We start from the raw sequence: 62,467 nt of genomic DNA, 5'->3' as shown, positions 1-62,467 counted from the left end.
TTCACCACTAGTTCGTGTTATACTAATAAGCAATAAAACAGAATTAACTTATCTCTTGATGCGTGAACCAAACTGACAATAGCCGCGTCGTGGAGAACCACTGACCTAAAAGACGATTCCGCGCTACCTCCCGGTGCAGTAGACAACTGCGGTCGCCTTCCAGGATAAGCACGGCGCCGGAGTTTATGTGCACTCACAAACCCGACTGGAACTCAGAATACTTGCCCAGAAAACAGAACGTAAAGAACATGTGTTTAGATAATTTTAGAGAAGAGAGATGACTGATTGTGTTATGTATTTAGGCTGAGAAAACCACCGAATATATATAGGGTGAAGAGGAAAAACGGGAAGCATGAAAGGTGGGAAGAATCTGGCCACTATTCTGTTTAACAAAGAAAAAGGGAAATAAAATTTCTCCAAAAAAGATAACAAGGACCCACGCCCGCGCATCGCATTCCCCAAGACCCAAGACCCAAGTCCCGAGGCCCGACCCGACCCGACCCGGCTCGGCTCGGCGCGCGCGCGCGCGTGTGTGTGTGGAGTAACACACACCTCCAACTCACTCAACTAAGTAGTGCTAAAGCACTACATTATAAAAACAAGGAAAAACCTTCCTCCCCAATCAATGTGGGACTTTTCCCCTTTCATTTGTTTTTCTCTCTCTCTCTTATTTTTCCCAACACTCTTGTTTTATATCAAGAACTTCCAACAATCCCCCACAGGTTCGAAGATATGAAAAAGAAAGAAAGGAAAAATGAATTCTGGGCAAAACAAAACAATTGCATAAGTGTCAATGTCTCGCGACTTGAATTAACACATAGTGGACATCAAGCTATGATCCCTCACCTACCAAGTGACCTTCGTCTTGAACTCAATAGGGAGTTAGGGACCCGTCACTTTGAGCCACACAATTGAACATGTATAATATTCTGAAATTCCGCGAAAAAAGATGACGCATTATACTGGCCATACGTCCAGCCTGGATGCTCATAGGTGCTCTAGAGTATAAGCCCACGAAATACTCATAGGAAGCAGCCACACTTCCACACCTAAGTAGGTGAACTCCATCAAGTGTGAGCTACAACACACCTCCAAAAATATGGATGTGGGTTCATTAAGAGCCGTATGCTCAACCTCCTTCTCATATGTAGCTAAGCACAAAACAAACATCTAGAGATGGACAAATAAAATAAAAATGTGCTTCCGAATTATTACATAATGTTCCCCTTTGAACTCATAGTGAGTAGGAGTTCATTATTTCACAATTCATACAACGGGCTTTAGCCCCATCTCTTCCGATGTTTCCAAAACTAGTTTTTTACATAGGCCTTTAGTTAACGGATCCGCAATGTTCTTTTCGGACTTAACATAGTCCAGTGATATCACCCCTTCAGACAACAAATTTATGACGGCTTTATGCCTCAGACGGATGTGTCTCTTCTTCCCATTATAGGCATGGTTGTGTGCAACAGCAATAGCAGCTTGCGAATCACAATGAAGTGCAACTGAAGGAGCTGGCTTCCCCCACAGTGGAATATCTGCAAGCATGTTCCTCAACCATTCTGCCTCATGACTTGCCAATTCAAGAGCAATAAACTCAGATCCATAGTAGACATAGCAGTACAAGATTGCTTACAAGATTTCCAGGATACGGCTCCACCCCCAAGGGTGAAGACATAGCCACTAGTGGAGTTAACTTCATCATTATCGGATACCCAGTTGGCATCACAAAAACCCTCCAAAACTCCAGGAAATTTGGAGTAGTGCAAACCCCAATCCATAGTACCCTTAAGGTACCTAAGCAACCTCCTTAGAGCAATCCAATGATCACTTCTTGGATTATGAGTGTACCTGCTCAACCTACTAACAGAATAAGAAATGTCAGGTCTAGTGTAGTTCATAAGAAACATAACACTACCAATAATTCTAGCATATTCAGACTGATTAACTGGATTACCATTATTTTTCTTTAAGTGGAAACTTGGGTCATAGGGAGTCTTAACTGGATCGACATTAAATGAGTCAAACTTTTTAAGAAGTTTTTCAACATAGTGTGACTGATTAAGACAGATGCCATTTGGAGTCCTCTTGATTTTTACTCCCAAAATCACATCTGCCTCACCCATGTCTTTCATTTCAAAATTCGAACTCAAAAACTGTTTTGTCTCATTTACACGATCCAAGTCAGTCCCAAAAATCAACATATCATCCACATAAAGACAAATAATTACACATCCATGACTATCATGCTTAAAATAAACACAAGAGTCACCTTCATTAACATGAAAACCATTACCAGTTATAGTCTTATCGAATTTGTCATGCCATTGCTTTGGAGCTTGTTTAAGCCCATATAATGACTTGACTAACTTACAAACCTTCTCCTCTTGTCCTGGAACAACGAACCCTTCAGGTTGGACCATGTAAATCTCCTCAACCAAGTCACCATTCAAAAATGCAGTTTTGACATCCATTTGATGAACAACAAGACCAAAAATGCAAGCAAGAGCAATTAAAGTCCTAATGGTTGCAATTTTAGTAACAGGGGAGTAAGTATCAAAATAATCAATGCCAAACTTTTGAGTAAAACCCCTTACCACTATCCTTGCCTTATACTTGTCTATGGATCCATCGGCCTTTAATTTTTCCCGAAAGATCCATTTACAAGTAATGGGCGTACAACCTCTAGGAAGTTCAACCAATTCCCAAGTGTTATTATTGAGAATTGATTGTAATTCACTATCAATTGCTTCTTTCCAAAAAACAGCATCAACTGACCTCATTGCCTCATCATAGGTTCTTGGATCATCTTCCAAAACAAAAATATGCACAAAATCATCATCAATTAAGGAAGATTCAGATAAATAAGAAGTAATAAAATCAGGACCAAAACTATTTTCCTTTCTTGCCCTTTTGCTTCTCCTTGGCTCCAAAACAGAATCATCTTTAGTAATAGGAGCATTAGCAATAGGTAAACTAACAGAACTACTAGCATGCAATTCACTATCATTAGAAGGAGACATTTTCAAAGGAAAAATGTTCTCAAAGAACTCAGCATCTCTTGCTTCAATGATATGACCACCTGCATAAGAATTGTTAGCACCTTTAACAAAGAAACGATAAGCTGCACTTTGATAAGCATAGCTAATAAAAATAGCATCAACAGTTTTGGGACCAATCTTATCCCTCTTGAAGCTAGATATGCCTACTTTTGCTAGGCACCCCCACACTTTCAAGTATTTCAGGTTTGGCGCTCGACCTTTCCATATTTCGTATGGAGTCTTGTCAAGCTTCTTGTGAGGAACCCTGTTCAAAACATGACAAGCAGAAAGAATAGCCTCCCCCACATGTTATTAGGAAGCCTAGAACTAATAAGCATAGAATTCATCATATTCTTTAAAGTTCTATTTTTCCTTTCAGCTATACCGTTTTGTTCGGGTGAATAGGGAGCCGTTGTCTCATGAACAATGCCAAGTCGCTCACAAAATGCCTTAAGAGTGTCAGGGCTGTACTCACCACCCCTGTCACTCCTAACCCTCTTGATCTTTTTGTCCAACTGGTTTTCTACCTCAGCTTTATATTTGAGGAACATTTCCTCAGCTTCGTCCTTAGACCTAAGAAGATAAACCATGCAAAAACGTGAACAATCATCAACAAAAGTAATATAATACTTTTTACCCCCTCTACTTTCGTGATTGTTAAAGTCACCTAAGTCACTATGAACAAGTTCTAGTACTTCAGTCTGTCTATCTACTGATTTAAATGGCTTCTTAGTAAATTTGGCCTCAACACAAACTTGACATTTCGAAAAATCAGTTTTAGAAAAACTTGGAATCAAATTAAGTGTTTAAGCCTTTTAACAGAATCAAAATTAACGTGACCTAATCTAGCATGCCATAAATCAATAGACTCAGCAATATAAGCAGAAGAAGTACTAGCATTCTTATTCATAGTGTCAATTTTAACATCAAGAGTAAAAAGCCCCCCATTACAAAAGCCCTTCCCCACAAATTCTCCATTGCGAGTAAGAACTAATCTATCAGAATCAAAGGAGAGCTTCAGTCCAGCTTTCATGAGCAAACTGCCAGAAATTAAATTCCTGCGCATTTCTAGAACATGCAAAACATTAGTGAGAGTAAGCAATTTTCCAGAAGTGAGAGTGAGAACGATCTTCCCTTTGCCTTGGATAGAAGCAGAAGCTGAGTTGCCCATGAAGACATTTTCACCTTCAACCTTGTCATAGGTAGTGAACATGTCTTTGTTGGCGCAGATGTGCCTGGTAGCTCCAGTGTCAACAATCCACTCAGCAGCATTACCTGTAAAGTTAGCTTCTAAAACAACAGCAACAATAACGTCAGAATCCTCAATAAGATTTGCTTGACTTTGCCCATTCTTCTTCTTGACCCTGCAATCTCTAGCCCTGTGACCAGTCAAACCACACTCATAACAGATCCCCTTAAACTTGTACTTCTGAATTTTCCCATTAGGCTTAAGGTTACTGTTTTTGGCTTTGGACTGGTTGTTTGATTTGGGTTCAACAAGGTTGGCTTTGGCAGAAGAAGAGGAAGGAAAAACAGAAGGGGTTTTGTCTTTGATATGGTTTTCCTCCTCAATTTTGAGGTGGGCAGCAAGTTCCTCATAGGTTAGGTCTTTCTTTTTGTGCATGAGTTGGTTACGAAAATCCTTCCAAGAGGGAGGGAGTTTCTCAATCAGAACAATAGCAAGGGTAGTATCACAAATAGACAGACCTTCAGCAGCCATATTAATACAAATACTCTCATAAGCATGAATCTGATCAATAATAGGCTTATCATCAACAACTTGAAAACTTAACCACTTACTAACACAATAACGTTTAGTACCAGCATCATCAGTTCCATATTTTTTCTCTAAAGCATCCCAAATATCCTTAGCATGATAAAAACCCATATAAATATCCAACAGACTATTCGACATATAATGCAACAACATGCCCTTACAAGTTCTATCATCCTTAGAAAACTTAATCTCAGATTCAGACAAATCATCTTTATCAACAGGTTCAACAATATCATCAAGAACATATGCAACATCAATCTGCTCCAAATAAAAATGCATCCTAACAGCCCAACGTTTATAATTCTTTCCATCAAGAGGTTCTAGTTTAGACATATCAGGAACAAGGGATTTGGAAGCCATAATCGTCTTTTAGATTGTTATACTAATAAGCAATAAAACAGAATTAACTTATCTCTTGATGCGTGAACCAAACTGACAATAGCCGCGTCGTGGAGAACCACTGACCTAAAAGACGATTCCGCGCTACCTCCCGGTGCAGTAGACAACTGCGGTCGCCTTCCAGGATAAGCACGGCGCCGGAGTTTATGTGCACTCACAAACCCGACTGGAACTCAGAATACTTGCCCAGAAAACAGAACGTAAAGAACATGTGTTTAGATAATTTTAGAGAAGAGAGATGACTGATTGTGTTATGTATTTAGGCTGAGAAAACCACCGAATATATATAGGGTGAAGAGGAAAAACGGGAAGCATGAAAGGTGGGAAGAATCTGGCCAAGAAAATGACCAGATTAATTTGGTCAGTCAACAACCGAGGCAAGAAACAAGGAATTAATTAGTCAGCTACAATCAAGGAATTAATGGCTGATTAATTCTCACAACAGTCAGAAAAGAATAATCCCAACAGACAAAAAGGAATATTCTGTTTAACAAAGAAAAAGGGAAATAAAATTTCTCCAAAAAAGATAACAAGGACCCACGCCCGCACATCGCATTCCCCAAGACCCAAGTCCCGAGGCCCGAGCCCGACCCGACCCGGCTCGGCTCGGCGCGCGCGCGCGCGTGTGTGTGTGGAGTAACACACACCTCCAACTCACTCAACTAAGTAGTGCTAAAGCACTACATTATAAAAACAAGGAAAAACCTTCCTCCCCAATCAATGTGGGACTTTTCCCTTTTCATTTGTTTTTCTCTCTCTCTCTTATTTTTCCCAACACTCTTGTTTTATATCAAGAACTTCCAACAGTTCGTACTCCACTCGAACCACCACCCCCACCAGGCCACCACCAGCACCACAACCAGAAACCCCACCACCACCATCACCTAAAACCCACCACCAGCGAAATCCCAAAATCCCAAAACCCCACCACCAGTGAAATACCGAAATCCCACCCTACAATCACCCTCCTCGCAGCAAATCGAAAGCCACCCCACGGTAGGAATTCAACCCACCTCACTCACCCTCCCCGCAGACCGCAGCAAATCGAAATCCACCACAAAAATACCAACCCATTTCCGTTGATTTCAATTTTCGACGAAATCTTAGAAAAACGCAGCAAATCGATCAGAAATGGCTTTAAATCTGATCGATTTCAGTAGTTTTTCTAAGATCGTACACCCATTTTTCTCTCTTTCGTGTCGATCTGAGATCCTTAATTGAGACAAAGAGGAATGAGGGTGGTGGTGGTGGCGGCAGCGGTAAAGAAGATGAAGAAGATTGGTGGTTGTAATGGTCCGATGTCGAAGGTGTTTATGGTGGCCTTGGTGTCGGTGGTCTAGTGTCGAAGATGTTCATGGTGTTGGTGGTCTGGTGCGGGTGGTTCTTATGGTGGTCGGTGATGATGGTGGTGGTCAATGATGACGGTGGTATGATGATGGTGGTAGACCTGGTGGTAGCAGTTGTAGGAGGAGAGAGAAAGTTTTTTTTTTAATTAGTACTCCCTCCGTTTTATAATGTTAGTCCCATATGGAATCAATCATATAAAATAAGAAAAGAAATATATTTGGAATCTAACATTAAATTACAACATAATTCATAATTAGTTTAACTTATTTAACTTTTTTGATTTTTTATTAGGAAAGCACAAGTCATAATTGCATAATTTAAGGTAAAGATTTCCTTAGTTAGAGTCATGTCATCAATCCACAACCAATTAATTCCAAAAAAATCAAGTTATAAATGAAATATATTCAATATGGGTAGATCTTTTTGAAACGCTCAAAATAGTATATGGGACTAATATTATGAAACGGAGGGAGTGATGTTAACTAATCTATTTAGTTTAAATTAGTAACTAAAATAATGCTACAAGTTTTTAATTAGGAGGTATTATAGTAATTTCATTTAAAAAATTTACCAAAAAAGAAAAGAAAAAATTTGTTACACATAATGTGTAATTTCTCTTTTTAGAAATGTTGTACATAATGCGTAATCTAGGAAGTATAAGCTAAAATTAGTGAAAAATTAAAAGGAACTTATAGAGCGAGACAGAAAAAGTGAAAAATTACGGAATATAATCATAACAAAATAATCGTCTTCCCAAAATTCAATCCATAAGAAAGATAAAGACTCCATTCAACTTGATTGCAGACTTTATTGACTGCATCTGAACTCTTCATCCGCCGAACAATCTCGTTCAAGGATCCTACTGTTATTGTGCATCTGATATACTCCGTTCTAATATATAATTAATATTAGATCCGTTGACTCTGTTATATCTCAATTATTTGCTTGGTTGATTTGATTACGTTATTATATTATTATAATAATCTCACTGATATGTTCATCCTTTTTTTTTTTCAAAATAAGGGTTAAAATTTAAATCAATTAATACTTAGAATAAATTATTATGTGCAACTTTTAAGTATTATTCCTTTCGTTTTTTTTATTTGCATTACTTTTTTTTATGAGTGTATTTTTAAATGCATCACTTTTATTTTTGGTAATTTTATTTTATTATTTCTCTCTCTTACTTTAAACCCCACCCAAATTATTTTATCAATTCTCTCTCTTCTATGATCTCCACTTAAATAATAAAAATATCAATTTTCTTTCACCTGTTTTCTCTTTCATTGTCCCCATTTTACTTTGCAATAATTTATTTACCCATTCACAGTACTATATTACTCTCCTAAAACTCTGTACAATACGAAGTGATGCAAATAAAAAAAACGGAGAGAGTACTTTATAATATATAAAAAATTTAAAGGTTGTACATAATAATTAATGAAAGGTAGTATAAAAATATTATAATAAAAAAATTAATGGAGATAGTATAAAAATATAAACGGAACTTTGTTGCAATTGTATCAATGCATGTATTCAACTAAATTTTAATTTTTTAATCATTAAGAAATGAAAGATTTTATTTTACTAGTTTAAACGTATCATGTAGATTATACAGTCAAATATTGTAATCAAGTTGTAAAGAAGAAAGTGCTTCAAAATAATTAAATAATAAATGATGTGACCGAATTCTGTCTGAATTATCTTGCATTTAAACTAGCCAATTTGGGCGGATGGAAGTTATGGGTTGCATATGTGAATGCGTCACGCACTCGTGCTGTACTACACTACTATAAAAGTCGACCATTTTCAACGTAACATACCATATCTCAACCTCTAAATTTAAGTCTTAACTCTTAATATTACAAGTTAATCACATCAAAATAATAAAAAAAAAATAATTATGGGTTCATTATCAGAAATTAAGATGCAAAAACCACATGCTGTGTGTATCCCTTACCCTGCACAAGGTCACATAAATCCCATGTTACAGCTAGCCAAACTCCTTCATTCTAAAGGCTTTCATATTACCTTTGTAAACACTGAGTACAATCATAGCCGGTTAATTCGCACCCGTGGTCCATCAGCCGTTGCTGATCGCCCGTCTTTCCGGTTCGAAACAATACCCGATGGGCTGCCCCCGAGTGATGATGTTGACTCCACTCAGGATGTCCCAGCACTTTGTGTTTCTGTTGAGACTAATTGTCTCGTTCCGTTTAAGAGTGTACTCGCCCGTCTCAATGAGACGGACGACGTGCCTCCTGTAAGCTGTGTAGTGTCTGATGGTGCTATGTTTTTTACGATTGATGCGGCTCAAGAGTTGGGCGTACCAGTTGTGTTGCTTTGGACTGCTAGTGTTTGTGGGTTCTTGGGTTATGCTCAGTATGAAAAGCTTGTGGAATTGGGACAAATTCCCTTTAAAGGTAATTTTTATAATTATACTCCATAGATTTTTTATTTTTTTTTCTTTCTCTTTTATGACAAAGAGAACATTATACTCCGTAGTTGTTTAGTTATTATCTTGCAGTTATTTAGTAGTCCTCCTAATAACAATCAATAACATAATACTTCCCTCCAAAATATTTTTTCTTTTTATTTTTTAATTTTTTGTCAAATATTCTTAAACAATCTTTTACTATACCAAGAAAGATATTTTTTCAATATTTAGTTAACATATATATATATATATATATATATATATATATATATATATATATATATATATATATATATATATATATTCCATATTATTAATTTCATATCTTTTATACTTTGAGTATAAGGTAAAAGGTACTTAATTATTATTGCCCAAATTATGTGTCGATCAAAGTTTGTCAACTAATTAAATTGGGGGGGGGGGGGGGGGGGAGAGTGTTGTATCAGTAACCTAGATGTCTTTGTTCTAAGGTATAACTTTGGTAAAAAAAAATCATGTTATTTTACGCGTATTATAAATGTTATGATTCTCTCTAATTTATTTATTTTTTGTAAATTATATTAGCTAACTAAAAGCTGTAATTAAGAGAGTATTGCATGGTACCAAGACTAGTGTCTTTCTTAAATTAAGAACCGGTATAAAACTAAGTAATTTTGTTTATATTGAAAGAAACTATAACTCTCTGTTTTGTGTAAATTATTTTATAACTTTTGAACTTTTCAAAGATTGTAAAATTCTTAGTAAAATTTTGTTAAATCCGTGCATTACACGGGATCTAATCTAGTTGTGTATAATATTATAAGTTCATAACAAATGTCTAAATGGAATATTTTTTGAGAGTTTGGTGACATAATACTTGGATACAATAACTTCAAAAAACAAGCCATGGATCGCAATATTAAGTATATTTGTTAAAATAATACGAATTACAGTATATTTTGTTAAAAAACTAGAAAGTTATGATAGAATGAACTTGTGATTTCTAATTTTCTATAAGTAGTCCATGTTAAAAAATACTTTTTTAAAATTTCACAATATTTTTAGCACTAATGGTTAAAAGTTGATACAATGTAGAGATATAATAGTGGTATTTTATACGTAATAAATACTACTACCTTATTTTGTTTGCTGCAACGCCTATCAGTAATACACCTAGTTAATATGTGGGACTACATACAAAAGAGAAAATGCTAAATCTATTTGTACTTTACAATACACAAGTTATAGACATTATTTAGGTAATGGGCCAGGAATTTGTGGAAATAATTAATTTATTTTTACTTTACAATATAACAAATACTCGTAACAAGTTACTGACATTACTAGCTAGCTTATGTTATACACAATTACACATGACGTGTTCCACGTGATCCAGGGTATTTCATATACATAGCTATATAATCTTATACTTTTTAAAATTAAAAGTAATGGGAATTTGTAGTTATAACATAATTAGTATAAGACCCTATTCTCTTTAATTTTTTTTTTTTAAAAATAACATATTATATTTTTATATTTAATATTTTACTAACCTCGAGCTACAATGGCAAGTGATGAGAATCGATCTCAAGATTATCTGGAAGTAGGAAAAAAGGTTTAACCAATTGAATTATCCCTCATTCTCAATAAATTTTCAATAGAATTATTATGTCTTTATTTGATTGAGGGTTATATTTAATAAATTAAAAAAAAGTAATTCCTAAATTATTGGCAAAATTTTCAAACTAATCAACAAGATTATCTATTTTTTTTTTTTGGTGCACACGAGGGGCAAGGCCCCGAACAAGATTATCTATTTGACTATTTGTTAAAAGGCTTGTTTTGTAGCACGAAAAAAAATGAATTTTTTTCTAAAACTGCGCAAATTTATCACTGTTATTATGTTGACTTGTGCTTAATTAGTTGCATAAAGTTTTATCTAAAGTACCTCTCACTTTCAACAATTTGGACGTGTGAAGGTTCTTTCGAAATTGAAATCGACGTTAATCATATGATTGTGATACATTAATTATGCAGATGCAAACTTTTCCACAAATGGTGACCTTGAAGCAGTCTTAGATTGGGTACCCGGAATGAAGGACATTCGACTACGTGACATGCCAAGTTTTATTAGGACCACGGACCCTAACGAACTTATGCTCAATTATGTACAACGATTAGTCCAAAACTCGAAAAGAGCTACCGCGATCCTCTATAATTCCTTTGACGCATTGGAGCACGAAGCTCTCCAATCGTTCTCTTCCGATTTCCCTCCATTTTACGCGTTAGGACCCTTCCAGCTCTTACTCGATTCTCTAGAGGCCGCCAAAAACGAAGAAATTGAATCAATTAGTACAAGTCTATGGAAAGAAGATCCACATTGCCTAGAATGGCTTGATTTTTATGAGCCTAACTCTGTTGTTTACGTTAATTTTGGGAGTATTACTGTTATGACTAATGATCAGTTGATAGAATTTGCTTGGGGACTTGCTAATAGTAACCAACCCTTTCTTTGGATTACTCGGCCTGATTTAGTCACTGGGGATTCGGCTGTTCTCCCACCGGAGTTTTTGGAAGAGACGAAAGGCAGGGGACTTATAACTAGTTGGTGTAATCAAGAGAAAGTTTTAGCACACCCTGCTATAGGAGGGTTTTTGACACATTGTGGTTGGAACTCGACAATAGAGAGTTTAATTAACGGGGTTCCAATCATATGTTGGCCTTTCTTCGCCGAGCAACAGACTAATTGTTGGTATTCTTGCACTAAGTGGGGGGTTGGAATGGAGATCGATACGAATGTGAAGAGGAGTGAAGTTGAGAGGCAAGTGAGAGAGTTAATGGCAGGGGAAAAAGGGAAGGACATGAAGAGAAATGCTATTGAATGGAAAAGATTGGCTAATGAGGCTATTGCTACTCCAAATGGAACGTCTTACAACAATTTGGACAAGGTCATAAAAGTGCTAGGGTCCCTTAAATAAAAGTTTGATCAAGTTTTGAATTATAGTTTAACATCTAGTAGGATGTGATTTGTGCGATTCATATATTTCTAAATTTCTCCCCACAAATTTGTGTCTTTTTTCTTTAAATGTTTGATACAAAATATAATGTAAGAATCTTGGGTTGTTTTGTTTAATTGATTAATATTGTAACATGTTATATTTATATCCGCTCCATGATTAATAGTCATATTCATGATTGCAAATTTTTTTTCAAGATTGCTTTGCTATCATGGTTATGTGAGTGCCTCCTATCTTACCTACATTCGGCTAACATATATAGGCCGAGCAATAGAAAGTAGTTTAGCATGAAATAACAGTGGTTATGCTTTTCCCACGCATATCAGGAAGATTTAATGCCCTACTAATAAGATCAACTCTGCTGCAAGGCTTTCAATTGTAGGACCGGCGAGAGCTGCCTGCTCGATACTAGTTCCTCCGTCACTTTTTAATCTTTACATTTGAAATCTTTTGTGAGAAATAAATAATCAAATCGTAAAGACGATTAAAAAGTTGCGGAGGGAATAGCTCGTTTTCATTACTCAAACTTACAACACAAACTAACCATTTAACATGTATTCCTCATGTTTTTGTTTAGTTTGTACCAATTTACTTTATGTACATTTTCATTGGACATATTTGAGACCAAAAATATAAAATGCGTGCTGAAAAATAAATTTATATTATAAGTCAAGACGATGCTAACAAGATCTTACATGATATATATATATATATATTTTAACTTTTAACATAAAATGGTGAATGATCACAAATAAAAATTTCTCTCTTCAAATAAATTTTTTATACTAGTACATTTTTTTTTTTTGAACGGATATACTAGTACATTGGACAAACAAAAGAAACTAGACTACGGGAGAAAATGTTACGGAGTATATTACATCATGGACTGGGCCAAGCCCAGGTAAGAGACTTTCACTGAGCTTAAGTTGGGCTGCAAGGCTGCCTCTTTTAATTGGGGTACATCAAGCTTTTGACTTGTGTTTGGATTTCTCTAACTTCTTATTCATATCGGGTCAGCCGGTCAGAATTGTCAGGTTTACTGCATATTGTGTTTGGTTTGTTCATGAAAAATAGGATTGTTTGTTACTACGTATAACACCTACTCCGTATATGAATGAAAATCAAAATGAACAATCTCATTGAACATAAGTTCATTACGAAACATGACAGTAAAAATAAAAGTTGGCCTAGGCACGTAAATATGTCACGTCTTGACTCGAAGCTTAATATGTGCTTAGAAACCTCTTAAAAAACAGTTGTGAGTTTCATAGAAGATTGTCAAATGGTACTTACAAGCAAAACCTAGGAAATCTAAAATTCCAACAAACTTACAAATCACCTTCGGATTAGTTACATCCCAGATTCGATCAACGATCGCCTTAATAAAAAAAACTTCATTCGACACAATACAATTTGTGAGTTAGCACTAATTCAGCTTGAGATTATAAAACCCTAAATCTTCAATATTCGGTAGATGACCAAAAAAAAAAAAAAAAAAGCCTAATACAATAAAAGATACTCGTTTCTACATATTCTATCATCTTAATTTGTGAGTTAGCACTAATACAATAAAAACTTTATTCGACACAATACAATTTGTGAGTTAGCACTAATTCAGCTTGAGATTATAAAACCCTAAATCTTCAATATTCGGTAGATGACCAAAAAAAAAAAAAAAAGCCTAATACAATAAAAGATACTCGTTTCTACATATTCTATCATCTTAATTGTGAATAATATGTGTACGTTATATTGTTGTAATTATTCTAAAATGGGTAAGTTCCAAAAATTCAATGATATTGTAAATCTTATGGTAGCTAAATAACATGAAACGTTACCATCTTAAAAAAAAACAAAAAAGGGTACTGTCTTTTAAAAAGAAAAAAAAAAACGAAACGCAACTCCAAGATTAGAGATTTGACCTCTAGTTCCTCACGATGTTGCGAACAATCTCTAGAAACCGTGTATTCAATTTGCTATACACAGCCACAACTCACAAGCTTCGTACTTCGTATATGTTTAGAGGTGGACCACAATTAATCACAGAAAAATTTGTATTGGTAATATAATTAGTAAGAATAAACAAATTTGTTCACTTCCTACACTCACTACTTGCAACACACAATAATTTGAATGATACACATGTCAGTATATAAATTTTATAATTAAGGAAGTCTTGTGTATGATTAGCCACATAGTGTGACCATGTTTGTATATAAAATAACCCTTATTCGTTATTCCTAATAACCTTATTTAGTCAATAACTGTAACCCCAATTTATTACATGACTAACATAAGTTAGTGTTAAAAAATAAAAAAAATAAAAAAAATAAAAAAAACTCATTTGTTAATTTAAGTAACCATTTTTCTACTATTAGAAGAAAGTTTTCACTTATTTATAAGCGTAACCTCAATTTTATGCAGTACCCCCTCACCGGTCAAATGTAACCCTTTTTAATTGATTATTGTTGTAATTTCATCACTTTTTTTTTCGTTTTGAAAGCACAAGGGCAGGTGATGAGAATCAATCCTAGAATCACCTAGAACCGGGAGGGGAGCTCTAACCACTTGAGCTACTCCTCACTCTCAATTTCATTACTTGTTAAGCTCTAATATTGTATTTAGTCTTTGGGCCAATGTTTAAGGCATAATATATTTTAAGGTTGTATATATATAACCTTGTCATGCAGAAATACAACTAAGGAAAATCAATTCCTCACATGATATCAATAGTTTAAATTTAAGTTTTTAGGTTTTAGAGTTTTAGAGCATAGAGGCTAGCTTTGATACTTTATATGTCGGGATTTGATTTTTCTTAATTGTATATCTGTATGACAAGGTTTATATACAACCTAAAAAATATATTAGGCCTTAAACATTGGCCAACTACATCTTGAATATGCATATTTTTTACAACTAAGTATACAATTTTTTTGTGTAACTCAAATGAGATGTGCATATTTTTTAAGCATAATATGCATAATTTATATACTAAATGGAACAAACATCATATGGGCCTCAATGCCTCATATGAGTTTATATTATTATTAAATGAAAAAAACCTCGTATTGAAGAATGAATGGAGTAATAATAATTGATCACTGTACAATTGACATGAATAGACTCAAACTTATATGCTAGAGCATATAAACCAATTATGGGCTTCAACCAACTAAATTTTTTGGTTGAGTTGGACCTCTAACATGATATTGCCAATGTGAAAATTCACCATCCACTTTGAAGTGGAATATGTGCCGTTGGATATGAGGGCCGGAAGTCCATGCTGGAAGGGGCCTTATAGATCGACTGCATAAATTAATCATTAGATTCAACCATCAGCTTACTTTTTACGTTGAGTTTATCCTCTAACATCATATTAATTATCCAAATCAGTCACATAAACTTTATTATGAACAAGATACACACTTTATTTAACATGAAGACGATACACACCACTCACTTGCCATCTTGTGCATTGATAATTGATTGGATCCTTAGCTTATTTTTGTGGCCAATAAAATAATTAATCACGTGCTCATTGCATGATGACCCCTTCAAATCCTATAAAAGGCAAGGACTTAACATTTGATATCTCCAACCACACTTAAGCTGAGACCTAAGGAAAAAAACACATAAAAATGGGTTCAATATCAGCAGCTAAAGGGCAAAAACCACATGCTGTATGCATCCCTTTCCCATTGCAAGGCCACATAAACCCCATGCTACAACTAGCCAAAATCTTCCACTCTAAAGGCTTCCACATCACCTTCGTAAACACCGAGTATAATCACAAACGTCTACTACGAGCCCAAGGGCCGGATGCTGTGGTTGACAGCCCATCCTTCCGGTTTAAAACCATACCGGATGGGCTGCCACCTACCGACTCCAACTCCTCACAGGATTTGGATTCGCTTTGTGAATCCACTGAGAATAAATGCCTCGAACCCTTTAAGGAGCTCATCGCCTGCCTTAATGAGGCAGATGATGTGCCTCCTGTAAGTTGTGTGGTTTCTGATGCTATAATGTTTTTTACTATTGATGCAGCTAAGGAGTTTGGTGTTCCTGTGGTTTTATTTTGGACTGCTAGTGCTTGTGGTCTTTTGGGTTATGCTCAGTACCGCAAGCTTGTTGAGTTGGGAATCGTTCCTTTCAAAGGTAATACAAACGTGCCTTTATTTTTTGGCTTCAAATCAATTCATAATTTTGACCATGATTTTATCCCAATTAAATACTTCTACTTGTAACATAAATCATAACTACGCATTTTGTGTGTGGCTGATCACACTATGTAGCTGCACGCTAATAAAAGGACTAACTCCTATATCACTGACCGAGTAAGTCCTGCTACACTTACCAAATAATCCGTATAACATTAACGAAATAATTCCCATAATGCCTGGCCACACACATATAAGAATTTGTAAAATTCTAATTATTCATATCCAAATATTAAATTATAAAAACAAAAGTATTTACTATAAGAAAAATGAAATGTAACTTATAATTATATAGGGTGCTTATAATGATTAAGTGGTAAGATTTAGGACTTTTTTTTCTTCTTTCAGAATATACCTAATGAAACCCAAATTTTGTGAGAAACTATCTATTAAAAAAATATTGTAAGAAACTACCTAATAAAAGGTAAAACTTTGTAAGAAACTACCCATTTAAAGGTAAAATGTTGTAAATAACTACCTTTATCGGATTTGCACCGTTGACCCACCTCAAAATACCCCCGAAACTATCACTACTTTCATCTCCAAAATCATCACAACTTGCTTGAAATTACCTCCACCATGCCGAAACCACCACCTCTAACCCCAAAAACCAACATCCCGAATTACGAAACTACCTTCACCAACTCGGAATATCGTTCAATCATCCCAAAAATAACCTTACCACCTTGAAAATCAACCCCCGTGGTGGTTTCGAGTGTGTTTTGAGGTGGGTCAACGCCATAAAATTAGGTCAACGGTAGAAATTTAGCCAAAGGTAATATCTTACAACATTTTACCTTTTATGAAGTAGTTTCTTACAACATTTTTTTATCAGGTAGTTTATCATAAATTTTGTTTTTATTAGGTAGTTTCTGATAACAAAGAAACCCTAACTTTATTCCTGCATGTTTTATTATGAATGTTAAAAAAAATATATATAAAAATAAAAATAAAAATACACCTCTATGATTTTTTTTTTTTTTTTTTTTTTTTTTTTTTTTTTAAAAAAAAAAAAAAAAAAAAACCTGGTCACATAACGTTAACCTTTGACATTAACCTCTAAGAATTTACTCCATAAAATTTTATTTGATGACAAAATAACATATCTAAATTTAATTTGTTTTTTTAATCATTAAAATGACTTTTTTATATGTCATTTAAACCCATTTTTTAGGCTGTTTTCACAAAATATGATTTGTTAGACAATTTACGATGTAACTCATGGTCTAAGACTCTAAGTAAGTGTATGTACATGTAAAATGCAATTTAAGGTTAATTAAGTCTAATTGTTTTCATAGAAAAAATGTTTAATAAGATCTAATAAGTTAAGTTCGGATAATATTATCCCTATTATTATTTTTATTTTTTTTTTGAAACAAATCAATTCATTAATAAAAAGCCATTCGGCATATATAAATGAAATCTAAATTAAAAATACATAAAATTGAATCAAATTAGGATTTCCTTCATCAAAGCTACTATCGTTGAAAAGATCTTGCAATGTGGTATATTTCTCGCACACATCGTTGGAATATACAGCCTTTTCGGAGAGACGGTCTAACAATTTGTTGTAGCCGTAAGGATGATTTTCATCTGATTCACTTGAACGCATTTGAAAACTTGACAACTGTTCCGATCCCGAAAAAATCTTTACCAAAGAACTGACAATAGGACAAAAGATGATTACCTGTTTTATAAACCCTAACACACAAACAAACCCTAAACATAAACGAACAACTAAACTAACTAAAACTAACGACTCCACCGTAGGGAGACGGAAGAATATCTACACTATTTGTGTAGATTTATTAAAACCTAAACGGCCAAGATTTTGGAAAAATCCTATTATTAGTTACTCCATCTGTGTGTTTGTTTGTTTTTTAAAAAAATGAAATATAAAAAACGCTACACTTGAGTTTGCACATTTATTGAGATACAAAGTTTGACCATCAATATTTTCATTTACTTATTAGTAAAAATTATATAAAAAAAAATAACTAATTTATTTATAGATACTCGAGCAAAGAACAAATTTGTGATAGGATGAGATGATAAGTATCTTGCTGTTAAAGTGAAACTAGTATTTATTTTGTTTTTGGAGTGTTGCCAAAAATGTGTTACGACAAATAGAGTATTGTCTACTATACTCTGAATGGCCTTTCTCGACGGTTTTATCTTTAACTTCCGTGGACCAAATTGTATCTGGTCCAGGCTGATCTTTGTTTTGGTAAAGTATGTTCCACAAAATCATTGTTTCATTAAATAGTTTTATTTATTTATTATTAGTAATAGAGATAGGCTTTATTTGCTATCCCTATCAAGACTCGATTGCACGTCCTCATTAGAGTTCAAATCTAAGTGGGTCACTTACGTTATTTGCCTAAGCATAAAAACTTGTACACCATATATTCTTAAATATTTATCCTACATATTTGGTCAATTTCTAAGGACATGAGCAATAGAACAAACCTCTAATAGGTTTGTTCACTTGTCACATCATCATCATACAAACCCCCCATTTAACAAATCTTTCATCAATAATAGATAAACCTATTCAAAAATTTATGTATGGGACCCATTGTCAATACAACTCATCAAAACAAAAACAAAGAAAATAAATGTTTAAAGCAAAAAAAAAAAAAAAAAAAAAAAAAAAAAAAAACTCAAAATGGGCCATGAAAACCTCTTTAAATCGGTTCATATAAACAAACCTGTTGAAAACAAACCTCTTTCCACAATAAGAGGTTTGTGGACAAACCTCTAATTTATTCCCACAAACCTCTTATTGTGGGCCTAAATATTTGTCTCAACTCATCATTTGATTCATGTGAAATCCAGCCAATAATTATATATTTTACTCTCACTCTCTCTCACACTCACTTTCTTCTAATATAATGTGGGGTCCTCTATTAAACCATGCCTTGACTTTAGCAAAATAATCTAGGTATACTATAAATATTGTATACGGCTTGTAATTTACTCTAAATGCTATCCTTATGAAACTTACGGTAAAATAAGTAAAGTTATCTATTTTTTTATTGATAAAATTACTCACTTTAAAAGAGCAAGAATCAAATTCCATTGTATAAAGGTAATTAAATTACTTCATACATGTTTTTTAAATCCTATCATGTGTGGTGGAACAAACAATTTTAATGTGCAATTGTGCATAGACCATAGACTAGTGTATATATTGAGCAAATCTAACAAGTTCGTTCATTCAAAACTAATAAGCTGGCTGTTAATTTTCCTAAAAGTACATAAGTATGATTGTATGAACTCAAATATCAATCAGTTCGATTCTTAGAATCTCACCATCTCTACGCACATATATATATGTACTCGAATGGTATAAATTCTAAGTGGATTCTTACAATAGCTTAAATTTTTCGTCCAGGTAGTTTTGAACATATATTGTAAGCAATGTCAAGATCTCAACATGGTCTTATGAATAACCAGACTTATGATGATATTATTAGGCAGATTCTGTTAATATTATGTATTATATATGTCTATGACTAGTCACAAGTTTTACTTATAATTTTCTCATAAAACTTTCTAAATTGCTGATATTACTGTGTATAAATATATATGCAGATGCAAATTTCACTACAAATGGTGACCTTAACACGGTCGTAGATTGGGTCCCTGCAATGAAGGGCAGTTGCCAATTAAAGGACATCCCAACTTTCATAAGAACCACTAATCCTGATGAATTTCTGCTCAATTATGTCCAACGAATGGTACTCAAGTCGAAACAAGGCTCGGCGATCCTTTTCAACTCTTTCGATGCCTTAGGGCACGATGTCCTTGATGCTCTATCCCCTAATTTCCCACCCCTCTACAATCTCGGCCCGTTGCAGCTCCTACATGATTCAATTAAAGGTGGAAACGACGAGGAAGTTAAAACGATTAGCACGAGTTTATGGAAAGAAGACACACGTTGCCTCGAATGGCTTGATTTGTATGAGCCTAACTCTGTTGTGTATGTTAACTTTGGAAGCATTGCTGTAATTACTAATGATCAATTGATAGAATTTGCATGGGGACTTGCTAATAGTAACCGACCCTTTCTTTGGATTGCGCGACCTGACTTAGTCACTGGTGATTCGGTTAGTCTCCCACCGGAGTTTCTAGAGGAGACGAAAGGAAGAGGAGTTATTGCTAGTTGGTGTAACTAAAAGCAAGTGTTGGCTCATCCCGCGGTTGGAGGGTTTTTGACTCATTGTGGTTGGAACTCGACAATTGAGACTTTGATTAGTGGGGTGCCTATTATTTGTTGGCCTTTCTTCGCGGAGCAACAAACTAATTGTTGGTTTTCTTGCCACAAGTGGGGGATTGGGATGGAGATCGATACGAATGTGAAGAGGAGTGAAGTTGAGAGGAAAGTGAGAGAGTTATTGGCAGGGGAGAAAGGGAAGGACATGAAGAGGAATGCTATTGAATGGAAAAGGTTGGCTAATGAGGCTGTTGCTACTCCAAATGGGTCTTCTTACAACAATTTGGACAAGGTTATCAAAGTGCTAGGGTCCCTTAAATGAATATTTGATCTAAGATCTAGTTAAGTGGCTTGTTGGAAGTGATTTGTGTGATTCAATTAGCTACACCAAAAGTATGGTTTTTTTTTTTCTTTTTTTTTTCCTGCACCAATTTGAGACTTTTATTATAGTAAAGTATTGTTATTTTTGTTAAGAAATTTTCTTGTCCCTAATAAGAAATTTTGCCAATACTTCATCTTACTGTATTATATTTGCACCACTTTATGTCATCCTTGAATATAATTCCACAATTTATTTTACACAGACTTCATTTCTTAATTCTTCTGAACAGCATACAAACCACTCGTTCGGCATCTTGTGCATAAGCAAGTGCACCTTTTACATTATCATTGTGGCCAATTGCTCGAATTGATTTCTCATGTGTTCATTGCAAGACCACCTCAAGTTCTATAAGGGCAAGGTTCCAATTTAAGATTAAACCTAAGGAAAACGCATAAAAATGGGTTCAATTTCAGTAGCTAAAGGGCATAAACCCCATGCTATATGCATCCCATATAGAGCTAGCAATCCTGGCCCAAGCCGAATTGAATGACCTGACCCGTGATCCAAAAACGTAAACCCGAAATTGACCTGAACACAAAATTGACCCAACCCGACCCATACCCGACCCGAAGTGGAGTTGACCTTACCCGAATTAACACGACTCGAAATTGACCCAATACCCGAAGTGACCCAATTCGATTTTGACCTGAATTGATTGACCCGAAACTCGAAGCGACCCGAACTATACCAGAAATGACTCGACCCAAAATTAACAAATACTCAAAATGACCTAATTGATTTAGGGCTTAATTACTTTACCCGAATAAACACTTATCGAAAATAACCTAAATTAAACCGTAAACAATTGTGTGTATAATACTGTTGAAATGTGTATAGCTGGGCATGGGCCATGCTGGCCCGCGGGTGGCACGGCACAACATGGTGACCGAGGAGTGGGCCATGCCATAAACACGATTTTGAAAATCCACTACGAGCACGACACAAACCCGCGGGCGACACGGTTGTTTGGTCCGCCAGCACGGCACGCCAGGCACGACCATAAAAATAACATAAATAATAAAAAAAAGAACTATAATAATAATAAGAATAATAAAAAGAACAATAATAATATAATAATAAAAAAAACATAAACATAAATTAATAAAATTTATTTAAATAGTATATCCATTTTAAAAGTTGTTCAAAAAAATATGTATTAATTTTTTTAAAAAATTTATTTAGAATATTATGGGCGGCCCAGTGTCCGGCACATCATGACACGCTAGGCATGTGGGCCGTGCCGTGCTATGGGCTAGGGTGTGCCAAATGGTGGCCCGGCCAGGCACGGCACGGAACGAGCCACCACCGAGCACGGCTCGTGGCGGCCCAATACGGCACGTTGCCCACCTCTAGAAATGTGCGTGTAACTTATTACTCATAATTCATAAGAAGTTCCATTTGATTAGGAACACTAGTTTTGGTTATTTTTACGTTATTATTACTATTACTCTTAGCTTCTTCTTTTAAGTGTTATATTGAATTTTTTTTCCACTATTCACTTTATTTGATTTGAATTTTTGACCAATTAAACAATGATAATGATCATACATATGAAAAAATTGAGTGATTTGTGTGATTCAAATAGCTCACAATATTGTATGAGTGATTTTTTCTTGCACAAATTCAGTGGTCAAGCTCATGCTTTAATTGGGGTGTATGAAAAATATGCACTTAAAGTTATTCATAACTTTCTTATTTTTTAATTAAAATGTGCGTATTTGTTTTTCTAGGGTGATGAGTTCCTTTTGACTGTTGGAAAAATGTTAAATGTACACATTAAGTTCAAAATATATGCAAATCATAATTGAGAAGGAAAAAAATTGCACCTATAATTAAGTACAAAATCTTAGACATTCAGCTCAAAAGCCATTTCGCTATTTAAAGGTGAGGAGGGAAAAAATTGAAAATGGCACATATTATTAGTTGATACAGTGTTTGTTGGTTGAATACTTGAATGTATAATGATTAAATCACTTGACAGTTGAGGATTAGTAAGTGTGTGTAGGGACAATGCGAATCGGAGTGCTTTTAAGGTGAAGGTCATGTTTGGTAAATGGCTTTTTGACGGCTTTTTGGTTAGCTTTTGGTTTTTTTATGTGGTCAAACAGCCAAAAAATGTGTTTGGTAATTGGCTTTTTAGTCAGTGAAAAAGCTAGCTTTTAAGCTAAAATGAAAAAGCTGCTTTGAGTAGCTTTTTTTGCTGGCTTTTGGCTTGTTAGCCCACAAATTATCTAATAAACAGCCAACAACCAACAATTAATTTACCAAACACTTGTATAAACAGCCAGCTTAAACAGCCAATTTTAAAAGCCATTATAAACAACCAAACATTCCACCTGGTCAAACAAGCCAAGTGAACCAGCCAACGGCCAACCTCCAATAGCCATTTGCCAAACAAGGCCGAAATCTTGTTGAGTTGCATGTGATCAATCTTTCCCCCAGGACCCCTGCCATGGATTTGGTACATGGCCCAATAAAATCGTATCACTCCAATAATTAATCAATCTATCTATATACTATACTAAAAGACAAACGCCTCAATGTGAGACTGACAAATGTCACTCCCTCATTTGCTTGTCTTATTTATATAAATATTTCTAATAATTATTATTTACATATCAAAACGTTTTGTGTGAGACTGGACTCACGTGAGACCGGCCATGCTCACAATAAAAAAGGAGTGGGCCTAATAAACCCGACCAAAGCCCGCGAACCATTTTATAAAATGCCTGAATTTTTTCATTTTCATCATTTTCCTCAAATTTCGAGCGTCGTCATTTCCTCAAATTTTGAACGCCTTCATTTCCTCAAATTTCGAACGCTTTCATTTCCTCAACTATCACAGCATTTTCAAATCTTCAAATTTCACAGCATTCAAATCATAAAAATGGAGAAATCAAACAACACAATGTTAATTGAAGGAGAATCTGATTCACCTATAGAATCAATTTCGAGTTCAATTAGTGCTAAAAAGGTATAATTTGTTTAATAATTTTATATCGTATTTAATTTTAGATCATATTTAATTACAGATCGTATTGAATTTGTACAATCAATTTTGAGTTTATAAGTTTTCGCAAAATCATAAATTCAATTTCGTATGCGACTTAAATTTGCATGCAATCAATTTCTTTTTAATTTTGACTTAAAATTTGAATGGAAGGCTAATTTAATTTCAGATCGTATTTAATTTCGAGTTAATTTTGACTTATAATTTGCATGCAAAGGTATTTTAATTTCAGATTGTATATATAAGGTGTTGTAGTAAATTAATTTAAATTTGATTCCAATTTATTGTGTATTGATAATTTTAATCTGTGAAATTCAAATATACTAATATTAATGATGAATGCAGCAGATAATGTAACTATTGAAGAGAACACCAATCAAGATAGAGACGAAGAAGAAAGAGATGAAGATGCTGCAAATATAATAGGTATGTTTGTCTGAAAATTATAGTAATTAGAAGTATAATACACTAATAAATAAATGCTCTGTAATTATAATGATGTAATTGCTGACAATTAATTTAATATAGTTTAATTTCTGACAAAATTAATTTAATTCCTGACTAAATTAACCTAATAATTGAGAAAAATAATGCAATACCTGACTAAAATAATCTAATTCGTGACTAAAACATACCAATTCCTGACTAATCTTATCTTAAACCTCACTAAAAACTATTAAATTCCTGACTAACATATTGTAATGGCTGGCAAAAAAAGAACAATACGTGACATAAATTATTAAATTCTTGACTAAAATATTGTTATTCTTGACAAAAATTGAATTATACTTGAGAAAAAGTATATAATTCCTGAGTAATACATGTTAATTGCTGATAAAATTAAAAATTAAATTTCTGACTGTTTTAATCTAATTCCTAACCAGCTAAAATAATCTAATTCATGTATGTTATAATCTATTGAAAAAAGGAACTTGGATTTTAAAACATAGCAATTCCTGACTTATATTATCTTAAACCTGTTTAAAAAAGTATTAAATTCCTGACTGAATATTGTAATGTCTGATAAAAATAATTCAATACCTGACATAAATTATCTAATTCCTGATTAAAACATGTTAATTCCTGAGACCTATAAATTTCAAAAGAAGTTTAATTACTGACTAAAATATTGTAATTCCTGACAAAAATAGACCTAAACTTGACATAAATTATCAAATTTCTGACTGTATTTATCTAATTCCTGACAACCTAAAATAATCTAATTCCTATTTAAATAATCTAATTTCTGAATGTATTTATCTAATTCCTCACAGGCTAAAATAATCTAATTCCTGATTTAAATAATCTAATTTCTGACTGTATTTCTCTAATTCCTGACAAGCTAAAATAATCTAATTCCTGTGTGAATTAAGTGAAAGTGCAATCATCATAAGATAAGAACCTTACACCATTTACATAATTTTTAAAAGGATCACAATAGTGAAGATTTATCACATTAGAATATCCTAATGAGTTGATTAATGACTTAAGAAATGTACCATCAAAATCATCTCCCAAATCATCACTAGTAGAAAAAACTAAATGGGAAGCCTCAAATGGCAAGCGGTTTTTAAAATCCGCTTCGAAAAACCCACCCAAAAAAAAAGACCTCAGATATGTAATGGCAAGCGGTTTTGGGTTGAACCGCTTGCCATTCTTTATAATGGCAAGCGGTTTTGGGTTGAACCGCTTGCCATTATGTATAATGGCAAGCGGTTCAAGCCAAAACCGCTTGCCATTCCAAAAAAAACCCTAAAACTAAATACGGGCCTCATTCCTCCTCTCCTTCATTCTTTCACGCCTCCTCTCTCATCCTCATATTCTCTTTTCTCTTTTCTCTCTCCTCTCATCCCCTCCCTCCTTCACGATTCTCCATTCTCATCTCCTCTTTCTCACTCTCCTCTATCTCTTTCTCATTCTCTTCATTTCTCTATTAGTTTCTCACTTTTTTTTTTTGCGATCTCTTTCTCACTCTCAGTCTCCCTCCTCTCCTCTCTCGGATCTCAAGTAAAATCGAGTAAAATCAAGTAAAATTTCGAGCAAATTCAAACCAAAAACCCCAATTCTAGGAGGCGATGGTTCAAGCGTGTGGTTTTCAAGTTTTTTGGGTCAAATTCGACTATGAAAACTCTAGATCTAGAGTTTTCATGGTCGAATTTGACCTTTAAAACCATAGTTTCAAGCGAAAATCGACGTTTTCATGGCCCCAGGTCTGATTTGGGTAGAGGTCGTGGTAGGTTAGTTGTTGTTGTTTTTTTTTTTTTTTTTTTTTAAGGTCGTGGTGGGTTATATGGTGCTTGGTGGTGGTGGTGATACGGGATAAAGGCGGTTGTGGCGGGTGGGTTGTGGGTTTTGTTTGGGGTGTGTTTAGCCGTTTAGGTGATAGATCTGGGTTAGGGTGGGTGGGTTAGGGAGGCTGGAGGTGTGGGGTGGTGGGTGGGTTCGGGTTAGGTGGGTAGGTGTTCTGGTGGCTGGGTACGCGTATGTTGGTGGGTGGGTTAGGTGGGTGAAGGTGGTTCTGGTGGCAAGGTACGGGTTAAAGAAGCAAGAGGTGGTGGCTGGTGGTGTGGGCTGGTGGTGGTGGTAACAGGTGTTTGTTTATTAATTTATTTTTTTGTTAATTTATTTATTTTTGTTTAAAAACAGAAATTTGTAAAATTACAGGATTGATTAACGAAAAATAATGTTGTTAATACATATGTTTTGTTTATGGATCGATTTAACTGAAAAAAAAAAAAAAAAAAATTTAAGGCGTAATGGGAAGCGGTTTGGCGCCAAAACCGCTTCCCATTCTCTACAAATGGCAAGCGGTTCTGAACTGCTTTCCATTTAAAAGGCTAATGGCAAGCCCCCCAATAGCATGCGGTTCAAAACCGCTTGCCATTAGGGGGTTTGAACCGCTTGCCATTTAGTATTTTCTACTAGTGCATTAATCACCTTCAATTCCCCACCAGCATATGTTAGATTTTGGTCATCATTGATCCACTTTCCACCATCATGTGTAGTATTATGCATGGTGAAACATCCATATCCATACCTAACAAAGAGCAAAACAAGAACAAGATTCACTACAATGTACAGCATGCTTAAGAATATGAAGGAAAGTAAAGAAACAAATATACATACTACCCTACAGCTTAACAACCCCCAAAAACTACCCTGTCCAACCCCAACTTACAACCTAGTTCTCCCCAAACAACACAGGGAACCCATCACAATAAGGTGACCAATCCTCATTGATATAAGCCTAGAAATCCTTCGCTTCATAGTTGATAAGGTCATCAATAACCCATGTCTGGTAGCTGTTGTTTCGGTTGTAATGATGCCAAGGGATAAATGCACAGTCAACTATCATCCTCCTCCAATCTTGACAGACCAAAGAGGAAAATTTTTGCTCAAACCAGTTCAATTTAGAGAAGACATGGAGCACCATTATCTGCTCCATGCCCAGAACAGGGTTGGCTTCCTCTATACCGAACCGAATCACTCTCCTCCACCTCCTACAAACATTCGCTGCTAAATGTCTTCCTGCTGGATTAAGTCTGGGAAAAACATGGACAACAAGGATATCCTCCAACGACAACAAAGGGTGAGCATCCTCTAGATCGTCTATTATCTTATACATTCACCAAACACATACATATTAGGGTCTTACACTCACACTCTGATTTTCTGTCAAATCCCTAACCCACAACACTATTTCAAACAAATACACTTTAATGAATCAATTACCAAACAAATAAACATAATCCAGACATAAACAACCATATTTAACAGCCACTTTCAAACAATCAAACCATAAATCTAAAAAACGAAAAAAAAAAACTTAAACCTTAAAACTTAATTACAAACAGTTTAAAATTCGAACTAATTCCAACCCAGAAACAACCACAATTTAAGATAAACAAATTTACCTCAATTTTGTTGAAGAATCGAGTGAGAATTATCGCCTTGATCAACCCAAATTGCATAAAAAATTCGAGAGAGAATGAGGGTTTGGAAGAAGAACATGGTAAGAAATGAAAAGGTGGGAAACGACCTCTCACTTACCCCTATAAAAAAAGCTTCTTGCTTTCCAATACCCTTCGCACACGTGTCTCTTTTTGGAAGGCCGCCAATCAAAACAGCCATAAAATGCTTTTAGGGGTCTAAGTTTTTTTAGGTGATTAAGTTTTATTTTTGTACTAACTTTCTAGGTGAAAAAGTTTTTTTTTACCCCTATAAAACATAGCAATTCCTTACTAATATTATCTTATTCTTGACTTATATTATCTTAAACCTGATTAAAAAAACTATTAAATTTCTGACTAAATATTAAAATGTTTGACAAAAATAGTTCAATACCTGACATAAATTATCTAATTCCTGATTGAAACATGCTAATTCCTGAGACCTACAAGTTTCAAAAGAAGTTTAATTTCTTACTGTATTGTATTTCCTGAGACCTATTGTATTTCCTGACAAAAATAGATCTAAACTTGACATAAATTATCTAATTTCTGACTGTATTTATCTAATTCCTGATAGGCTAAAATAATCTAATTCCTGATTAAAATAATCTAATATCTGATTGTATTTATCTAATTCCTAACAAGCTAAAATAATCTAATTCCTGTGTGTAATAATCTAATCCCTAACATAAATAATGTAAATACCTGACATAAAATATCTAATGCCTGACATAAATAATAGAGTTGTTAACAAAATACGTAATTGATGTCTGAATTTATATATTTTCTGACTTAAATATTCTAATTCCTAACTGAAATAATCCAATTTCTTACGCCAAAAATTATTTAATTCCTGACTTAAATAATTTTGACAAGTATGATTTATATTTACTTTTGTTGCAGATTATTACAAATATGACAAGGATGAAAACATAAATAGATGTCTAGTAGGTTATACAGTATCAGACAATAATGATGGATATTTTTTTATACAAAGCTCATTCAAGATCTGTTGGTTTCAGAGTCAGAAAATCAGCAAAGAGAAGAAATAACAATGATATACTGTATGAGTTTTATTTTAGATGCTCTAAGGAAGGACAGACGAAGGGTAAAATGAAGATTGCAGGTGAACAAAATTCAGTCGAAATACCTATATTGGGTAAAACTGATGAAAAAAAGAGAAAAGAAAGGGAAGTAAATGACACAAGAACTGGATGCAAAGCTCATATTCGTTTCAAGAAAAGTGCAGAAGGTAAATTTGTTGTTTTTACACATGAGTTGGAACATAATCATGAATTGGTAAAAATAGTTCAACGACATCATCTAAGATCAGAAAGGCAAATATCAGCTCCAATAGGTGAGCTAATTGAGAGCATGTTTGAGAGTGGTGTTAAACCAATGGATGCTTACAATTATATAAGCAATGAAGTTGGAGGAGAAGAATGCGTAGGTCATACTAAGAGAGAACACCTTAACTATGTATCGAGGGTGAAAATGAGTATGGTTGAAGGTGGAGACATGCAGAATGTATTAGACACCCTTCAAGAAAGAGCGGATAAAGATCCTTCATTCTTTTATAGACTGAAATTTGGAGAAGAAAATAATGTGGTGAGCTATTTTTGGCGTGACTCTCAAATGCTTGAAGATTTCAAAGCTTATGGTGATGTTTTAATCTTCGATACAACATACAGAACAAACAAATATGGGTTGATATGTGCACCATTTGTTGGTATAAACAATCACTGGAGAACAACAATGTTTGGATGTGCCTTCATAACTGATGAAAAGACTAACACATTTGTTTGGCTGTTTTCAATTTTCAAAAAGTCAATGTGTGGAATTGAACCAAAACCAATCTTCACTGATCAAGATCTTACAATGAGCAACGCCATACCAGAGGTAAGCAGTTTTAGCTTCATAATATATATATTCTATAATTTAATATCTGATTAGTATAAGTAATTTAATATAGACTAAGTAATTTAATATAGTCTAATTCCTGACAAAAATAATTTAATTCCTGAGAAAAGTAATGCAATACCTGACTAAAATAATCCAATTCTTAACTAAAACAAACTGATTCCTGAATAATAGTATCTTATTCCTGACTAATATTATCTTATATCTGACTAAAATATATTAATAACTGACTTAAAACTATTTAATCCTGAATAATAGAATCTAATTCCTGAGAAATATAAACCAATAACTGACTAAAATAATCTAATTCCTGAAGAAAACATACTAATTCTTGACTAATATTATCTAATTCCTGACTAATATTATCTAATTCCTGACTATTAATATCTTATACCTGACTAAAATATATTAATTCCTGACCTAAAACTATTTAATCCTGACTAACATAATCATTTTCCTGACAAATATAAACCAATACCTGACAAAAATAATCTAATCCCTGAGAAAAAAAAAAACTAATCCCTGACTAATATTATATAATTCCTGACTAATGTTATTTTATAAGCTACTTTAAAAATATGTTAACCAACAAAATAAAATAAAAAATCATATCAACCAATAGAATTATAGTATGATACTACTAAATAAATCATATCAAGAAATATAATATATTCGAAAATTTTACTTATTATATATCATAATTTTCATATATTCTAATATATATCATAGATAACGAAATTTGTTCATTAAACTTAGAACTTAATAGAAAAAAAAAGAAGAAAACGTAGAATCTTAATCTTCTTCTTGTTCTTCTTGAGATTTTAAGCTTGTTTCTGCTTTTGATGTTCTTTTTCTTCTTTCTGTTCCTTATTTTGTTGATCTTCTTCTTTCTATTTCTTATTTTGTGCTTCCTGGAATTTCTCCTGTGCCCTCTTTCTCTTCCTCTGTTCTTCGATTTCATTCTTTTCCACTTTTTCATAGAGCCTCATCAGTTCATCCTTCACTCTATCTCTTCTTTTGAATAGATCATTTAATCTTTTTTCAAAGTTGTCAATAACATTTTCTTCTGGATTGTTTGATGAAGTAGAAGACTGAGAATTGTTTTCCATGTTTGAGAAATAAAGAAAAAAGTTTATTTTTGGAGAGAGAATATACAAGATAACAAACATGCGAAATGTGTGAAAAATAATAGTTTTATAGGAAATAAAAAATTGTGGTGCACAGCATTGAGCAAGGATATTTTCTCAGCTGGAATTCTTTCATCTCAAAGAGTAGAAGTAACAAACAGGGCAATTTTATTTAAGGCTAACAGAACCACTAAGCTTTTAGAGTTCTTTCACATATTCGAAGCTACTGTGAGAAGATGGAGAAGCACTGAAAAGAGTGACAATTTCAGATGTACTACTGAGAAACCAAAAACAACAACAAAAATATTAAAACATGCAGTTGAAGTTTATACTCTAAACTTATACAAGGATTTTAAGTTGGAATTTGATACAAGTCTAGGAGCATATGCAAGAGAAAAAGCCACTTCAATGCAATATGTCAAATTCTTTGATGTTTCTCTTGATGAAGATTATAAGCACACTTATCAAGTCATATATCACAGTCAAAACCTTGAGTTTGTGTATTCTTGTATGTGCTTCACAGAGACCGAATTGTTGTGCTTTCACATCCTCAAGATAATTCAAATGTACAACATACATGTTATACCAGAGAGATACGTTCTGAAACGTTGGACAAAGCTTGCAAAATAAATGATATGGGATGAAAATGAATCAAGTACGTACATTCTTTTTTATTTTAAAATTTATTATTTGTTAATTAAATATAAAATAAAAATATTATTATTCCTGATTATTAGAACTTATTCCTGACAAATATATTCCTATTCCCGACAAATATAATCTTTTTCCTGATAAAAATATTGTTATTTCTGATAAAACAATTTATTTCTGACAAACATAATCTTATACCTGATACAAATATTATTATTTCTGATAAAAAAAACTTATTTCTTACAAACATAATTTTGAAAATAAAAACTTATACATTAATACCATTTTCAGCTTCAGTAGGAAGCCTCTCATTACCATCAGCATTAAAAACTCTAATGTAAAAATTTGAATTATTATCGTGATAAATATCCAGTCTTTCTCCAACAATAATATTATTGGATGCTACAAAGCTTGTCCATCCATCATCAGTTAAAGAACCACCACAGCTTCTTGTATTTTGTGGTACGCTTATCACTCTTACCTCCCAGAATTTGCCATTATTCCCACGATAGACTCTAACTGGACCTGTGAATCTTAAAAGAAAACTTTTCCATTCTGCAGGAAGCAACTGAAATAAAAAACACCCAAGAAAGAATGAAATCATTAAATATTTACTAAAACACAAAACAAATGTATAAACATATAACTTAATATATTTACCAAACTAAGTCTATGAATTGGTCTGAAATTAACAGAACATTTTGCCTTGTTTTCATAGAAATTAGCCATTGTCTTCAAGATTGTACAAAAGAAAAAAAATATAAGTTAATGATATATGACTCAACCTTATATAGAAACAATAGAGGTTATTAAAGAAAGTCTTTTTATTGAAAAAACTTAATTTAAAACAACCATTTAATAGAGAATAGTTATGTATGAACAACAATAATAAACATGTAATTTAACAGAAGAAATTATGACTTTAGTCAGATTTGTATGACTTGTTGATGATGCAATAAATTATATTTTCAGAATGGTATGACTTTTTGATGAATTTAGTTAAATTTGTATGACTTTTTTATGATGCAATAAATTAATGATTTATATGACTTTTCATGATGCAAGAAAACTTATTGCTGATGCAGAAAACAAAATTGTTTTTCCTAACAAATTTGATCTTATTCCTGTTAGAAATATTTTTATTCGTGACCAAAAAATCTTATTTCTGTTAGAAAACTTATGGCTCATGCAGAAAACAATATAAGTATTATTATTACTGATAATAAACTTATTCCTGACTAACGTTATCTTATTCCTGAAAAATATCATTTTATTCCTGTTAAATTTAAAAACTTATTCCTGACTAAGCTTATCTTATTCCTGACAAACATAATCTTATTCTTGAGATTTATATTGTTATAATTGACAATTATAATATTATTCCTGATATATATATATATTTATTCCTGAGTAATATTATCTTATTCCTGACAAAAATATAGTAATTTTTTTTATTTTGTTAGGAAATCCAACTACTGATCATTCTTTAATAAATACTCCTTGAAGGCAGTCAATAACAAAGAATTTCTACAACCTTGTAACAATATGTCAAGGGAACGAAGAGGCATCAAAAATATGTGATGATGCTTTGGAACAAATGTACAAATCTGTAAGAAAAGTGTTCCAAACAAATGAAAAAAAATCGTGAACTTGATGAAGAAGAAGAAAGAAGGAATACAGTAAAAGATCCAAAACGACCAAAAACAAAAGAAAGGCCAAAAAAGAACAAAAGAATTAGAGGACATTTTGAAAGAAGAAAAACAACAACTAGAGATCCAAATGAGTTTGGTACAAAAACTCCAAATCCACAACTCATTTAATATAGGGTCATTTATCAAATCATTTTTTTTATTCAAAATAGTTGTAAAAAATACTATGTTGTGATATTTTGATTTTTATATTTTTACTTTTTAATATAAATTAAGTTTTGATATTTTTTTTATTATTCCTGATAGAAGTAATTTAATTTCTGAATAAAACAATCTTATTCCTGACAGATATAATTTATTCCCTGATAAAAATCACTTTTTTCCTGAACAAAATATACTAATTCCTAACTGTCATTTTCTTATTCCTGATAAAAGTAATCTAATTTATGACATAAACAATCATATACCTGCCTAATATTATTAAAGAAAAGAAACTTAATATCTGACTATAAAAAATATATATAAAAAAAACAAACATATATATATATATACATATATAAATAATCGTAAAAATAACTAACAAAAACAAAATTTATATGTATCTATACTTAAATATTATCAAACAAAACAAACCTAATATCTGACTACAAAAAGAAAATATATATACATATGAATAATTGTAAAAATATTATCTAATGTCTCTATTTTGCTGGATGTATTCTTCAATTTCATTTTGTTTCTGTTGCTCCAACAAGAATCTCCTCTCTTTTTCTTCTGTATGGCAGCCTTTTCCTTCTCATATTTACCCTCAAGCTTCTTCCTTGCAGGCTGAGCTTTGAAAATTTTATCCTTGTTAATAGAAAATGCAATGCATTGATTCCACAGTTGCTTGCGCAAAAAATTATCTTCTCTATTCATCAAATCAAAAGCAATTCTGCATCTATAAAACTTCTGATTTTGCTTCTGCAAATTTATACAAAAATACAAAAATAAGATCACTAAAAATTAATTAGTATAAATCAAAAAACAAAAGAGAAAAAACACTTATAAGTTTCAAGTCAACAATTACTCCATCTAATCCAGTGTACTTTTGCATACACATTAATGCAAAAAGCTCACAATCATAATTTTCAGTGCTTGTCTTCCATGAAAAAGAAGGAATATGCCTACTCAAAGTTGTAATAATATTAGCTTTTGGATGATCATTCTTGAGTAAATAAATAGAAGCAGCTCTAACCTGTATATATATATATATATATATATATATATAAGCGTCTAAAAGTATAATTTTCAATAAACAGACTTAGATAATTAGTTTAAAAAATCTTACCAAATATTTGTCTATTCCGTCCAAATGTTCTCGAGTAATATTAGTCCTGTTATTTATCCAATCTATACGTGGAGTTTTACCAGGAATGAAATTGAAAACCATCAGAGTATAATGATTGTGGTACCAAATGGGAAATATTATCTGCAAAATAAGAAAAAAATAATAAGTTAAACTATTATTTGAATAGAATAAATTATTATGTGACTATAAAAAGCTGATACCGGACTAAAAGATTCTAATATTTGACCATATTAGGCTAATACCTAAATATAACATGCTGATACCTGGCTAAATATAAATCTAATACCTGACTAAAAGAACCTAATACCTGACTATAAAAATATAATACCTGACTAAAACAAACTATTATCCGAGTACAATGAATTATTATCAGACAATAAGAAGCTAATACCTGACTTAAAAAAGCTAATATCTTACTATATTAGGCTAATACCTCACTATAAAAACAACCTATTATCCGACTAGAATGAAATATTACCTGACAATAAGAAGCTAATACCTAACCTAAAAAAGCTAATATCTTACTATATTTGGCTAATACCTGACTATTAAAGCTAATATCTGACAAAATATATTACCTAACTAAGAGAAGAAATAAAGTTAAAAACTTACCAACTCTGCTTTAGCTATGTTGAGCGATGGAAAACGCTTAACCCACTTATCAATGGAATTATAAACATCTTGAGCATCATGTTTTTTCAATTCCAATGCAAGCTCCCTTTTTTTCAACTCATGTTTAAACTTTTCATATTCTTCTGGATTATCTTCCAAGGTCATCAAAATTTCTTCCTAATCTTTAATGAAGTTAACTTCTTTTTTATAGATATTTCTCTTTTTTATGTATCTATCTATAACTTCCTACAAAACAAAAATATAAAAAATATATTATATTATATAAATATAAATTCCAAAAATAATAAGTAAAGAAAAAGAAAAAACTTACAGCAACTCCAGTATGAAAAACAAATCTTTTGTACTGAAAAACACCTCTATCAGTTATTTTGCTCTCTTCAATATTCAGCACAGAAGCCCAACCATCATGAATAGCACTATTAATCCAGACAGAGGGACGCAATGAATAGAACTCCTTTTTAACCAAAATAAGATCAATTTGTGAAATATCTTCAGTGGGAAACTGACAGATAACAGTAGCAGTATCTCGTACGTACAGACTGTTGTTACGCGCCTTAACTCCCTCATCTTCTTCTGTAGGATCTAACTCATACTCCTCTTGATATTGCATAAAAAAAGGAAGTCACATATATATCTTTCATGTTCAGTCAAATTTTTCCACATATAAAGGCTTATTTTCCTGCAAATTCTTAGAGACAAGAATTTCTCGATTTTGAATCGGAATCTTATCAATAGGGGGTTCTACCTATTCTGGCTCACCAACTGCTTCCAAATTAGCCTGCAATGTCAACTATTGTTTTTGTCCTAAATATTGCCATCTCTCAACCCTTTTTTCAGAATATGTATCAGTAGCAATAAAGGTAGTTTCAGCAAGATCATTTGCAGCAATAGAATTTTGTCTATATTAATTAACTCAATGTGTGTTTTAGGAGGCTGAGTTCCTAATACCATAAGCTCATCTTGAGAAATATTAGCAGCAATAGGAGGAGTAGGAGTTTTATCTATTAGAATTATGTCAGTATTAGGAGCAGTAGGAGATTCATTTGCAATAGATTCCTTTGGAACATATTTATTCCTCAATAAATCCAAAACTGCACTTGTATCTCTAGGCTGAGCTTCTACTTCCTGCAAGAAAAAAAATATATTAATATCAAACAAAAGTTATCTAAATCCCGACAATAATAATCTATACTAATATAATATGAATCTTGAATTAAATATTTTAATTCCTGATTGCAAGGTTCTTACTGCTAACAAAAGTAATCTAATACCTGAATGAAACAATCTTATTCCTGATCAAAAATGTATTTACTTACAAAAATAAGTCAATTTTTGACCAAAATGTTATAATTCCTGACTAACATATTCTTATTCCTAATAAAATTAATCTAATTTCTGACTAGAACAATTTTATCTTGATAGAGATAATTTACTTCCTGACAAAAATAATTTAACTCATGCCCTAAATAATCTAATACCTGACTAAAATGTTCTTATTCCTGATATATTCAATCTAATTTCTGACTAAAACAATCTTATAGCGTACTGATATAATTTAACTCTTTATAAACATATTTTAATTACTGACAAACTGTAGACACCAAATTGTGTCTCCCCAAAACCAAACCCAGTGATGAATACCTTTCACGTCGAACCATAATCGAATGAGGTGAAAGTGTGAAAAGTCAAGTGATGCGGTTAGTTTTTATTAAAAATCTCTTTTTCTGTTTTCGAAAACCCACTCTATTTTATGAAAACGTCCAATTCAGTTTATTTTGGTCCATAATAAGGGTCCGATAATGGTGTAGTTGGATGGGGCTTGAAAAGATCTTTCCAACGATATATTATAAGCCCAATTCCGATGAAAAATGAGGAAGTTATGGCCAAAATACTAAACTGGGCCCAAACCGGATTTTACCTACGACCCAATGATCATGTGGAGGGTCCAAAGGTTTAATCCTATTCCTAAACTAATTAGGATTGATTAGAATCTTCTATAAGTTTCTAAAATATCTTAATTATCCTTTTTTGAAAAGATAAGATCAAGGAATTTGAATTTAAATAAAACTTTCCTTCTTTAAAACTTTCCTAATTCTATTCAGATTTAAAGATGTTCAAAGATAGTCAGATATTATTTTCGTGCCTCATATATTTTATCCAAATTTTATATGGTTGGATAGATCTTGAAATTATCTTTCCAATGATATATTATAATATTAATTCCGAGCTATAACGAAAAAGATATTAAAGATATACGAAACTCTATCCAAAACTGACACCCCTTTACTATTTCGTCCGTATCTTTTTATCTACAAAATATTTTGATCTGATTCCAATTGCAATAGAAAGTAGACTTCAAGATCTTTCCAAAGACATATTATATGACTTATTTGGACTTCTATATCAAAAGATATGATAAAAACAAAATCCGCAAAAACTGTCTCTGTCGCCAAACGACAGGCTTGTCGCCTCGCGACAGACTCTGTCGCCTGGCGACAGGATAAATTTCTAGCGACAAGGTCGGTTTGTTAGCGACAGAGTGGAGTTTTATTCCTTATCAAATTCTATGATTTTCCGGACTATTTTTCCTTATAAATAGGGTCCTCGACCTCCGTTTTTATTCATGATCTCTCATCAACTCTCATCCTTAATTCTCTCTATTCTCTCTCTAAGCAATATATGCTTTCTTTCTCTCTATTTCTAAACTAGCCTTTTTACAAACAATATTTCGCATTCACAAGACTTAGAGTCACCTAGCCAAGTTCGAAGTTGCCTTCGCCCTAGACGTGAAAGGTTGATAATTTCTGAGGGTTTGGTCCAAAACTAGTCAAAACTTTATTTAATTTAATTCTTTAATTCTTTAATAATTCTTTATTATTTTCATTGAAATTTACTAACTTGTGTATTTTGTTATTAGAAAGAGGTACGAGGCTTCAAAGTATGTAATCTTATTACTCTCTTTCAATGTAGAAAGCATGTTTAGATTTGTTTATTATTGTCTTATAATTCCTAGTATCATGTTAGGATGCTTTTAATGCTTTCTAGTATCATGTTAGGATGTTATTATTGCTTTCTAGTATCATGTTTAGGGTGCCTTTATTATATCATGTTATCATGTTAGTGTCATGTTAGGTTTGAAGCTTTGATCTTTATTGCTTAGTGACATGCTAGGAGATGTTATTAATCTTGTTATTATCATGCCTAGGATCTTGCTATTATTAAGCTTTATTATGCCTTATCATGTTATTATCATCGTTATTATTATTTCTTGATTTATTATTATGTTGCTTGATATATTTTATTGTTATTGCTTGATCACACCTTTTATGCCTGTTTAAAGGGAATTTGTACTTGAAATCACGCTTAATAAGATAATTAATAATTTGGTTTAGGCTAATGTGATTTTAATTCAAGTGATCGCCAATAATAGTTTTATTTGTGCATTAATATTCAACCAACATAGATAAACAGGGTAGGTTTAATATAATGTTTGTATGTTATTCGAAAAGCGCACATGAATACGAGCAGAACAAAGTAGAGGCCTATTTTATAGGGCGGGTCCTTTCTTTTGTAGATTGGATTCGTACCCTCATCCCCGGACCCTGTTTGGTTCAAGACCTTATGGAGTAGTTGATGGTCCTTTTGGATTGTCTTTTGGGTTTACAAGTTCCTAAAACTTGTTGGCGACTCTTTTTGCTCTTTGTCTTTCCCTTTGGAACGCCACCGTACTTTAGTGTATGATCACAGTGGGGTTCAAGTTTGGGGTTATCATAATGCTTGAAATATTTCCTACACAAACATATTTTAATTCATGACAAAACTAATCTAATAAATGACAAAAATAATCTAATTCCCGACAATAATGAACAAACAAATTTTTGATTAAATTAATTTTATTCTTGACGAAACAAAACTAATTTCTAACTAAAATACTTTAATTTATGAAAAAATTAACATAAAAATTTACCTGATGTGCCTGATGTTCTTCTGTAACTTTAACCTGAATAAAATCATAAGATTTAGTGAAAACCTGAAATCATATGTATAATACAAATAAAAAATATATACATTTATTTATATAAAATGTCATAGTTAAATACAAAAATTATTTTAATAAAATATTCAAACAAAATACAAATATTAGACCTTAGATGTGTTGTCATCATCCTTGTCATTTTTACTTTCTTTTTAAGTAGTTTTTGGATTTTCTTCTTCATTTTTTTCTTGAGATGGTTCAGGAGTAGGAGTAATTAATAGAAACTGAGGCATAGGATCAGTTCCCTTGGAAAAACTCTTGCCTTCTTGCACAACCCTAGCCTGATTATCATTCAAACCAGCAGAATAAAATTCATTGAGTCCCTTGGATTTCTTTGGTGTTCTTGGAGGTGATGTCGAAGTTTCTAATGATCTTGTGACAACTTCAGAACCAACAACAGTTTTAGAACCAAGAACACCTTTCCCACCAACTGAATTAACCATATTTTCTGATGGTGCTGTGCCAGGTTCAGAATATACAGCAGCAGCTTCTGCACCAACTGAAACAACAACTGATTCTGGTTCTCTATTCAAATATTGATCAACATCAGTTCCTTAGTCAATAGTCAAGACATTGGCTTCATCTTTATTATCATCTGGTATCTCTTCAGCCATACCAGTTTCAGGTATATCAGTTTTATCCTCTACATTGATTTTGTTTCCTTGATTTGCATCCTCTAAATTACCTTCATTATTTTGAGTTTGGTCTTTTTCCAAATTAAGATCAGCAATAACATTATTCACCTATATAAAATCAACATTAATATCAGATACAAATCTTAAATGAATTTAATATATAAAATAATAATAAAGGTAATTAAACTTACAATTTCATCAGGCTTAAGCATAATATCAAACTTATCCAAATCAGAAGCTAAGTTTTGTCTCTGATAAGCAGCTAACACTATTTCATCAATTTTTGCTAAGAACTGAGGATTAGAATATATATCATCTTCTCCTTGAGATTGAGCCTCTTGTGAATATGTTTTTGCTTCATCCTTCAAATCAATAGCAAAGTGAATTTGGTTCTCTGATACGATCTTCAAGTCACGACCAAATTTCATCATTTTCTTCTTCACAAGGTAATAAAAAATAGAATAAAGAGTGAATAAGTAAAATATAATAAAATATCCTAATTCCTAACTATGAACAAAAAATTGAATTGCAACATTCTTATTTCTGACAGAAGTAATATAATTTCTAACTGAAAAAATGTTATTGCTTATTGTAATAATTTAATTCCTGACAAATAGAATTTCTTTCCTGTTTAAAATAATCTATTTCCTGACTAATATTTTCTTATTCCTGATAAAAGTAATCTAATTTCTGACTGAAACAATGTTATTCCTGATTGAGATAAGTTATTTCCCGACTAAAATAATTTCATTCCTGACCAAAATTATCACATTCTTGACTAACTTTTTCTTATTCCTAATAAAAGTAATCTAATTTCTGACTGACAATATTAATGCTGATTGAGATAATTTATTTCCTGATTTTAAATTTCTTACTCCTGATAAAACTAAACTAATTTCTAACTGCACAATTTTAATCCTCACTCATATTATTTTAATCACTTAATTCCTGACAAAAATTTAAGTACATAAAAGCAGGTTATACAGTATCAAAACTTGAATAATAAACTTTACAAAATTAATAAAAAGATGAGATTTTAAACTTGCATCAATATCCAATTATCAATCTCATCATCAGTGGGATACTCTTTAGGAATCATGTACATTACATATCTAGCTTTCTCATCTTCAACTTTCAAATCAATGCTAGCAGATAGTACACCATGGCGTTCCTTCTTTTCATCAAAATCTTCAGCATCAGTATCTTCAAGCTTAAACTCAATACTCTCCAGCTGAAAAGCTTTTAAAAGACCCTGTTCACTTTTGCCAGCATACTGTTTTGGTATGGTTTGAGGATACAGTTTCACAGTACTGTAATCGATATTTTCTGCAACGGACTTAATCCTCTCATTCAGACTTTCACAAGTCCAATTCATTATAAATGGCTTCCTATCTAAAGTGGTCCCAAACTCAAACTTTTGCAAAAAAGCAATTACAAACGCAACTAGATAGCCATTTACTTGTTTTGATTTAGTTTTCCCTTCCTCTCCTGCCTTCCTCTTCAAAACAAATGCCTGAAAGTTTACTATTGAATCACATAACCAATCCATCACATAACCAGCCCAGTTGTAAGTCTTTATGAAACGTACATCTTCCAAAGACTTGATGATGTTATAATTAGGGGACTTATCACCCATTGGAGCCAAAAAATTAGATACAACAAACATAACAAAAAGTCTCTTGAATTCATAACCCCCCTCTCTATATTTCTCAAACAACGTTTGATAAGTACCAAAATTGACATATGTTTTCTTCTTCTTACTTTGAACAGCTTTTTCAGATTCATCTCCAGTTTTCCTCTTCTTTTTATTCTTTGTTTCAGATTCATGTCCATTTTCAGATTCATGTCCTTTTTCTGATTCATCTTCTTTATCCAAACACAAAAACTTCCTCCATTCTAACTTCAAATCCTCATCAGGATTAAATCCTTTCTTGATTTTAGAAATCTCTTTCACAGCTAGATCGATATAAGGAATACCCAACATATCAACAATATCAGAACTATCAAAATGAATGGCATGTTCCTTTTTACCAACAATCAGATTTCTAGCCTTGAGATTATAATGAGTTACTACATAACTGTACAACTGATGGCTAATATTTTCCTTCAAATTAATATGAAGCAATCCACCAAACCCAATTTCTATTACATCCTTCTTTTGCTTCTCACTTAAATCTTCCAAAATTAGACAAAGTTGATTAGCACCAGATTTATTACTAACTTCTAAGTTTGAAATATCATCTTCAGTAATAGAATTGAAAATTTGAAAAATTAAAATCACATTAAAATTGTAAGCTGACTAAAACATTCTTATTCCTAACAATAAATATCTTATCACTGATAAAATTAATCTTATTTATGAGCATAAATATCTTATTCCTGACACAAATAACTTCATTTCTGACAAAATAATCTAATTCATGACAAAAAGATTGTATTTTCAAACAATAGCTATCTTATTCCTGATAAAAGAAATGTTATTCCTGACTAATCTAATCACACATATATCTTATTCCTGATTAAAGTAATCTTATTTCTGATTGAAACAATCTTATTCTTTACTAATGTAATTTAAGTACTGACAAAAAGAACTTAATTTATGACCAAAATTATCTAATTCCTGACAAACATATACTATTATCAAAATAAAATAATCTAATTCAAAACAATCTAATCTGCAAATATGATTTATCACATAATAATAAGCTAATTTCTAATAGAAAGAATATAATTCCTGACAAAGTAATTGTGAATCCTGACAAAAATAATCTATTATCAAATTACAACAATATAATTACAACAACAATAAGCTAATTCTACACAAGAATATTCTACTTAAAAACCTGAAATACTATGTTTCCTAACAAAAAATATTCTATAATAAAACAACAAATACTATATCCAAACAAGACTTTTTGCGAATTAAATAGAATAGAATTTCACACCTAACAGGTTGACTTCGTTTAGAACTAGGTTTAGGACCACGCTTCTTTGATGGAGGTTCTGAATGATCCCTACAAAACGAAATAATAACTTATAAAAAAGGATTTTTAAAAAAAAGTATAACCTAAAAATAACTGAAATATAATAAACCTTTCAGCTATTTCAATTGTCTTCTCCTATTTTCGTGCTTATTTACTTCGTTTAAGATAAACTTTTAAGGGTGAAGAATTCTTAATCGACGGAACGTCAGCCATTAATGGAGTCGAGAATGACAAAATTTAGGGTTTATATAAAAGAACTAAAAATTAAATACATGCAAATAAAATTAAAGCTGAAAAATGAAGTAGTGATGCGAATTATTTGGGAAAATGGAGTTAATTTGATAGTAATGGAGTGTAACTGATGAAAATGGAATGAAAAAAACGTGGGTAAGAAGAAAAAGGAGATAGGTGGAACGTTGGTTTTGATTTTGATTTTTTTTTTTAAAAAAATAATGGATATTTAAAGTTCGGGCCGCGCACGGGCTGAACTTTAAGTAAACGGGCCGATTAATAGAACGGACTCACATGAGTCCATTCTACACAATATTTTTCATTTACATATTCAAGCATAATTATTTTTGTTAAACTTCAAACTTAAATCTATCACTAAAAAGCAAGTTCTATACATGCATAAGATCTTCATGATTTCCTAACAAAGTTTTGTATTTTATTTTTAACAATAAAATAAATATACTCTCTGTATTGTAATTCTTAAATGTTGCCCGTAATTTTTATAGTGTAACTATGTAGATTTACTTATTCTAATACTACAAATAACTCATAATATATTTCCAACATTTACTTCATCTATTATTACAAATGTCATCAAGTTACAGAATAAATAATTTGAATAAATATAATTCAAGTGGTATAAGAAAACAAAATATTTCGTAAATTGAAAGCCTAATATTGTTTTTCTACTGAAAATTAAACAAAATTATTGGTAGACTTTAGTTTGAGATCAATTATGGAGTCAATAAAGGAACAATACAAAATAGTGCTATAATTAATTTTATCGGTTGTTGTACTCCTAGACAAATATTGAATATTAAGTTGACATGTTACTTTAAAAATTAGAAACTTGAATATAAATTTAACTTTAGTTGTCCTTTCAATTTCTGTACAATGTCTATTACAATGCCATTTTCCTTTTTTTTTTTTAATCAGTCTAAACAAGAAGAATACAAGTTAAATTAGATATTTAATAGAAAAATATATATATAGGAGTAAAATGTTTTACAACAACTACTCATGTTTAAAATTGTAATATTCGTATATTGACAATGCCATTACTTTTAAGAATTTTGAGAAAAAATATTATTTTGATTCAAAATAAAATTGTGCATTGCATGGGTGTGATACTAAAGGAGGGGACCGATGATCGACCACCTGTGGGACCGACTCCCGACCAGGAAGTACTGGTAGCTACTCGGCCTTTTTCTGATCAAATATATAATCATTATTGGAAATAATTTTATGTTATTCTATATATTCTAATGTTGTTAATTAAAATATTCTAATTTAAATCAATCAATTAATACATTATACTATAAGACAAACAAATCAATCAATCACTAATTCGTTTATCTTATATTTGTAATGAGATAACAAAGACTTGGTATATTTTGTTGCATATTTTTGGTTAGTTTCTGTTATATAAATTATATTAAATTCTAAATATATTTTATTGACTTTGATTTATTCCAAATAATTTATTACAAAAATTTGATTAATATGTTCCTAGCCAAAAATATGCCAAAAATTTATCTATAGTGTGTAAGATATAAGGTTAGTTATTATTGTGTCTATGATTTGTTAACTGCGACGGGTAAAACAAATATTAGATTATATTGTTATTGAAGCGAACTATATGACAAGAAAAAATTTAGTTTTTCATTCCTGAACTAGGGATAGGAACTGAATTTGTCTATTTCTCTTATATGTTTTTTGATGCTCTATCTATTTCTCTTATATAGTTATGCGGAGCATTATTCATTTATATTTTTCAATTAATAAAACAACATTATAAAAAAAGAAAGCGAATAAAATATTAAAACAAATGCCAATGACAAAAAATATTATTCAAATCACATTCCGTAATTTCTATATCGACCATTACTGCGACTAAATAAAATTTTAATAATTAAGTTGTTAGTGAAAATGAGCCCTTTATTAATAATTGAATTCTTTTTGTGTGTTCTTTTCCTGTGAGATTAATATGATTTATAAATCGTGCATCGCACAGGCACTATGCTACTATGCTAGTTACATAATACTAAACGAGAAACTTAGAGGAACATTGTCAACATATTATTCAAAGTTTTCCCTCCAAAATTACTTGCTTAATATAATAAAAATGAATTGTTACATAAGTAGAAGGTTTCTACAATTGTACCTAAATTATGACTTCTACTTAGTACAAAATCTAAAATAAACTTCCTTAAATATCAAATAACCCATTATTAATATTATAGTATATGTGTTTAATTATATTCTTTCGCATATTTCTAATTTTAAAAAATATACTCCGTATTTCATATTTTTTAATATTAGGTGAATCTATTCGTAATTTTTATATTGTACCATTATTTACGGTCAAATTTATTGTCGCTATAAATATTTAGCAACTGTGCATTGCACGGGTTTAATCTAATTTATTTTATATGTGTAGTTTACTATTTGCCAAGTATTTGATAAATAATACTCCGTATCTTAATTACGCAATAGTGAACAATATCAAAATCAGGAGAAATTAAAAAACATCGATCTACCATGTTTTACATTATTATCTAAATAACTAGATGAAGCCCGTGCGATGCACGTATTGTTTGAATTTTTAAAATTTATATATATATATATATATATATATATATATATATATATATATATATATATATATATATATATATATATATATATATATATATATATATATATATATATATATCTGTGTGTGTGTGTGCTAAAATTTGTTATATATTTAGATAAAATTCCTAATATTAAAAGATAATATTTTATATTTAATTAATATAAATTGGAAAATCTCATTCGTTAATTTTTCTTATGTGTCATTTATATTATTTAATTCTAAAAGAAATAAATAATCTCGTATTTAATTGGCTACCACTAAAATTTATTATCCTACATGGCGCGCTGAAAAAGTTAAATCCTACGTGGCTCTCTAAAAACTCGGAAAAAAACTTCCCTTTATATATATATATATATTAGATTCTTTATTATTTTTTAGTTTGCATTACAATATTTTCTTCTTTACACTAAATAATATCATTCATATATCATATTACCTCGTTTATTCATCTTTTATAAGTCATACCATGCATAAGAAAATCATATTCGATCAATCACGTTTTATTGTATAATTTCTCTCGTTATAAATATACATACAAATTACAAAATACCATTTTTTCTTTATTTTAATCATTATAATTATAGATATTAATACTTATTTATGTAAGTTAAAATTTGTAAAAGTCAACTTGTGTATACAGTATACTCCATCATATAAGACAAACACATTGTTTTTTTTCATTATTTATTTATTTATTATTTTATTATTATTTTTATTCAAAGGAGGTAATATAATTATCAATCATCAATCAATCAATTAACCTATACTAAAAGCAAACCTAAAATGACACTTGTCACAATGTCATTAATAACTTTCCCGCCCATTTTACTTTCCGTTTTTACGCAGATTTTTTAAGCAAATTATTTTATAATAATTTAAAATATCTTTCTTCCAATTAAAATTCTTAAGAATAATAATTTTCCATATAAACTCAACTAATAGATTTTTACATATACGTAGTCTTTTATATTGCTCCGTAGGTATTATTTTTGTAAAAAAAAATGAGGTAAATATTATTAAACAATACTGCATATATTATTTTAGTTTTCAATAATACTATATATTAACCTTTTTTTTCTTCCAATTTTGTTGATTTTTTTTTTTTTTTTTGAAACAAATCAATTCATTAATAAAAAGTCATCCGACATCTACAAATGAAATCTACATTAACAAATACATAAAATTGAATCAAATTAGGGTTTCTTTCATCAAAGCTAAGATCGCTGAAAAAATCTTGCACTGTGGTACATCTCTCGCACACATCGCTGGAATATACAGTCTTTTCGGAGAGATGGTCTAACGATATGTTGTAGTCGTAAGGATGATTTTCATCTGATTCGCTTGAACGCATTTGAAAACTTGACAACTGTTGTGATCTCGAACAAATCTTTACCAAATAACTGACAATAGGGCAATAGATGATTACCTTTTTGATAAACCCTAACACACGAACAAACCCTAAACATAAACAAACAACTAAACCAACAAAAACTAACGACTCCACTATAAGGAGATGGACGTATCTACACTTATTCGTGTAGATTTATTGAAACCTAAATTGCAAAACTAAAGAAAATTTAGGGAAAAGGGTCGAAAATAGTCTAATTTTCGAAGAAATTAGACTATTTTCGGCCTAAGGGTCTGTTCTCATTGACTGAAATGAATTGAACTGAACTTAATTTATTAGAGTTGAACTGAACTGAAACGAATATTTTATAAGAGAAGGAAATTAGGAGCTTATTAGAGTTGAACTGAACTGAACTGAACTTATTAGAGCTGAACTGAACTGAACTTATTAGAGCTGAACTGAACTGAACTGAATTGAAAATAATCGTATGAGAACAAGCCCTAAACGGTCAAGATTTTGGAGAAACCCTAGAAGAGAGAAGAGGAGAGGCTCCAATTTTGTTACTTTTGCAATAATGTTTAATTCAATTAAAAATAAATTCATTTTGTTAAGACATATACTGATATAGATACACTTTATTTTCTACTTTTAAAAGCCGTATCAATAATACTGCAGCACGTGTCGGTACTATCTTTAGAATTTATTTTCTTAAAAAAAAATAAAACCTTATACATTGATATATTTAGGAATAAAATTAAAGTTATATTTATTTTTAAATTAGTATTATGAGTATAATTTTTTTTGTAAAATTCAATACAATAACTCTTTATAAAATTTAATAATAACCGTGTATTGTACGGGATTTAAACTAGTATGAATGATATTATTTAGTGTAAAGAAGTAAATATTGTACTATAAACTAAAAAATAATAAAGAATTATTGTCAAGCTCTTTCTTGCATAAGCCTGAACACACGCAATATTGTCAAGCTCAACTTGTGTATACAGTATACTCCACCATATAAGACAAACACATTGTTAATACAGGATCAATCACTGAATAAAAAATTTAAGATTAAGTACAAGAAAATTTAATTTTGAAACGTCATTGCTAGTGTCAACCAAATGAGAAGACAATCATTGATTCATTAGAAAAATTCTTGGTAATCTAAACTGTAATAAATTAATGAATACGATTAGAATGAAGTCATTCAAGTGAATATGTGAAAGACAACAATATTTTTCTCTAAAATAAACAAAGTTATGTATTTATTAATGTAAATTTTATTTATAAATAGCGAATGAGTTTTTATTAATAAATTTATTTATTTAAAAGTAAAAAATTATGTAATAGACCTAGACGACTTTTATATAATGTTACACGAAACTAGGAAAGCACATTGGAATTTGGAATTGTATCAGCGAAAATTATGGTACATACTTGTGTTATGAATCCATCTCACATATATAGTTGGTCAACCAATAATAATTTCTGACAGTAGGTGATGTAATGGAATTTGGAATTGCATCAGCGAAATTTATGGAGTTAAGGCTACACTTACTCACTTAGGGACTAAGTTTTTCAATAAAGTAATAAAAGGCCACTTAGGGACTAAAGTTTTTCAATAAAGTATCAATACTTAGTCCCCTTTTGCTACTTTATTGTACAACTTAATCCCTAAGTGTAGTTTTAACTCGAAATTTATGGTACATATTATGTACTCTTTTTGTATTTTAATAAGTGTTACAATTTGACTTTTCTATTATTCATATAATAGTTTTGACTTGATTAATTTACTAATATATAAAATATAAATGTTATTGTATATGTATTGTTGGAATCGTTATAATGTATACTTTCATATTATAAAATTTCTTATGATTTTATGAACATATAATTAGAAAAATTAAGGGTCAAAGTAATGTCTCAACATGCGTATTTGGTCAAACTGTAACACTTATTAAAACACGAAGGGAGTAATGAAAATTGAAAACAATATATATAAGAGCTAATAAAAAAATAAACAACTTCAAATCAAATAAAATACTTCGTATATTTTAGCTGAATGTGAAACATAGCCAAACCAATAATAATTAGATGTTAAGATGATAAGATTGATAACCAAATATCCAGAAGTATTTTAGTTGAGTATGTAGCTCAATTTTGTCAACAAACATATTTAATGTCATAAAAAATAAGGTTCATAATTGAGTTAGTTTAATTTACGCAAATTTTTATATGCGGTATGTTGTATCGTATCGTGTGATGGGGTTACTTGAGTTTTATTATTCATTTGTAGGAAATGTTTGCATCTGACAGCCAAAAAGTTGTAAGATCAAATTTAAATACTCCTTCCGTCCTCGAAAAAACGATTTTTTTGGGTTGATTTCGCGGGTATTAAGAAAGTTAAATAAAAAGAAGTAAAAGTATATTGGAAAGATAAATTTACATGGGGTTTGTAAAAAAGTAGAGAGAAAAAGTATTAAAAATATGTGAAAAAACAAAATTTTATATGAGGAATCTAGTTTTGCACAAATATTGTTGTAAATTGATGGGTATTTTAATGTAAATGGGTCGATCATTTTGGGATTAAAATTAGGCCAAAGGGTCGAACTTTTGGGGATGGAGGGAAGAATTTCAACTACAACTCGACCATCTCTTCACCTAACAAATAAAAAAATTAAATTAATATCGATAGATGATCCCCCTCATGCTCACGAGTACATCTTGTCGCATAGTCCCTATATTGTACTATTTTTTGAAAAATGTATATAGGAGGGCAAAAGTGAAAAAACGTATTTAGAATTGTACTTTTTATGGTTTCAGTGGTACATTTTTTGTACTATTATACATGTATATAGTATCATTTATGTCTTAGTAGTACTATTGTATCTCACAGTAGTATAATTTTGTACAAAAAAAAAAAGAAAAAAAAAAGTAGTATATATAATATTTTGATGTAACATTTACATACTTATTTGTACTATTAACATAATATTTATACCACTACAACATTTAATGTACTATTAACCTATTAAATGGTACTTTATAATACCACTACAACTTCAACTTTATTACTATAATGTCATCCTATATGAAATGTTTGCATATAGGAGCTATGCGCTAAAACCTTAACCCATGCTCACAACATACTGTAGGAATTATGACTATTAACAATTAATAATAGAACAAACTTATCTGATTTAATGTCGTGGCGTGACATAGCATTAATGCCCTAAAGTCGAATTTGCCTCGTACTTGTACACACGGACTCATAGCAATCGACCTCTAGGGTTTCTTCGGTGTACTACGGAAAGCTAGATTGAGAACACTTTAATCAATGCCCAAAACAAGAGACTATAATTTTGTGTAACAATTTTGGAGTCAAGAAGAGAAGTATATCTTTTTTGTGTGTACTTATGAAGTGGAGGAGACTTCAATTTATAGTGGACTAGTAACCAAAGAAGGAAGCTATTCACGACAATCATGCATGCCCAAGTCAAGGAGTATGAATTAAATCCCTTTAATTGAGTAATCACAAGCAATCAATCATTATGTATTTAGCCTCAAATATGCACGGTTAGGCTTAAAATGGGTAATAGAAAAGAAATAATTATGGCCAAAAAATCAACTAATTGATATTTGCTAATTGGTTATTGATATTTTGAAACAAAAATGAAACTGCACTTAGAATTTTACTTTGAGAAGAAATAACTCCAACAATAACTCCAACATACATACGTACGTACACTTCCCATGAAAAGCATTAAAATATGAGGGCTGCCCAGTTAATATAGCATATTAACAAAATATGTGAATATAGTGGCAAAGTTGCAATTATGATGGGTTCGTTGCTGCTATTATTTTATTGTTATTCCATCTATTTGCTGAGCTGGCAGATAACTTCACTGTAGCAACAAAAGTTAACGTTTGTTTTGAATTCCGTTAGATATTTCGTATTGTCAAACTCAATGGAACCCCGTTCTGTAAAACTCTTTCTTCTTCCTCTCTCCAGTGTCAGCTCTCGTATTTGGTCTTCAACGTACTGGAGCGATTTCGGAAAAAAAAAGTTATGAGCTTATTTGGTGCCAAAGATCTGATTGAGCAGATGTTATGCTATCAACCTTATTGTGAATTCAAATGTCTTTACACGTACTTGTTCTGCCCACCCATAATCTGTTAAGAGTGATTACTACTTGTCTACTTGCATTATTTTGCTTTGTCTTTACACTTGTTCAAATGCCTTGACTTCTACCTATACGATTACTGGATGGTTGTTTGGCTCAAATAACCAATGTGTGTAGTGCAGTGAAGGTCTGACTCCATGAAACGCGAGCATTGGTAGCATTCAAACTTCAAAGTCATACAATTACACATGCAATAAACCAAAGAAACACAATTCATCATGTAGCACAAAAAAAAAAATTTTGTATCATTTGCATACATTCAAATAGTGACTCAATTACACTGGAGCACTAAAATTGTCCGACACCAATTCAATTAACCCATCTAATACAAATAAAGATGCAATTAACACAATCAATCACCAAATTATTTAACTATAATCACTGCAACAATAGTATCACCAACTAATTAAAGTATAATCAGCTGCCTACTTGAAATTATAACACATTCCTTCGTCGCCGCAAACGGCACAGTGCTCAGTCGCTGCGCAACTACGTTGTGAAAACCCTAACTTGATAATTCGCAGTCGCCAAAACTCCACAAATGTAGCAACAACCGGCAAAGTTCCGACACAACCGTGATTTGAATAGACTAGAATTCAAATTTAGATCTAACGCACATTATTGATGCTGGATTCAATACGAATTGAGACTACAACAGATCCTGCACCTTCTTGTGGAGGCTAGTAAGGAGAACGGAACAACAACCAGAGCGCAACGGAATTTGTTTACGGAACGGAACTGTGACAATAAGGAGGAATTAACGTCAGTTAAGTGGAAGTTAAAGGTCCTGACCCGTTATTACAATTGTGCCCTTACTAAAGTCGCGAAAAAGTCAGGTATACCCCCATATAAACTCGCTCTGTTAATATGCTATATTAACAGGGATTTTCTCTTAAAATATTGACCCATATAACTCCTATAAAAGGAGAAGCTAGATCAAACGTAGCACAACTTGTCTAATCTCTATCGATCGATATAAGCTTAAACAATATTACAATGGCTTTAACATAAGGGCAAAAACCCCATGCTGTATGCATCCCATACCCGTTACAAGGCCACATAAACCCCATGCTACAACTAGCCAAAGTCCTCCACTGTAAAGGCTTCCACATTACCTTCGTAAACACCGAGTACAATCACAATCGCCTACTGCGATCCCAAGGGCTCGATGCCCTTGCTGATCGCCCATCCTTTCGTTTTAAAACCATACCGGATGGGCTGCCCCCTATGGATGCTGACTCCTCTCAGGATGTCCCTTCGCTGTGCGCCTCCACTGAGACGAACTGTCTTAAACCCTTCAAGGAGCTCATTGCCGGCCTCAATGAGGCCGGCGATGTGCCTCCCGTGAGTTGTATTGTATCAGATGGTGCCATGTTTTTTACGATTGATGCAGCTCATGAGTTAGGTATTCCTGAGGTTTTGTTTTGGACAGCTAGTGCTTGTGGTTTTTTAGGTTATGCTCAGTACCCTAAGCTTCTTGACTTAGGCCTTACTCCTTTCAAAGGTAATTTTATGGATTTATGATTCATTTAATTCTGGAATTTTGTTTTTAATAATCATCCTTTGCTCACTCTTACTTCGATTTCAAAGTTGTAGAAGTATGGATATTTTTGTTTTGTGTATAGAATTAAATATTGATCATAAATTATTGGAAATTAAAACGCAGTTGTCTACTCTTCTAGTGGCGAATCTTAGACAAAAAAGTTAGAGAAGCCTAAGTTTGATTGTTCAACCTTTTGCTTAAAAGTTAAATAACAATACTTAACCCATTATACCACAACTTTTAATGTGCATATATTTAAGAAATTTTAGAAAATAACACCACAAAAAAACCCAAATTTTGATTATAACACCACAAAAAAAAAGTTTTTATTATAACACCACAAAAAAAAACTTAAAATTTTGATTTCACCACCGGTTAACTTTTCCATCCAAATAAACCATTAAGTGGGGCCCATAATTGACACGTGTCAATAATCTAATGGTTTAAAAAATTAAAATAAAAAAGAAAAAAAATATTTTAAAAAAAAAAAATCTATCCCCTAACCCAGCCAGCCCCACCGCGGAGCCACCTGCCCCACTGCCGGAATCACCTGCCCAGCCGTCGACACTCTAGCCTAGGCCGTCGGCACCCCCAGCCCCCACCCAAAACCGACGGAAATCGGCCCCACCACCCATTCTTGCCATCCCACTCCCCGAAAACCACCCCACGACGCAAACCCAAGGCGTCGGAACTCTCCTGCCATTGTACCGCAACATCACGCACCACCACCTACCTCAGCAACATCACCAAACTCCCCTCCCTTACCCAGATTCGTCGCCGACACTCCAACTCACACCCAAACCCAAATACGTACTGCTTTACATCTCTCACCCTCACTGTCACCTGAACCCTAACCTGCGCCCAAACCAAATCGAATCAGGATTGAGGCTGGTACGGTGTGGTGCGTGGCTCAGGTGGTTGACTGGGCTGGGTTGGCCTGGTTTTGTTGGTCGGCTAAGGGGGTCGATAGTGCGGGCTAGAGTGACGACGGTGGGCCAGAAATCGGTGTCGGTGGTGAAGGTGGTGGCCGAGTTAAGAGTTTAGGGGTTTTTCTTTTTTTTTTTTAAAAAAAAATTCTTTTATTTTTTTTTAATCCAGTAGATAACTGACACGTGTACAATGTGGGGCCCAGTAACGATTTTTTGGATGGCGTTAATGACTGGTGGTGAAATCAATTTTTTCAGTTTTTTTTGTGGTGTTATTATAATTTTTTTTTTTTTTTTTTTTTTTTTTTTTTTTTTTTTTTGTGGTGTTATAATCAAAATTTGGGTTTTTTTTGTGGTATTATTTTCTAAAATTTCCTATATTTAACATCATATTACTTATAACCGACAACTATAAAAAATAAACTTATAGGAGTTGGGTCCCTCCCCGCCATAACCAAGATCCACCCCTAATTTAATTTTTTTTTTTTGAAACCACCTAATTTAAATTGATGCATTGTAAAATTGAATATTAAGAGTAGCTCCTTTGAATTTATGGATTGTCAATCACTTGATCAATAGTAATTCAAAATTAATTGCTTAAATTTCCTAATTGAACATAAAATTTTGAATTAGCAAATTTAAGCAATTTATTGAGTTAAAATTGACAAAATACGTAAACATTTTGTTTTTCTTATTACTTTTGCTTTTGACTCCTACATGTAAGGGTATATTTGGTTCAGTTTATATCAACACCTTATTTATATATTTTCATAATGATTAAGTTAATATATATTGTATAAAAGTTTATGATTAGATGAGTTGAATTATTAAAATTTAGTTCAAATAATCGAATTAAATCAGACAAGTATCAATTGGTTTATAATAAAAATAATAAAAAAAAACTTATTCTACAATTAATTTAAGGATCTTGCGTGTTTAGGGGCGGACACTTTTTTTTTTTGAAAAATAAAATTATTCTACAATTAAATTAGCAACTATAGAATGTTCAAATTTGTCTAGTAGCAGAGGATAAAAATAGGGGGAGGACACTTATAAATAGGGACTAGGGGGCAACGGAACATTTAGTATAATTCCACAATGTGCAAAGATGCAAACCCATAATAAATGTCAAGACAAATTACACTATAATTCCACATTGTGCAACTTGATGTGTTTTGTGTTATACGTGATTACGTGGACTTTGTTCTCTTCTTCTTCATTGAAGCTTTTGTGGTAAAAGAAACAATTTTGTCTTGTATGAATTTGATATGTTAGGGGGGAAAAAATATTTTTACTTTCCAACTATAAAAGTTTCATAAGGTTTACTCAATGCGTAGTTGAAGATATTTAGAAATGAGTTAAGAGTCAGAAACAATTTTGTCTTGTATGAATTTGGTAAACACCTTTTTCATGGCTTTTTCTATGCCTTTTGGATGTGGTGAATGAAACAGACAAAATGTACGGAATATACAGTATTTGGTTGTTAGACTTCTTTTGTTAGCTAAAAAACTAGTTTTTCCACCTAAAGCCAAAAGATACAAGGACTACCTTTAGCTTTTTTTTTTTTTGTATTGGATCGTTATTATTCTTAGCATTTTTTTATAAAAATAACCAACAATCATCAACCAACTTTACTAACATACTACGTATTTATTAAGGGCCAATATTCAAACAAATAACATAAAAAGTCAACACAAACAACTAGTCAAATCATGCAAGTGAAACAATCAACAACCAACTGCAATTTAAAACCACAATTATCAGACATGATTTAAATGATTTTTGTCTAATCTAAAATATTTTATTATTTTTTTTATTTTTTTATTGATGGGATTTAGTCAAATCTAAAATGACTTTGGTCCAAAGGATTTTGGTCTAATCTAAAATATAATACTCCCCCATTATGGTAATTGCTACTCGAACTTTTGCATTTAGTCAAACTATTGATTTACTCACTATGTATTATCGTGATCCCTAACATTGTTTACATTATCATCAAATTAGGCTAGCTATATAGGGCCGTATTACACAAATTAATTTACTAAGTGTTTAATCTTTATCTTGAAATGTCTAGCTTAATGCACTTGTTTGGTACTCTTCCTATAATACTTTCAAAATTTACAACGTACATTTTCTATAAAACATTATGCAGACGAAAACTTCGCTACAAATGGCGACCTTCAAACAACCATAGATTGGGTACCTGCAATGAAAGGCATCCGAATGCAAGACCTTCCAAGTTTCATTAGAACCACTAATCCTAATGACTTTATGGTTAATTATCTTCTACGACTACTCAACAAGTCTAAAGAAGCCTCCGCGATTCTCTTCAACTCTTTCGATGCATTGGAACACGACGTCCTTGAAGCTCTTTCTTTCGATTTCCCTCCCCTTTACACCCTTGGACCGTTGCAAGTCCTTCTCGATTCCTTAGAAGGTAGCAATGACGATGAAACATATAAGTTATGTACAAGTTTATGGAAAGAGGACACACGTTGCCTCGAATGGCTTGACTCCTATGAGCCTAACTCCGTTATTTATGTGAATTTTGGAAGTGTTACTGTTATGACTAATGATCAATTAATAGAATTTGCTTGGGGACTTGCTGATAGTAACAAACCCTTCCTTTGGATTACTCGGCCTGATTTAGTCATCGGAGATTCAGCTGTTCTCCCACCAGAGTTTTTAGAAAACACGAAAGATAGGGGACTTGTTACAAGTTGGTGTGATCAAAAGCAAGTGATGACTCACCCCGCTATTGGAGGGTTTTTGACTCATTGTGGATGGAACTCGACAATAGAGACTTTAATCAATGGGGTGCCTACTGTGTGTTGGCCTTTCTTCGCTGAGCAACAGACTAATTGTTGGTTTTCTTGGAACGATTGGGGGATTGGGATGGAGATCGATGCGAATGTGAAGAGGAGTGAAGTTGAGAGGCAAGTGAGAGGATTGATGGAGGGAGAGAAAGGGAAGGAGATGAAGGAAAAGGTGATGAAGTGGAAAAGACTAGCTCATGAGGCTGTTACTGCTCCAAATGGATCTTCTTACAATAATTTGGACAGGGTTATCAATGTCCTTCAATCTTCACAATAGAAATGAGGGGAGGGGTTACGAGGAGGGTATGGTGGTTAGGGGAAGAGGGATCTGAGCAATGGTGGCACCTAGGGAGGTGTGTTTGGGCACCAGCCCACTTTGGAGGAAGGGGGTTAGGGTGGGCATGGGTAACGGTATGTTGTTTTTTTTCAATTTTTTAAAAGTTTTTTGGGCACCAATCAAGAGGTCATTTAGTCAGTGTTATAGAGGTTACTTTGTTCTTTTACAAGTGATCACATGGTATGACCAGCTGCAAAAAAAGAAAAATGCTAATAATATACATACCCTCAAAAAAAATATTCATAGAAAATAATATTTTAATACATAATTAACTATGAAACAAAACGACATTAATATGATACATAATACGGAGTATTTTTTATGAAAAATTGAAAATTATATAATTATATTAAACCTAGTTAGAATTTATTAGACATTACTTAACTTATTGGAACTTATTAGACATTATTTACTTTGTTAGACCTTATTTAACTTTTTAAACTTATTAAATTTATTAGACCCTTATTGTAGCTTATCTGAACTGGTCTGAACTTAGATGATAATATATAATTTTTGACAGATTTTTATAAGGCGAAGAGAACAAGCCCTTCATATGTATTGTCTTTAGTTTTCTACACTAGTTTAATCTTGCCCAAACTCTTTTTAAAATCATAGGAATCTCTTTTCCTCACCTTTCCAACCCAACGTTGATGCATTCATTTTTACATCAGGTTCTTCTATATTATTTCTTCCACTCCTCTAATATTACTCCCTCAATTTTTTTTTTTTTTTTTGAACATATGCATCAATTTTATTTTTGCATTATTCACATAGCATATATGTTTGACTTAACTTTTTACTATTATAAAATAAATAATTGTTATGATCTAACATGTCATTATCATAGTCGCAAGGTCTATTTTCATAATTTAATATGTGTTAATTTTTTCCAATAGACAATTAAAAAATATTAATGATCAATTACAATTACGTCTCAGCAAATGTGTCAGTCAAACTGATGCTGCTTTTAATAATAAAAAAAGAGCCAGTACACCAATTACCATTATAAGATTGTTTTCTTTTTTATTGCATAAGTTTTCTCCCTATCTCTCTCCTTATCTCATTGACCCGTATCATAAAAGTCTTGCTTTCGTCCCCTTTTGCAATATTTGAGAAATGATGAGTTTTATAGGGAGGAATGTTATGTATTTGTAAATATATAACAATGATTAAAATATTTTAAAAACACATGATAAAGAGAGAAAAGAGGAGAGAGATAGGAACAGAGAGGTCTGTAGGTGGATCCTACCTTTTTTTTGGTCAGATTGTCTCACGTGAGTGGGGACCACATGCTGATTGTTCCACTGTAAGCTTATATAGTACCATTGAATCTTCAGTGGTATTATTTATGCATAAATTTAGTACAACTGAATGCATATATAATACCATTATATGCATATATAGTATCATCGTATATTCAGTGGTATTATTTGATCATCCAATAATGCCACTCTCGTACATATATGTAAATACTCCCTCCGTTTTTTTTAAATGCATCACTTTGATTTTTGCACTATTCACATACCATGGTTGACTTGATTTTTTCACCTCTATAAAATAAATGAATGTTATTGTATAATATATCATTAGATTCGTCATAATATCTAGTTTCATTATATAATTTTGTTATAATTTTTACTAATTAACAATCAAAGATATTAATGGTTAAAGTTGCGTCTCGGCAAATGTGCCGGTCAAACTGATGCAAATAAAAGAAAACAGAGGGAGTACATGAATGCCCCTTGTTATGTATTTCTACATGCATAACATTCCTCCATTATTACTTCTCCTTGAGAAACAAAGGAAATGTTATGTTATAAAAATGAATAAAAAGTTTTATATATTACAAAAATGTGTTGCACACTAAATAAAATAAAATCATTATGTTTTATTAATATAAATTTCAACGCGATTTCTATATGACAGACCACTTGTAAAGAAAATGGAGTATCTTCTATTATATTGACAGAGTAACTATTATACTAACAATGTAACTCATAATAATAATTATACTTATTGAGTAACCCTACAATATTGACAAGTAACCTCTACATTATTATCTAAGATTCTAAGGGTGTATACTATTCGCATGATTTTCATTTATTTGAACTAATTTATACTCAATTGAACTTATCAAAACTTATTAGACATTATTAAAACTTATTTTAATTGTAATTTAACCTGGGTAACCTTTGTTATAACTTATTTTTCTAAACTGAACATATATGAACTTATTAAACATGAAATAAGGGAAAATAAGGTGAACAAAATAGGCCCTAATAGCAGAGGTGGCCACTGTGCGGGTCGTGCAAACTAAGTTTGGGTTAAGTGGGTCGCGAGTTAGGTTTTCTTGACACGGGATCGTCCCGGGTCAGAGGTAGGGTAGGCTGAGTCAGAGAAAGTGAACACACCATGGTGATATTTAGCACAATTAAGTGTTAATGACTAACAAAGTTGACGTCCATTAGTTATTTGGATATTTGGTAACATTTTTATTACACTCGGGGGGTATACAGTGCATTTTAAAAGTTTCATAGGTATATCATGAATAAGAAAATTACTTAGGGGTATACAGATGGAATGCATCCACTCTTTTTTCAAAAATTTTGGCACATTCTCGGTCCTGATATTGTAGCTCTGGTTAAAAATTGGTGGAATGGTTTAGTTGATATGTCGGAGATTAATAGAACTTGAATTGTCTTGATCCCTAAGTGCAATAATGATCCGAAATATATGACCGATTAGTTGTTGTAATGTGATTTACAAAATAATATAAAAAACAATGGCTAATAAATTGAAACCATGGCTGGATGATATTATTTATGTGAATCAAAGTGCTTTTATTCTAGGCCGTTTGATCACCGATAATGCTATGATTGCTTTTGAGATTTTCCACTCTATGGAGAGAGAGGGTGAAGGGAGGCATGGTACTGTAGCATTAAAACTGGACATGAGCAAAGCATATGACATAGTTGAATGGAGCTTTTTGAAGAAGGTGATGTGTAAGATGGGTTTTTCTGATAATTGGGTGTGTCGGATCATAGATTGTATTGCGAGTGTTTCGTTCTCCTTTAAGGTGAATAATGAAATTTGTGGCTCTGTGGTTCCGTCTCGGGGTCTTAGGCAAGGTGACTCGATATCTCCCTATTTATTTCTTTTATGTGCAGATGCTTTCTCTGGTCTCTTATCAAAAGTTTCTCATGAAAAGAAGTTGAGTGGGGCTAAAGTCTGCAAATATGCCCCTAGGGTGTCTCATTTGTTTTCGCCGATGATAGTATTTTGTTTGTAAAAGCTACTGTGCAGGAATTTTCGAAGATAGATGAAATTATCAGTTTGTATGAAAGAGCATCTGGTCAGAAAGTCAATTTAGATAAGTGTAGGGAATATTTCAAGCATTATGATAACCCCAAACTTGAACCCCACTGTGATCATACACTAAAGTACGGTGGCATTCCAAAGGGAAAGAAAAAGAGCAAAAAGAGTCGCCAACAAGTTTTAGGAACTTGTAAACCCAAAAGACAATCCAAAGGACCGTCAACTACTCCATAAGGTCTTGAACCAAACAGGGTCCGGGGATGAAGGTACGAATCCAATCTACAAAAGAAAGGACCCGCCCTATAAAATAGGCCTCTACTTTGTTCTACTCGTATTCATGTGCGCTTTTCGAATAACATACAAACATTATATTAAACCTACCCTGTTTAATCTATGTTGGTTGAATATTAATGCACAAATAATACTATTATTGGCGATCACTTGAGTTAAAATCACATTAGCCTAAACCAAATTAATAATTATCTTATTAAGCGTGATTTCAAGTACAAATTCCCTTTAACAACCATAAAAGGTGTGATCAAGCAATAACAATAATAAATATAAATCAAGCAACATAATAATAAATCATAAACAATAATGATAATAGCATGATAAGGCATAATAAAGCTCAATAATAATAGCAAGATCCTAGGCATGATACTAACAAGATTAATAACAAACCCTAGCATGTCAATAAACAATAAAGATCAAAGCTTTAAACCTAACATGGTACTAACATGATATTAGAAAGAGTAAAGGCATCCTAAACATGATACTAGAAAGTATAAAATAACATCCTAACATGATACTAGGAATATTAAAACAATAATAAACATGCTTTCTACATTGAAAGAGAGTAATAAGATTACATACTTTGAAGCCTCGTACCTCTTTCTAATAACAAAATACACAAGTTAGTAAACTTCAATGAAAATAATAAAGAATAATTAAAGAACTAAAGAATTAAAGAATTAAATTGAAATCAAATTAAAGTTCAGACTAGTTTTGGACCAAACCCTCAGAAATTATCAACCTTGCACGTCTAGGGCGAAGGCAACTTCGAACTTGGCTAAGAGACTCTAAGTCTTGTGAATGCGGAATATTGTATTTGAAAAAAGGTAGTTTAGAAAAAGAGAGAATAGAGAGAATTAAGAATATTGTTTGTAGAGGATTCTGAATGATTGATAATTGTGAATGATTTTCGAAAACAGGAATTCGGACGCTATTTATAATGAAAATAATCCGGAAAAACATAGAATTTGATAAGGAATAAAACTCCACGCTGTCGCCAGGAATTAACTCTGTCGCGCGGCGACAGACTTGTCGTTTGGCGACAGCCTATATTAGCGCATTTTTCTTCATGCGGAATCCGATCTTTAATCAACTTGATCTACGAAATCCGTACAGAAGATAAAATATATTTTTAAGATAATAAAACCATATTTTATTCCAAATAAAAATCTTTTAAAAATAATTAATTATTAAATCTAACAATATTAGAATTAAAAGAAACTTTCTAGAAACTTCTAGAAAACTATAATAAATCCTAATAATTTTAGGAATAACAATTAATATTGGGCCCAGTTTAGTATTTTGGCCATAACTTCCTCAATATTCATCGGAATCGGGCTTATAATATATCGTTGGAAAGGTCTTTTCGAGCCCCATCCATCTACACCATTATTGGACCCTTATCATGGACCAAAATAAACTGAAATAGAAGTTTTCAAATAAATAAGGTCATTTTCAAAAACAGAGAGAGAAGAATTTAATTAAAACTAAACCGCAACACTTGACTTTCGAACCACTTTCACCTAATTCGATAATAACACAACGTGCAAGGCATTCATCACTGGATTTGGTTTTGGGGAGACACAAATGGGTGTCTACAGAAGCCCCCACTTTGACTGAGTTTGAAGAAACTTATGTTTCGAAAAACGAGAGTCAAAGTATCGATAGGGACGGAGAATGATTCAAAACGTTCTGCGATTCCAAATCATTCTTATAACGCCGATACCTGTAAAACAATCATTAGTTAAACAGATAAAAGAGTTAAGAAACGCGTATCTTGCATCGTCGAGCACACGTCTCTGAAAGTAACCATCTTGTTGTTGCTTCATATGTTGTTTGTGACAACCTCCACAGTGCCTCGTGAACGCCATCGTTGAAGATAACCATATGTCGTCGTCTTCAATATTCTTGGTGACAATCCTCCACAGTATTTCGGGAACATCGTCGAAAATAACTGTATGTCGTCATTCCCTGGGTGTGGCCGTACGTCGCCACAGCAGTATGTCGCCGCTATAGACAATCTCTTCTTTACCTTGAGGGACCGCCGAAGGTGGCCTTGCTTCGCCATCTCCAC

At 32.2% G+C, this 62,467-nt stretch overlaps 1 protein-coding gene and 2 pseudogenes across 2 annotated transcripts; all 3 read left to right on the top strand.

Moving 5' to 3' along the window:
- Positions 1 to 8,460: 8,460 nt before the first annotated feature.
- Positions 8,461 to 11,983, top strand: LOC145585320 (7-deoxyloganetin glucosyltransferase-like). Its single transcript, XM_081642029.1, has 2 exons — positions 8,461 to 8,987; positions 11,018 to 11,983. The coding sequence occupies exons 1-2, from the start codon at positions 8,468 to 8,470 to the stop codon at positions 11,956 to 11,958; spliced, it is 1,461 nt and encodes a 486-aa protein (XP_081498155.1). The 5' UTR covers positions 8,461 to 8,467; the 3' UTR covers positions 11,959 to 11,983.
- A 3,617-nt stretch (positions 11,984 to 15,600) lies between these two features.
- LOC145585319 (7-deoxyloganetin glucosyltransferase-like) lies at positions 15,601 to 21,045 on the top strand (annotated as a pseudogene). Its single transcript, XR_014100632.1, has 2 exons — positions 15,601 to 16,152; positions 19,812 to 21,045. The product of XR_014100632.1 is annotated as a 7-deoxyloganetin glucosyltransferase-like (transcript).
- Positions 21,046 to 52,161: 31,116 nt separating this feature from the next.
- Positions 52,162 to 56,727, top strand: LOC145585318 (7-deoxyloganetin glucosyltransferase pseudogene; annotated as a pseudogene).
- The last annotated feature ends 5,740 nt before the right edge of the window (positions 56,728 to 62,467 follow it).

This window comes from Chenopodium album, chromosome 16 (genome assembly GCF_948465745.1).
Source record: "Chenopodium album chromosome 16, dcCheAlbu1.1, whole genome shotgun sequence".
In the NCBI taxonomy this organism is placed as follows: Eukaryota; Viridiplantae; Streptophyta; class Magnoliopsida; order Caryophyllales; family Amaranthaceae; genus Chenopodium; species Chenopodium album.
The sequence above is the reverse complement of the archived record's forward strand: the minus strand, read 5'-3'. Positions and strand labels throughout refer to the sequence as shown.

Excerpts from the sequence above, each read along its gene's own strand:
- LOC145585320 (XM_081642029.1), top strand. The coding sequence starts at position 8,468 with ATGGGTTCATTATCAGAAATTAAGATGCAAAAACCACATGCTGTGTGT. Across the intron at positions 8,988-11,017 it reads GGGACAAATTCCCTTTAAAG|ATGCAAACTTTTCCACAAAT; the intron begins GTAATTTTTATA and ends TTAATTATGCAG.